Source organism: Podarcis raffonei, chromosome 1, assembly GCF_027172205.1.
Source record: "Podarcis raffonei isolate rPodRaf1 chromosome 1, rPodRaf1.pri, whole genome shotgun sequence".
In the NCBI taxonomy this organism is placed as follows: Eukaryota; Metazoa; Chordata; class Lepidosauria; order Squamata; family Lacertidae; genus Podarcis; species Podarcis raffonei.
The window spans coordinates 111,307,722-111,379,810 of NC_070602.1; positions in this window are offsets into that span (position 1 = coordinate 111,307,722).

Here is a 72,089-nt window from a genome sequence, read left to right on the forward strand (position 1 = left end):
TGACAGTGTAATGATCAAATGCCGCCATCATTTATCTCATTCTCTTAGTTACTGGGTAAACCTGCCACATTTCCCTTTGAACATGAAATGAAATAAAGTATCAAATAATAAGGTTCATGGTGGTATAGCTCTTGTGAGGCAATGAGCAGACTGGGCAGATGATTAAACAGAGAAGTGGCTGATGTGTGGAAGAACTGAAAGCCTAAATGCATTAAAAGTGCTGTGTAAGCCCTATTGGTTTCTCTGAGGCTGACTCAGAAGTAAGAATACTGTACAGAGGTTTCCTGCTTGCCAAGGAAGTTGTTGACTCTTGGATAAGGCAGGACAACCACACCTACAGGTCACATTCTCACCATACATTTGAAACACTGCAATAATACTTAGGACAGTCATAGCTTCCCCCCTTATTTTAAGGAGGGATGATTGCAAGAATAAGATCCTGTTCACATAGGATTTGTAGCTGAAAATCACATGGGGGGGGATGACTTGTATACCACGCACCCCATACATGAGTGTCAAATGTAAACTGGTCCTAATCCTAGATTGTCACAAGAACACAGCTGAATAATAATTCTGGGAGCTAACGTTGGCTAGGGATGCTGAGAGTGGGGACCTCAGTGAGGGAACAAGGGATCTCCCTTAACAACACTCAGCAGCCTTAACAAGCTAAGGCTCTCATAATTCTTTGAGGGAAGCCATGACTGCTTAATTGGGACGTGGGTGGCACTGAGGTCTAAACCACTGAGCCTAGGGCTTGCTAATCGGTAGGTCGGTGGTTCGAATCCCCGTGACGGGGTGAGCTCCCGTTGCTCGGTCCCAACTTCTGCCTAGCAGTTTGAAAGCACGTCATCAAATGCAAGTAGATAAATAGGTCCTCTGGCGGGAAGGTAAATGACGTTTCCATACGCTGCTCTGGTTTCACCAGAAGCGGCTTAGCTATGCTGTCCACATGACCCGGAAAAACTGTCTGCAGACAAACATCGGCTCCCTCAGCCAGTAAAGCGAGACGAGCGCCGCAACCCCAGAGTTGTTCACGACTGGACTTAACTGTCAGGGGTCCTTTACCTTTACCTTTTAATGACTGCTTAAAGTGGTATGATAGTGCTTTAAATGTGAATGGCTTTGGCTCTTTTATGCAGCTCTCAGAAGTTTCAGTGAAGCTTCATGGGAGACTGTTCACTTATTAGAACTGAATTTGATAATGGTTGTAATTTGGATTTCAGAGTAGTGTGGTACATCATTCTCCTGCTATCCCTGTTTTAGCCTGAGAATAGCTCTGAGAGATGGTGGCAGATTCAAGATGCATGGCAGAGTAGGGATTTCTCCCTCTGCTTGTAGATAATGTCTCTTTAGTCATACTGCAAATATGGTTTTAGGTCTCTTTCTGATGAAACTGCTTTGTGACATTTTAACAGTGTATGCTATCTTTGCAAGCTGGCCAGAGAACAATGTTATTGGATGACAGGCAACCAATCCAATTTAATGCAGAAATCTCTTGTCCTTGACTCCAACCATTGCATCACACTGGTGCTCAATTCGGACATGTCCATAATGGATATTGCTCTGTGTCCTTAGTTCCGCTTCTGATTTATGGATAGGGCCAATTCACACAACCAGTTGACAGAGAACCATACAGAAAACCTACTTGTGTGAGCTGGCAGTAATCTCAGGTATTCCTAAGCCGGCTGTAATGGTGCACTTATGGATGGAATGGCTCATCTCATATGTACCCATTTAATTGTTAATGTTCATTCTGTACTTGCAAGAAATCGGTTTTTTTAAAAAAATTATGTATTTGGTTTTTCAGATTAAAATTTTATAGTCACATATCCAACATACAACATAAAAACAGGATTCCAATGAGTCTCTTGGACTTCCCTCCTCCCCTTTGTGGGTCCTATTGTTAATCATTTCCTCCTGCATCTTTTATAGTAATCCAAATCTTTTATCTCTCCATTGTATCCAAAATTCACCATTAAACTACAAGTGACATTCCAATTCTACTAATCATTTTAACTGTTTACAATGGTTTTTAAGAGAAGTTATAAATTTCCCCCATTCCTTATTAAAATTTTGGTTTTCCTGATTTCTGATTCTTCCGTTCATTTTAGCTATTTTGGCATAATCCATCAACTTGATCTTCCATTCTTCTTTGGTAGGGACATTATCTTATTTCCATCTCTGGGCCAATAACAAAGAAATCAGGTGGTTTTTTTTTAGTGTGGCAGCACCCACTCTTGGGAACTCCCTGCCCATTGGCATTAGGTACCTGCCCCTCCCTCCCTCGTTTCCTTTTCTCCTCATCCTTGCAACAGTCAACATTTCATGACCAAGGAGTATGCTCTCTCTCTCTCTCTCTCGGGTTTCCCCAATGTCTTCCCAAGAAATGTCTTCCTTTTCTGTATGGACTCTGCTGTTTTGGCTATATAAGGGCTGGTACTCAGAGAACTGAGTTATCAATTAGTATTGTTATATGTTGGAGGGGGACCCTCCACTAAACCCAAGAAATTACGAATTGGTCGGATTTTGATTATTTGGGCTAGGAATGAAAAATACAAGCTTCAGAACTGTGCCAGACAAGGAATCTGAAAACCAGCCTGGCCTGGCTAGTTAAGAGCAAAGTCATTAATAGACAAAGGTGCTTCTTGGTGGTCATTAGCAAAACAAAGGAAGAGTCTCAGATCTGTGAAAGACAGGAGTTGCTAAGGTGAGGAGTAGCAGGCAGGCTGTGCTTTCGGGGGGGGGGGGGGAGGAAGCCCCTCTACAGTATAATACTAATCTTCATGTATGGGATGGATAGGGAAGAGTTGCTTGGGCATCAGGCGTGCTGGGGGAACAAAGACATGGACAGGCTGGCTGAAGGTAGGCTGGGAGAGATGCCTTGGACTCCAGTAATGCACTGCTGTGGGGAACAAGCCCATCTTGAGATTATCACGCTGTAAGATCTGTACTCTCTCTATGTAGACTAAAGGTGAAATAAGTGTAATTAAACCATATTTCTAAAGGCATGACAGTCCCTGCCATGTCTTGATTCTCACAGGAACACAGAACTTGGGTGAGGGCCTGGAACCCTCAGGTAGGCAAAGATAGGGGGTGGCGTTCAACTATTGTAAAATATATAGGATTTATTCAACAAAGTTATTTTCAGATGATAGCAATATTTTCACTGTGGGGCTGTCTCTGGTTGTGAGATACATATACACCTTGATTATTGTTAACAGAACATCATTTATTATCTATTTGGAAACTTATAGATACAAGTGGGAAGCCTCAGTCCCTAACCTCATTTGTTCCTTATTGATGATTTTTTTTAGTAATATTCTTGTAGACAGCACATGAACCTTTATGTTCAATCTCATTCTTTATTGGAATGAACTAAATCTGTGGCACAGTTCAGCAACTCTGAATGGATGTCAAGTTTCTTATTGGTTACTCTTTGTTTTCTGTCTTCTCAACCACTGTTTTGGTTTTATATAATACATGGGCATGTTATTTTTGTTTTTGGAATATACTAATATATATTGAATAGGAAACATCTAAAGTTATAATATATCAAGACAAAGGATTAAGATAAAAACAAAGAGGGAAAGGATTTGCTGAATTAACTAATTGAACTGGAACGCAAAAAAGGGAGGTGTGAGGAGGTCAGGGAAACAAGTAAATGAAAGACAAGATATGGAAAGACTGATTTGTTTTTAATTGTTTTTTATTTTTCTGCTTTTTTATTTTATTTTTTATTTTTTTCTTATCTCTTTTTTATTATTGTAATTTTGTTTGAAACTTTAATAAATATCTTTTTAAAAAATGAATAGGAAACAACTTTTTAAATTTTGGGCAACTATGTTCTCTTTGAAGTACTGAACACTGGGTTAGCTGTAGATTTAATCTTGCTTAGAGCAGACCCAATGCAATCAATGGAATTTATGGTAGTTGTGGTAGTATTCACCCACTCCATCATAGATAGCCAGCTAGTAAAGGTAAAGGTAAAGGGACCCCCTTGCCTATATTCATGTTTTTACCCATTCTACCCTCCCCCCCTTATTTGATCTGCTGTCTCAGTTTGACCTGTGCCCCAGTTCTGAGCCACTCTGCATAAAAAAAGCTCGTTCACTATAATGTGGAATAAAAAAAAGGCTAAACTTCTTTCCCCTTTGGCCAAAGTGGATGAAATTTGCAGCCACAGGAGTCCCTCCAAAGTGGATTAATCTTACCAAATTGTAGGCAGACATATCTGGGGCTTTTGCTTCCCTTTTTAAAATGCACCTTTAAAGTTTGATTTTAAAAAACAAAATGAAAACCTTGTAAGTTTTTGATTTTCTGCAGATTTGGGTGCAATTTACAGGCATAATCACCCTTTTGCTGGGGATACGTCCTATTTTTTTTAGGGGAGAGATCTCTCTCTGTTGACTTGCATAGATGAAGGGGTTGGTGGAAAATTCAGGAAAAAAGACATACAGCTTCCACCCTTTCATGTGTCTGATGGGGCTTTTAAAATATGACAGTTCCTTTGCCTTGGGTTCGTCCTCCCTCTGTGGCTTGTTCTGCCCAAGTGTCACTACAAACAACTGAACTGTCTCACTTGTTTGTCCATGTGTGGATATTTTTCTCTTTCTGCTCCTTAAAAAACAACAACAACATTCCACTTCCAAACACATGCTTGACAGATTCACAATTAGAAAGCATCTCTCTTCTTTTAAAAAGAAAGAAAAAAAATGAAAGAAGAAATGACTGGCATGTGTATTTCTTTTTTCTAGGGAGGAAAAGTTCACTATCAACACTTGCCTCTCTCTTTTTTTTAAGGTCGTAATCTAACTGTTAAGTGACCAAAATTCTTCTGGGCTTCCTTCAACATATGCTATTATACCAGGAGGACCTCCCCCCCTTGGCAAGGTTTGCTCCACAGAACACTACATAATAAAGAGTATTTAAAACTGTTGCAACAAAGCGAAGAGATTAAATGCATTATCTTCAATGTGACAGCTACATTTTGTTCTCCAGAGAGTTTTGAAGCATTTACCCACTGTCAGAAGACAACTTTGGTCTGACACATTGAAAGTTTTTTCACAAGAAATAATAGTGTAAAACGATTAAAACTTGTCAGGAGGAACTCAGGATTTCTGATTTCATTTGTGACCTATAATTAAAAATTACAATAGAGGTAAATTAAATGGTAAATAATGATTTGAAAGCATATATGGCTCTTTCAAATATTTTTTCAATAGCCTCTTCCCCTGCCAGACCAGGCATAATCTTTTTTCTTCTCCTTATTACTACTGCAATAACTCTATTTGATACTGACCATTTTTCTTTCTTTCTACAGACGGTTAATATGCGGGCACTGTTATGTAGCTACTACTTTGAAAACTTGATAACATATCACCTCCTCAACCAAAGGTACCTTAATGTGTCGGAAACTGTCCTTAGACTGGGCAATTGTCCAGTCAAAACTGTGAAGCCAGCATCTACCCACTCCTTTGGGTCCCCTGCTTAGTGTGTATCACACAACCAGATACCCGTAGAGCAGATCAACAGATCATTTCAGGAGCCTGGTATATGCATTCATCTCTTTAGACCAAAACGGTGCATTTGCACGTTGCTTAGAGAAGAATTGCTGCCTACCGCAGAGAGCTGTAGGGAAAATTGCACATTTTGGGAAAGAGCATGCAGCTCCTTTAGCAATTCAATTTATGGATTAACCAGGTGTCTGTGCAAAAATCAGAGGCACCCTGTGACCAAACCCTCTCACCGCTCTAAAGATTGCTTCAGGACAGCTATAAAATGGAACCACGTATAGACAAAGGTTTAAGAAAAATCACCATGACAGTCTATCAGCGCTAGCAATCGGTTTTCATTATGGGGGCTATCTGTGAAGGCTATTTCATTATGAAGGCTATCGGTACCTCTGCAATGGAAAGGGTGAGAAACTCCCTCTTCCTTCCTTCCCCTTTTTCTTTTCTTTTTGGCCTTTCCTAATGAAAACTGAGCTTCACAGAGACCAAACGGTTCAGAATATAGATGGGGGTGGTGTTAACCAGAGCCCGTGGTATTTATCTAGGAAAGCCCTGTTTTTAACAGTAGGTTCTTGTTCTGGGGCTGCCATTTTTTAAAAAAATATTTTTTATTAAGGATTTTCTTGTTTTAGAGAAGTGTAGTGCCTCGTATTTTTTTCTTCTTCCATGTAACATTTTTACAAATCCGTTTCATTTGTTGAGGCATTAGGGGGAGAAGAAAAAAGAAAGAAAAAAGAAAGGGGGGGTGGAGAGAGGGAAGATGGATGCGGGTGGGGTCGGGTGGCGGTCAAGAGCCACTTCAGAAAAGAGTGAGATGAGGGGGTGGAGAGATGAGGTGATAGAATGGACTAAACCAGTTCAGACTGCTGGTGTGTAATCCTGTATTCCAAATTCTACTCTATTTATTTATTTTTTAAAAAACCTATTTGCAAACTGAAAGCCAGCACAGGAAACGCAAAACAGAGAAATAACTTTTCTGCCTCCTGGGTTAGTTTCTTATTTAAAGAGTGCTTTGTGTTTAGTTTTGCTTTTTAGCAGTCAAAATTGGAACCCACCATCTAGATGTAGCAGGGATACCACAGGGCATCAGCATGATTGACATTGTGCAGATGCACTGGCAAAGCCAATCAGGTGGTTCTGTGGGTGTGTCTATACAAGCTTGACCTCATCACTGCCCTGCCACATCAGCTTCATTAATGTGTAACCCCAACATTCCAGATGCCCCCCAAACTGATGCCAATGTTTTGTGCTAGTTTTGTGCCACAAACCCCATGTTTTTTGCCACCCCACAAACTGCGCAACTGACACTCAAATGGGGGTCACAAGTAAAGGGCCAAAATATACCTGTATATACCTGAAGGAGCATCTTCACCCCCATCGTTCTGCCCAGACACTGAGATCCAGCGCCGAGGGCCTTCTGGCGGTTCCCTCATTGTGAGAAGTGAGGGAGCCAGGGAACCAGACAGAGGGCCTTCTCGGTAGTGGCGCCCACCCTGTGGCAGCTATCCTGTTTTTAAAAGACATCTGAAGGCAGCCCTGTTTAGGGAAGTTTTTAATATTTAATGCTGTATTGTTTTTAACACTTGATTGGGAGCCGCTCAGAGTGACTGGGGAAACTCAGCCAGATGGGCGGGGTATAAATAAATTATTATTATTATTATTATTATTATTATTATTATTATTATTATTACCTGAAGCAGCTTGGGCAGGGAATCCTTGGTGTGGCACAGAGGTCGGTATACCAATAGGAATCCTGTACTGCCCCTATTGCCCAACTTCCAGAACATGGACTACGAAAAGTGGGTCTCCCTAATAGGATGCCTAGTGACAACTAATGACTTCCTAACAATCACTGCAACCCCGCCTCCCTGCCCACATGCCCTGGGTTGCTGTGCATACGAGAAACCTGGTGGACAAGCAGCAGCAAGGATAGGCCCATCTGCCATGTCCAACCAAGCCTCTGTTACACGTGCCTGGTCAATTCCTCCATCCACGATCAAGTCATAGATGGCAATGGTCTTGTGAATTTACCTAGCATTGCACAGCAGCACCTTAAGGTTACATGGGACAGTCTTGTTGATACCTGTATCCTTCTGTTCAGAACAAGACCCAGAGGCAGGGATAGTCTTCAGACAGTGACTAAACTTGCCTTCTCAGTAATGACATGGTCTGGTCCTAGCAGAACTCCTTCTCCTGCCCGTGATCATTGAGATCGCTGAGATTGGGTATCCAAATGCATCTTCTGCTGTGGAATGTGCCCCAGACATTCTCTTGGCTGGGGCCCACTCCCAATTAAACAAGAACCCCAAGATCCATTCAGCTGCCTCAGCTGTACTTCATCAGTCAATCTGGGCCTCAGCTGCTGTTGAACAGTTTGGATGCTGTTGGGATGCATTTTGGATTGCCTGCTGATGAAAGGGACCATGTGGTGATTGATAATATTATCATTTATCTGTTTTAAATCTGTTTTAAACCAGTTTTGGATTATAGATCACCCAATCTGTCTATCTAGCTTTCTAATTATCTTGCTATCTCTCATCCCAGTTCATCCCAGAAGTACTGGTTTGGAGTCAATCAGACAAGGTTGGGTTTTGGGGTGTCCCTGGTTTACTCAGCTTGGTGGGCTGTGCAGAAAGTGGGGTTTGCAGCATAAAATGGCACAAAACCAGCACACCACTTGTGCACCAGTTTGGAACCAATTGGACAAGGTTGGCTTTGGGGCCCCTTAATTATGACTCTGGTTTGAGTGTCAGTTGCTCATTGTGCAGGGCTGTGTAGAAAGCAGGGTTTGTGGCACAAAATGGCACAAAACCAACACACCACGTTGGCACCAGTTTGGAGTCAATTGGACAAGGCTGGATTTTTTTGGCATTAACTTGTGTCCCTGATTTGCCTTCTCAGTTACTCGGATGGGGGAAACCAAATGTGAGGTTCCTAGCACAACATGGCACAAAACTAGCACAAAAGTTTAGCATCAGTTTGGAGGGAATCTGGAATTTTGGGGGTCACACGTTAATGAAGCTTTGCTACACCTGAGCCCTGTCCAGGGTTACCTGTAGTGATGCTGGTGGCAGGACTCAGTGGCTCTTGCACACCACAAGGACTACTACGGCTCAGCAGTATATGATGAGGTTTAATTCCATGAGATCATAATAAGTTGCACACAACACATTGGTGTGCATGAGAGTATCTATTGTGTATGTGGACAACAGAGGTGTGGCAGTGAAGGAAGAGAGGAGCAGGATGGAATATACTACTCTGTACCACTATGCGTAGGGAATGCTCAAGTAAACAAAAGTTCTGACTTTGAGAAGGCTTTAGCAACCACTTTATTTCTCTCGTGGGTCCTCTGTATGCCAAGCATGTAGTGGTAGGTTTGTTTTTTATGTTCTTTTAGCCTTGCACATTTTTGTACGGAGAAGTGTAGTAAATTGAGTGTCTGACAGCTCTTGAAATCCGTGTTCTGTTGCTTTTCAGGTTGAATACATTCTGGAATCAATGAAAGAAAATGTACAATTTTTATACATGTTTAATATATTTCTACAAGAAAAGGTCAAATGAAGTGGAACATTTCATTTTCAGTGATCTTGTGCTTGTGGTGGCAGACAGGAATTATGATGATCAGATGAAACTGCTAGGCTGAGATATTCTAGTAGGGATTCATATGCTTAGATGCTATGTTAAAAATGATCGAACAATACCTGGAAAGAGGGGTCTACATAAGCTCCACAAATGCCTTATTTAATGCTTGGAAAACACTCTGCCCCTGGAGGCTTTATAATCAAAAAAGTTGGCTTAATGGGAGTTAGATCCAGGAATTGTTTTTAGTCCTTACCCTCCATTCCAAACAGAGGGTCAACATGAGAACTTCAGTAAACTATTGGTAGGCTGTTGACGGTTGAGGTTGGACACAATGCAGCTGGGGGCAGAACTTCAGGGATCGAATGATGGGCAGTTTAGGGATTGAACAGCATTAAAATTCCACAGGTTGGTTCCCAAGGTATAAAGTTGTGAACCAGAGATTTATGAAATGGAATGGGGAAATATATCTATCTAAGGTCAAACAGAAGTAACTAAATCCACAATCCAATTATTTCACAGTAGCTCTGCTGATTACGACAGGAGTTGCAAGTTTCCTGTAATCGGGTAAGACAAGAGGGGGTTATCGTTTTGTTTGCTGTTGTGCTATGCATTTTTATGTTTTTATATTGTAAACTACCCTGTGATGCTCAGATGAAGGGTGGAATATTTAATAAATAAAAATAAAATAAATAAATAAATAGGAGGCTATAGCTCTGCAGTAAAATGTATTTTTAAGTGTGCAGAAGATGACAGGTTTAATTCTTGGCCTGCAAACACTGAAGGTTACAGGTCTGGAAGTTTTGCAGGGCCAAAGAGATACACTTTACCTTTGCACTCGCACATCTCCCCACACCCACACATACCTACCGTATTTTTTGCACCATAACACTCACTTTTTTCTTCCTAAAAAGTAAGGGGAAATGTCTGTGTGTGTTATAGAGGGAATGCCTACGGGTGGCATGCCTACGGATTTTCCTCCTCTAAAAACTACGTGCGTGTTATGGTCGGGTGCGTGTTATAGAGCGAAAAATACGGTAATTGCAAGGTATTGGAACCACTCTCACAAAATCCTTTGCAACAGTTCTAGTTATCATCCTTGCAATAGGCAACAGTGCTTTGGTCCTTGCTTTCAAAGAAGGGGAACTACACAGATCCCCACAGCCTGAGAACTCTTAGATATAGTGATAAGCTTCATGATGACACTTTTTTCTATAAAGTTCCATGGTGCCACTCAGTGGGAGGACTTTGTGGTGCTCCCCTGATGGGTCCAAAGGGTTCTCAGCAGGAGTGAAAGATCTTAAAATCAGGCTGTAGGGGCAGAGCAGATCTTGCCACTGTTGGTAGAAAAGAGTAGGAGTAGGGGAAGAAGACAGGGGTGTTGGGGGGGCATGTGGGAAAGAGGAGTGATGGCACAAGGAGAAAGGAGACCTTTCCTTAAAAAAGAAAAAGACTGGATTTTGTATAACATGGAGTTCAGTGCTTCTTTTTCTGCACATTCTTCAAGTTTTGTGCTAGCTCTGAACAAGATATGAGGAAACCCTATAAGTGTCTCACCATCACAACTTTCAATGTGATATTAGTTTCTAGATGAGGAGTGTTAGCCAAGGTCATGCTTAAGTGAGCAGCACTTGCACACCTAAATTTTTATCTTCTAAAAAATGCTACCGCATTAAACAGACAGTTTTCAAGGAACAAAGTAATAATAATTTTAAAATGTCTACAGAAAAAAAGTACAGCGATTAATCAGAGTTAGATAGGTGCAGCGACTGCGGAGATCAATATTGCTTCAATTTTCCACAGTTGATCAGTATTTTCAATCATTTGTGGGATGAAAAGCTTTTCTTTTCTTTTCTTTTCAAATTTCAGGTGGGTACCAGGAAGAAACAGACCTCAGGTTTGCTGCCTTTCTTCTCCATCATGCAAGTCTACCCTATCATTTTGAAGATATCTGATTACCCCCATCTTGAGTCATACCCTAAAATAGAAAGGTGCCCTCAAGAATGGCAGATGCCCAACAGGCAAATATTACTTCATTTTATTTAACAAAATTTGCATGCTGTCTGATTGTAAGGAAGCACCTAAGCAATTTACAAACATATAAGAACAAAAAATTAAAATTTTGATAAAAACAGTTAAAAACAAACTATCTCAAAACCAAACCCTATTGCTCATCTTAAATCCAGCCCTATATAACTCTCTTTCTCAGAAACTCCTCCTTTTATTCTCCCTCCCAAAGTGCTGTTCCTTCCCACTCTGTGCCTAGCTGGCTTTGTAACCAATCAGAGAGAGGCCCCAGCACTCTGGTGGAATTTCAGGGGGACTGCACTGCCAGACTCTGGTCTGGTACTGCTGTCCGTCACAGCCCCTTTCCCACTTTTTATGTTATTTTCTTTTAGCTAAAAGTTTTGATTACAAATTGCACCCACAAGTTCTGTTGGAATGTCTCTTCAAGAAAATGTGGTTGGTTGCAAAATTCTTGTGATTAAAACAGCAAAGTTTAGATGCTTTTCAATTTCAGGTCAAAGTTTTCCTATTGCCTTTTTGCTGTGAATATCATACCACGGCAAATGAGACCTGTAAGTTGTGGAGGGTAAGTGTACTCACATGAATACAAATACAAACTGCTCAGGAGTTTTTCTTTCCCTTTTTATGTAATATGCACTATATTTAGGGCATAACCTTCACAAGTGCTCTTATCTGTAGAGAAGCACATCAACTAGATCTAAATTAAAATCAAAACAAAGACTTCCCTTGGCATTCATTCCAAGATGACAAAGAGATAGAAGAAACATGCACACATTGTTCCCCCACTCCCCTGAAAATAAATGTAACCATGATCACCCCATCAGTTGTAACTTATTTTCTGCAAAAAGCCCACATATTGCAATTGAACAAGATGTGACCATTTTCAGGCTGGCGGAAAGTGAGCTTTTGGCAATAATGTGTTTGCTAAGAGTCCCACAAACCTGATCAGGAGAGCTTTAAACTAAATCCTGAGGGGGAGGGAGACAATATTACAGCTGACAGGAGAACACCTGTCATCTGTAAAAATAGCTTCATAGATGCGCAGGAAACTGAGATGGCACTCAAGAAACCCACTAAAGGGTAGGAAACTACAAGAAGGAAGCAACTGGAGGGAATGACTCATGGTTTCAGTTGTCTCTGTACTAATTCACGTAGTATGGGAAACAAGCAAGACAGATTTGAGCTCTTAATACAGGAGGGCAATTCTGACCTAAGACCCAAACTGCAAGGTCTGCTAATACAGATATATATTGCCTTATTTCTGCAGCCCAGATTTATCTTCCTCATTCTCAGTCATTCCCTGGTCAGCCATGCAACTTACATTGCCCCTTAACATATGCACACCATGAAGAAAGGTGGCTTTTTTTCAGAATTCTCAAAGCATAAGGAAACAAACTAAACAACTGCCTCTCAAAAAGCCCTATAGCCAAAGTCTTCAGCCTTCTACTTTCTTGTAGCTGAGATGATAGCAAAATTCCTGAAGCTACAACTATTTGAGGAATGAGTAATAAGGTGGTTCTGTGAGAAAATATGAAGGACAGGAAAACCGAATATTTAGCTTGACCTCTGTGTATCCTGCTTTTAAAATGAAACTATAGCTAGTTTTTATCCCATGCCAGATCTTTCTACTGTTGATGCATCATATCCATACAATGAAACCTGAGAGGAGGATGGTGAGCAATCTATGTGGGCTGCTCCAAACAAGGAAGCTTAATTCCTATTGGGATTTGCCAATATCTAACTCTGCTCAGCTTCCTAAAGGACACCAAGACCTTTGCATCTGAATTGGTGTTCTGTGGCTGGAATGTAAGCACTGCCCAATTCTTTAGAAAACAGCAGCCTGTGCTCATGATTACTTTACATTTCAGTGCTTATTTATAGACAGTACAGACTTATGGAGATAATTCTTCTTTGATTAAATGGAAAGAAATAGGAATTGCATGTTACTGTGGAATTAAAGATGGAATAATTAACTTGTAAAATTAAAGTTCATGGGAATTTAAACCTTTCTCTAATTCAACTGCCTAACCATTTCCAAGGCTTTAATTCTTCAATCTGAAATCGTATAAGCTTGAACACAAAATCCAGGCTAAAGGGTCATGGAGATGTTCTCACCTTTACAAGAAAGTGCTCGTGTCTTGTTAAGGAGACCCACATGGCATTATGAGAACACAACAGAGTCATACTATCTTGGATACACCTTAAAATAAAGGCTGTCTGGCAACCTTGCTGTCAAAACACATGTGTTTTGGAATTGGAGAATGGAATGGAGTCAACTAACATTGCACAGGCATTCTTAACTTGTTCCATTCATCAGCTTACTTGTGTGCCAAGTTCACAACCTTAATTTATTAGCTTTCTACAACTGAGTGGTGTCCTACAGCAAATGCATGTTTCTGCAGAACATCGAGCTCTTTGATCCATCCAGCTCTGCTTATGCTTCAGCACACAGACATGCACATTCAGAACGACATCATGGTGAGTTAATCTTATTCCCTTTAGGTTCCACTAGAACAGTTGGGTCCTGTACTCAGAGCACTCAAAGGACAAAATCCTCAGCTGTCTGCTTACACAGAAAGCACTGGAGCTAAGCTGATTGACACCACAGAACGGTCTGGCTCTCCATCTCCAGATGGGTACCACGTTTTTTAAAGACTTTGTTCTTCCCTCACTGTGAACAGAAGGGGCAAAATTATACAAAGCTTACTCACATGGCTAGCAAGCGTACAGCTGTAGTTTGGATAAAATATAGAAAGAAGGTGAAGGTTATTGACATTAACAGCTCACCCACCAAATCTGCTGCCAGACTGAACTCGACCAAGTTTACCAAGGTGATTGGGACAAAATGAGTAAGGGTGTTGTGTATGTAAATTACTTTCATTAGGAGGAGATCCTACAGCCCCTGCACCAGTGCGTTTCACCCTTGGGCCTTAGATGATGTTGGGCCACAACTCCCACCACCCCTGACCATTGGCTAGGACTCAGGGGTCAGCAAAGTTTTCGTGGCTTGGGCTGGTTCACGGTCCCGCAGATGCTGCATTGGGCAAACACTATTTAGAGCGCTCCTTCCAGCGTGTGCAGCTTCCCATTGGCTGCAGGAGCTTCCTGCAGCCAATGGGAAGCCGGCCAGTGTCGTGGAAGGCGGTCCCTGCTCTGCGCCAGTTTAGCGTGGCACACGGGAGCTAACCGAGCAGGCGGCGGGAGTCCATGGGCCGGTTAAATGACCCCTGGGCTAGGTTATTTGGGGATCGTGGGAATAGCAGTCCAGTATCTGGGAATCCAAAGTTGAAGGACATTGTTCCACACAATATGCCACATCCACAAACAGAAGCTGGCCCAATCATAGAATTGTAGAGTTAGAATGGCCTTCTTGTCCAAACCCCTGCAATGCAGGAATCTCAACTAAGGCATCCATGACAGATGGCCATTCAATGTCTGGTTATAGTAGCTCTGAAGAAGGAGAGTCCACAACCTCCCAAGGGAGACTGTTTTACTGTCAAACAGTGCATACCACGTGAAAGCTCTTCTTGATGTTTAGTAAGAATCTCTTCTCTTCTAACTTGAAGCCATTGGTTTGAGACCTACTCTCCAGAACAGGAGAAAACAAGCTTGCTCTCTCTTCCCTGTGACAGTCCTTGAGATATTTGAAGATGGCGATCATCTTCTGGTGAAGGGACATGACTCAGTGGTAGAGAACCTGCAGAAAGTTCCAGGTTCAATCCTCAGCATCTCCAGATAGAACCAGGAAAGAACTCTGGTCTGAAACCCTAGAGAGCTAGTGCCAGTCAGTGTTGACTAGACTGAGCTAGACCAGGGGTCAGCAGCCTTTTACAGCCGTGGGTCAGTCCACTGTACCTCAGACCATGTGGGGGGCTGGACTATATTTTTTTTGGGGGGATGAACAAATTCCTATGCCCCACAAATAACCCAGAGATGCATTTTAAATAAAAGGACACATTCTACTCATGTAGAATCCGACAGCAGGCCAGATTTAGAAGGCAATTGGGCCGGATCCAGCCCCTGGGCCTTAGTTTGCCTGCCCATGAGCTAGACAGACTAGATGTCTAGCTTGATAGAAGACAGCTTCCTATGTGCTAGCTGGCAAAATGGTAAACCTCAATGCTGTATAAAACGACTATGATGAATGGTTGTTCCAAGAGGCAATAAAGCTTTATAATTAACTCCCAATGGATGAATGAGAGTCAGAATTATAAAGCCAAATAATTGCTATCCGACCACACAAATTACATTCTATTAAAATGCAATATTGTGTTGCGGCATAAAGATAAAGTTGGTTAATTAAACTATTGGTTGAGATAATCTCGCTGGCCTTTTTTGGGTGCCCAGAGCTTACCAGTGTCATCAGTGATCCACAAAAGGTTACCGACAAAGGTTTCATGTTAAATGGAATATTTCAACATGTACACTGCACAAGCTTTCCATTGCAAATTGTGCTTCGCGCAATTACAGTGCTGATCGGTTCAGTTCTGAATGGAAATGTAGCCTCCTTTCTGCACCACTGCTCCCACAGAGCCTTCTTCACTACGGAATACCTTGCAGATATGTAGAGGTAGGGCAAAGCAATGTCCCCAATTCTGAGGCCAGGAGTATATCCCCACCCCCACTGAAGGAGGCTCTCTTGCCTATGTAGTCTACTGCTGTCAGGGACTGGGCAGAGGAGGAATGGTGACGACCGCCTCCCCAACCTGACCCTTCCAGGAAGGAGGAAGGAGGAAGAGGAAGACAGTATAGATTTACAACAGGGGTTTGAAGGAAGTAGCAGCTCAGAGGCAGATGAGGGGGAAAGCTGGGAAATCATGAGAGAGCCAGAGTAACACTTGGCTGACATCTCCCAGAACCTGGCGAGCCTTAAAAGTAGGAGAGCAAAAACTTCAGAAACAGAGGGCACTTAGTGGCATCCATAGAGGAGACAATGAGAACGACGAATGAGGAAGTGGGAGAGATGGAGTGGGGTGGGGTGGAGATTCACTCGGGACAATGCAATTATTCAAGAGCAGGCATAGGCAAACTCGGCCCTCCAGATGTTTTGGGACTACAACTCCCACCATCCCTGACCACTGGTCCTGTTAGCTAGGGATGATGGGAGTTGTAGTCCCAAAGTAACTGGAGGGCTGAGTTTGCCTATGCCTGTCCAAGAGGCTTGGTTCTATAGCCTCTCTCCGTAAAGGTTGAAATAAAAAAGGATGGTTAGAAACTTTTCCTTGTCTTTATACTTTTCTGGGCAACCAGCCGGGAGCCACTGACAGCATCCTGACAACTGCAGACTGTCTTTATAAGAAATGAGGTTGCCCACAGCATGTCTAGTTAGCCTTTTTTACTGAATATGCCCTTCAGAGCAAACAAAGCCCTTTCAAACTACTGTAGTTCAAAATGTCAAGTGAAACCTCTGGCCTTATCCCAATCAAGATTTCAGCATCATGATTTGTTATTGATGCATTTTTCCATCCTCAAAGGCATCTCTCATTAATGTAAATGAAAGTATTTTTCCTCATTTGTTTGAATGGCAGTTAGTGTCAAAACAGAATTTGTCAGAATCTATTTTACCTTGTAATGAGATTTGCAATGCTATATTTGCTGCATAACCAGGAACATTATGAAAATTAACGACTGCACCTGTTCAGTAGTTAATATTTACTTGTGCAAGAAAAGATCTGCTTCATGTCAGATGTCTTCCCAGAAAGACCGAAGGTTTGCACTGTATTAAGGACAGCCATCTTGCAATGCCTATCTAGTTATTTGTGTTAATTATCTCTACCTTAAGTTGTTATTTTTTAAGAAAGGGCTGAAATTGGGTCCCCAATGTGTTTTGTGGAAACTCTAAGACTTAAGCTTAATGGATTTCAAACATTCTTTTTGTTCAACAGTGTGCATCACTGCTGATACCTTGTAATACCAAATTTTAGTCTATCGAGGTCAGAAACTGCAGAGAGGTTTAAACCCCACAAAAAGAAAATGAAAATTTAGTTAAGCAAAGGAGACACCAACTCAACCTTAACTCTCATAATGCTTCTAAAATAAACAGTTGCATTTTAATGCTAATGAATCCTTTTTTAAAATGAGATGTCACTAAGCAGATGTAAAATCTCTGGAATATCAGAGCTGGGAGAAGGATTGTTTTTTTTGGTGTGTTTTTTAAAAGACATTTTTAATCCTGAACCATGGTTACTCACTGAACACAGAAGATTATACAGAATTTCTAAATAAATACATCTAATCCCCAAAGTCACTGAAGTTTGCAACACAGTACAGACAACCTTATTAAAGCTTCAGAAACAAACTTCTGCCCACACTTTTAGCAATAAACAGAGAGAAGGCCAAATACCTTGTGGAGATGGTATTTCATTCCTGAAGCCTGAAGAACTGTGGCATTGGACCAGATAATTACACAACCACAGAGTTGGAATCGACCTCAAAGATAATCTAGTACAACCAATACACTGTTATGCCATCCCTGATAGGTGACCACCCAGCCCCTGCTTAAAAAACTTTTAATGAAGGTGTCTATTCTTCCATTGAAGAGCTCACACTGCTTCCTAATGTTTAGACAAAATTCCCTGTCTTGTAATTTGAAGCAATTGACTTACCCTCCAGAGCAATAGAAAACAAATTTGTTCCATTCTCTATGTGACAACCCTTCAAATCTCATATTAACTGAATGGTCCAAAGTAGGGAAGGAATTTTCTGAAAAACTCAGTGTGCATAGATTTCCTCCCTAATTCTCATCTTGCTTATTGGTCTTAAAAAGAAATGAGGTTTTAAAAAATTGGTTAAATGCAAACAATTCTCACCTATTATGGGCTAAGATGGTGCATGGGTCCTCACCTTGCGCTTGTATCTGTGCATTTTTTTTAAAAAAAATGCAGTTTGTTCTGAGACTCTCTGTGCTTCCTCTGCTTTAATTTGGGTTCTGTGTTCCTAGCTGTCTTGTAGCAAATGAAGATCCATGTCATCCATTCCTTATAATGGAGAATCTAAAATATGGTCCCATTTTGGCAAAAGTGGATGAAATTTGCAAACACAAAGTCCCTCCAGAGTGGATTAAGCCTGCCAAATTTCAGGCAGATAGGTTTAGGGGTTTTCACACATTTAATGTTTGTTTTTTAAAACTGTTTTTTGTTTTAAAGAAGGAAAAGTCTATAATCCTTTTGTTTTCTTCCAGAATTAGATGCAATTTTCAGGCATGGCGATAATAGTGGTTTTGTGGTTCGAGGACCCGATCCCCACGTAGTGGAATGAAAACACAAGGACATGTGATATAAGGTTAATGGGCAAGAAAAGGCCACAACTTTATTGATTACAGCAAGTGAAAAGGTAAACGTACAAGCACCCTGGCCAACAAATTAAAATGTAAGGCAAACCCACTCAGTCACCCAGACCAGCCATGCAATCGGACAGGCAAGGGCAATAGAAGGGAAGACGTACAAGCACCCTGGCCAAAAATTAAAATAAAATGCACAGCCACCAAGGCAGAGGCAGGGGAAGGAAAGCGAGGAGACGAGGGAGAAAGAAAGACGGAGCCACACTCACACTCAGACCTCGCTGGGGGCACGTGCTGGGCAAGGGAACAAGCTGCAGCTTAAGAAAGGTAATTCACACTTAGACTGCACAAACAAATCAAGCACCAGGAGTGGGGGGAAATAGAAGGTTAAATGTAGGTTTTTACACGGAAAAGAGGACACAGCAAGGCAAACCTGGATGCCTGGGTTTTTAAAAGCAGTAAAGCAATGAGCGCACGCAAGCCTCCTAAAGTTAAAAGGCAAGCCAGGAACCAGGCAGCCTCCACACACACAGACCCCCCCCCGACTCCAAACCTCATGGCTCTTCCTTGTGATGACTGTGATGACTCCTAGCTGATGACTCGCGACGGGACGACGAAAAGTGAGGCCGGAAGGCTGGTGCTGCAGCAATTTAGGCTGCTAAACACACCCCCTCGCAGGCACCTGGTTGGGTGCCTACCCGTGGGTGTGGGCGCCAGCCAGGTGAGTGGGAGGCAGGGGGCTGACGCCCCCTGCTTGAGGCAGAGTCCGGCTCCCAACCACAACCACTCCCCTCTTTTGCAGGAGGAGAGTCTTTCTTGTAAGGGCAGACTATCCTGTTTTAGGGTGGATACAATATGAATCATAGGGGGTGGGTGGGGTTCGAAAAGAGCCTAGATTCCAAGGAAAGGCTGGGCTAGGGAAAATTTCACACACATCCCAGCTTACTCCAAGGATTGCTGGTGGGGCATGAGGTTCTGTTTCCCTTCCCTTAGATTGAGGATACAGTGGAGATCTTTCTGTTTACTTGCAACCCCATCAATACAAAACAGTCTGAAATTGCCACCACCAACCTGACCTTCATTTGGTATGGATTGTGTTTCAGTTTGTTGGCCTTCACTTAGGGTTTGTCCCATACTCCTGCTTGTCCCACCACTTTCCCCCAGAAAACCTGCTGTTCACTGTGGAATCAGAACAAACATCAGCCACTTTTTCTGTGGGTTGATGTTTGTTCCAATTCAGTGGTAAACAGTGAGTTTTCCCAGTGAAAGTGGCAGGACAAATGAAAAACTGCTTGGACCCATTTCTAGAAAGCAGAAAACCTCTTGGACCCATGCTTTCTAGGTCTGGGACAAGAGAAAGTGTGGATGAATCATTTGTCACCATCTATACTCCAGGCACAAGTTCAGCACTTTTGTATCCTTGTCTGAATCTGATGAAAAGGAGAAGAAGGACTGAGTATCATCTGCATATTGATGACATATAATAAGATAATATCTGGTTGTCCTCACTTAGCAATTCCATGGAGATTGTAGATAGAATGGAGAACAAAATAAAAGCCTGTGATATGCCACAACATAAAAGCTATGGAGCAGAGCCATAGTCTTCCCAAACCATCTTGTAAGAACAGCCAACCAGGCAGGAACAGAACTATTGGGTTATAAAAAGTTGGACCAAAGGGATACCTTGAGGATATCAAAAGTGACCAAGAGGTTCAGAAGAATTCATAAGGTCTCATTTTTCACTGCTATTTTAATTTTCTTTTCTTTTTTCCCCAGCAAAACGTGCACAGAAGCTTGATAGTAACGAAACCTCTAAGCAGCTTACAAGAAATTTACCAAGAAAAACAGATAAAAGCAATGTTTTTATTGACTGGTGAAGATTGGCCATAGTTGTTGCACCAGTCACAGTTGGTAAAAGGCAGTTCTAGCTACTGAGGCAACCCGGGCCTCCAGTGACAGAGCTGGATGCTGTACGTGGAGTTTTAATGCAAGGTTTTGAAGGTGTCTGCTGCACACCCCCTTCTGTCTCAGTCAATCTGCCCTATACCTGATACCATGTCAGGTATAGGGAAGGTGGGTGTGCCTTGAACAATATGAACTCATGGATCAAACAGGGAGACCTGGCAGATCTAATTACCCTGCACACTGAACATTCCCCACCACTCTGACAGTGGAACCATTAGAAGCCCCCCTCCAGATCTAACAGGCTGAACAGGCTTATACTGCAAGAGGCTTCCTTCAGTTATTTGGGTCCCCAGTCACTTTGAGCTTAGTGAAAATTCCACTGGGATGTGTGATTAAGTGAATTAGTTGTGATTAGCTTAAATTCAGCTTGATTTCAAAGAGACTTAAGCATTTGGAACTTTCTCTGTGCTGGGCTTCTGGGTGTGGGTGATATTGGCATTCTTTCCCCTTATTTCTTCTCTTTTTTCCAGTTCTAGGCATGAATTTTACACTATCCGTTGCTTAGTGATGAAACTCATTGGATAATTTTAGTTCTCTGGGGTGTGTGTGTGTGTTTGACTGTGCGCACGCATGTGTCTTTGTGTGTGAGAGTGTGCACACACATAATATAACTTTTTGTGATACTGAATTTTTATCATATGTGAAGTGGAATTTAGATGTATTTGAAACACATTTCTAAGATGTGATGAAACACCAGAAAATATTTTGACCTGTGTTGGATTAGCTATGCTGAGAGGAAGAGACCCATGTTTTAATCAGCAATATGCTCTGGGTTTATATGTTAATGACAGAACTGGTGAAAAATGCAGTGGGAATGTTTGCAAAGAAAATACTGAAGCCATTTCCTCTCCCCCCCCCCTCATTTTTCTTATAGAAACCTTTGGCTAAAATAACAATATTCTTTCTTCTCAGATCCTTTCATTTCAAAACCAAGCTTGATGGGAGCAATCACACAATTCAAAAGTGAGTGTGATTAGGGGCAACTAGGGGAGATGTCATTTGTGCAATTAGCAATTGTGCGAATGCCTTTTTAAAAGTGAGTAGGAAGGTCCCCTTTCATGTACAGCTGTGGTGTAAGGAGGGAACTTCTGAATGTATGGTACAACCCTGGATTGGGACCTGGGGTATTGGGCTTTTAATCCTTTGTCCCCCTACTGCAGGCAAAATTCTGATTGGGGATTTTGTGACTGCTAGTAGCACTGGGGAAGGGATATCTCCTGTATCCACCATCAGGTGTTATACACCAGCACAAGAACAAGGGATTGGGACCTGACTGAGTTGCTCCATCCTGTGTCCCACACTCCTCTCCCCAGTTCAACATGAGGCATCTCATCCACAGTGTATGCATGCTTAAATGCTTTCCTGGGAACTGGAACCCTGGGGAAGTCTTCACACATACAGCTAAATGCGCAAAGGCTCCCTATGACATGTTGTGGGGTGTGGGGCTGCTAGCGCACAGGAGCTAATAGCACTAGGGCAGGGCTAGTGGCTGAATTATATAATGGCACAATCCATGCTATGCAGACATGCTATGCAGGAATCAGGAGCGGCTTGTCCCATGGGGCAGAGCCAAAGCAATCTTTCTCCTGGTAAGCAGGATTGATGCTTCTCCTAGGTGATATCTGCTGGGCAAGCCACTTCCAGTAGGAGTAAATGGCTGTTATCAAGGAATTCAGCCTCACTGCCATTTGAAGTGTGCGTCCAGCAGCTCAGCTCTTAAAACTGCATCCTTATTGTCAGGGATGTCAGGGACTGGGCAGATGAGGAGTAGTGGTGTGGAGACCTCCACCTCAAGAGGTGTCCGAGCAAGAGGAAGATGGGATTGTGCTGGACCAGGACACACCCCAGAAGCAGCAACAAAGAGCTGGGAAATAATGGAAGGTGAGGAACAGGAGCAAGCTAGCAGAGGCTCTAGTCCTGAAGAGAAACAGGACTCAGCAGTGGGAGAAACAGTACAGCAGACAGTGGACTCTACATCACTCGAAAGCCTGGAAGAACCTCCTCCTTCTCCGAGGACCAGGCGATCCCTTTGTATCTTAGAGCAGAGAGCCAAACAGAAACAGAAAGATTTCATTGCCGGCCACCATAAATATTAAGAAGGGGTTTGGAAGCTAGGAAGTGCCGCAAAGTGGCGCTCTGAGCAATGTCTCAAGACTGAAGGGAGCACCATCCATGGTCTCTATGTGTATCCTGTTGATTTAAATAAAAGAATAAGCAGAAGCTCCCTGCGTCTCTGATTTCACTAGGCAGCTAGCCTGGGAGTTGTGACACTTACATTTGTAGGAGGCCACACTATGGAGAATCGTTAGTGACAGCTAAGTGATGCTTTCTGCAGCCTTTTGCATGGATGTTAATAATAGTTGTGGCTCTGAGACATCATTTTCTGGAGAAGGGCCATAGCTCCAGGAGAAAACATTTGCTTCGCATACAGAAGGTTCTAGGTTCAATCCCTGGCATCTCCAGGTAGGACTGGGAATATCTCCTGTTTGAATCCCTTGAAGCTTTTGCAATGTAGACATTATTGAGCTAGATGGACCAATTGTCTTTCAGCATAAGGCAGCTTCCTATTCCTGTTTTCTTGTATTCTGTGTTCAGTCTTAATTCACCTTTTGTCTAGAAGGATCTAGTGGCCAGACTTCTAAATATGCAGTTTAAAACATTTTTTAAAACAAAACAAAACACAGGAACAGAACATAACTAAGGGTAAAAACATGCAAGATTAACATGTGTTGGAAATAGATTCTCCCATCTTTAAAATGGATAGATGACTGTTTACTTTGTTCAATAAAACACATTGAGGTTTGAAGTATCCGGAAGTATCTCAACAATTATTCACGAACAGCAGTATAATCTCTCTTTTTAGGCTAAGCACAACTACTTGGAAGTATGCAACCTTCAAGACTAAATAGGAACTGTATTGCACTTTGAATCTTCTCTCTCTCTCTTTTGAATTCAATGTAACCAGTTCCTGAGGTTTCACATGTACATCAGATGTTGCTCATATTTTTTCCTTTTCATTTTGTTCCTTGGCTCCTTTCATGTTGTTTGGAACGAAAGAAAGCTAAGATGAAATAGTTGAAGAGAAAGTAGGCAGCCAACAGCCAAAACAAACCTGGACCATAAGGACTTTGTAGCATCTGTCGGAGTATAACTAGATTAGGAGCAGTGGTGTCTCCACAAATTGGAGGGATGTTGTAAGGCATGTCCTTTGAATAGAATTAGTTTTTGCTGGAATCAAATTATGTGCAGGAAGAATGATTAGAAGCAAGCCTCAAGACTAAGAAAGATTAATTACTGGCATTTCATTAGAAGCTTATTTTGCATAATCCTATTAGTTTAATCATGTGTTCACCCCCCCATGTGTGGGTGCACCATTTACTAAATTTATACACTGTACTGTACTGCTTTTTATTTGCTCAGCATCTTAGTTTGTTCCATACTTGCATCAATATCGCACTCTTTTATGATGCTGTGGCCACACACAGTGCAATGTGGGCTCAATAATGTTGGTAAAGGATTTATAAGAACACAAAAAGGCCTGCTGTATCAGACCAGTGGCCCATCTGGTCCATCATTCTGTCATCACAGTGCCCAACAGATGCCTGGAGGGCACCAGGTTGGGGAAGGTGATTCACTCTGCTCATCTCAGATTCATTTTCTGTATGGATAGCTCATTCATTAGCAGGTGTTCCCTTGGCACAGGAAGTTCTTAAGGTGGTGGTGTTATTTGCGGGGTCAATGTTGTACTTTCCAACAAATACTGCACCATAATATGTGATTCTGTTAGACTCATAGAATTGTAGTGTTGAAAGGGACCCCAAGGATAATTTAGTCCAATCCCCAGCAGTGCAGGAATCTCAACTAAGGCATCAGTGATAGATGGCCATCCAACCTCTGCTTAAAAATCTCCAAGGTAGGAGAGTCTACTGCCTTCCAATGGAGTCCATTCCACTGTTGAACAGCTCTTACCATCAGAAAGTTCATCTTGATGTCTCGTTGGAGTCTCCTTTCTTGTAACTTGAAGCAATTGGTTCAGGTCCTACCCTCTGGAGCTGGAGAAAACATCTTCCATGTGACAGCTCTTTAGATATTTATGGATGGCTATCATATCTCCTCTCAGTCGTCTCTTGTCCAGGCTCTCTGCATCCTGACACTTGTTGAAATGAGGGCATGGGAGAGGGCCTTTGCTGTGGCTGGTTCCCAGTTGTGGACTTCCCTTCTGTGGTAGGTTCACCCTTCTCATTCTGTCTTCCACTGTCTGATGAAGACAAGTTCATCAAAGTAAGCTTGCCATTGGCCTCTATGTATTTTTATGCTGACTCAGATGTTTTAATTGTGGTGTCTTTGACTTCTTCTTGATGTTGCTGCTGCTTGTATTTTTGTTTTATTTTAGCCTCACACATAAATAGATGTTGTGTCAGCATTGGAAATAACCTCATGCCATTAATGACTGCCCATGGAGTGTCCTGCTGCATAAGAGAGGCATATCCATTACCTTTTACCATCCAGGAGGACTATATGTGATCCTTAGCCACCTAGGTGCAAAGGACATCTGACTTTCCTTTGTGCCTGCAATAACTATCCCCTGATTCCTGTGCAATGCTTTGGCAAATGCTGCATATTGACACTACCCAGTTGGGTTATATCTTCTTGGTGTAAGAGCTGTAATACTCCTTCAGTCTGCAATAATTGCCACAATGGAGAGGACCGACGGATAAATACATGGAGCTGCCCTCTCTACTGAACTGCTCTCATGTGCACATTCATATACCTACAGAGAGCGATTTCATGCATTATATGCAGAGGGGAGAGACACATTTCCACCTAGGATTTCATAATCATAATTACCATAATCATTTATTAGAATTCTTATCTGCCACTTACCATGAGCTCCCAGGCAGTTTACAACAATATATATCTCTCCATTAAACAAAATACATTTGGTATATGACACATGGGTTTGTGACATTCTTACTTTACATTTTATTTTGGATTATTTGGATTTTTAAATTTTTTTTACCATGGGCTGTATCCAACAAAGTCGTCTCACTAGCTCAAGGACTTCCACTTGTGCAACAGAACTTCCCCTCCATCTCCTCTCTTCCCATGCCCTCGAGATCTGCTCTGGACAGTCTTGTCTGGTATATAGGATGTAGAGAGGGAGGGGAAGTTCTGTTGTACAAGTGGAAGTCCCTGCACTGATGAGACGATTTTGCTAGATACAGCCCTATGATTATATCCCTTAGGGTGGGAGGTATAGCATATGCAACAGAACAGTAGAATGTATATTTAGAATGCAATAAAAACATTAATTAATTAGATGCATGCTAGGGCTGTGCATTTGTGTTTTTTAAAGGACAGAAAAACGAACAAGCTCCTTCCATCCATTCATTGTTACAAGCATCAACAAATGGGAATTTTTAGAAGAATGACAATGAAATGAATGGAAATGTGTTCATTCTTTCATTACTGAATACTTTGGGACATTCACATTGTTCCTTTGTGTGAGTACAAGTGATAACACACCCTTTAAATTAATAACTTTGCATTTTTGGATGTTTCATTTAACTAACACATTAAAAACCATTCCAACTGTTTTCCAGTAGTGCAATGGTTGCTACTGTAGGAGCTAATGCAGTGTGTGCCTTTTTAACAGGTATTTTTTTGATTCTTTCCTCCTGAAATAATCTCTTTACAGTAAGCTGCAGCCTTCCATGGGTGGAGCTTGCAGAGACTTGCGATGATCTGTATCACGTAAAGCTACTTACTTTCTAAGTGCAGAGAAGCTTCAGATTTGCAACAAGATCCTCTTTGCTTGCGATGTAAAAAAGTCATTTCACATTAGTAGCTAGAATATGAGGACTAGAAATAAACCGAGTCTGGCAAACACTCCTCATTTTAATGGAAAATTCCTTACTCCATTTTTAAATAATACATTTCCATAAAACCTCTTAATGAAAAAAAAGGCAGAGAATTCCCTTTGTTTTTCAGCCAACTACGGAAACAATGAGTACTGGGCATTTCAGATGCAGCTAAGGAGTCACTGTGTGGTTTTAAAGAAGTTATTAATGCTCATGTCCACCATCTGTAACATGGAAATAATGTTGTGTACCCATCTTGCAATGATGAATCCTCACATTCTCTCCCCTGCCCCCCCCGGCAAATACAGATTGCCTCAACATGTACACATAAGGATATAATTGCTTAATAATAGTAGCTGTGAAGGGACCATACAGGGACCATATATAGACTCAGCCACATCCTGCCAGTGCTTGCTAATTATGGAGGCAGGTCCTCCATTAGGGAGAGAAGGACATATTTCACAAGCAGCTGATTTTGTTTTGTTTTTTAAAATGATTTTTTATTAGTTTTACATAAAGTTATACACAATAAACATAACTACAAAATAAAAAGGTTTTTTCAAACCTTCCCTCTCTCCATGGGTTCCATTTCTAAAAATCTTTTTTACCTGCATCATTTACTGTTATCTATCTATTATATAATCATAATTCTTGAAAGATTCCATCAACAGTGTCTCCGAAAAATCTTTCACATCACTTGAGAAGACAGATGAACTAATATCAGTGTACTGGATGAAGCAAAGATCACCAGTGTTGAAGCAATGATTCTTCAACATCAACTTTGTTGGACTGGCCATGTTGTACCGATGCCTGATTATCGTCTTCCAAAGCAACTACTCTATTCTGAACTTAAAAATGGAAAGTGTAATGCTGGTGGTCAACAAAAGAGGTTAAAAGACTGTCTCAAGGCAAATCTTTAAAAATGTAGTATAAACGCCGACAACTGGGAAACACTGGCCTGCGAGCGCTCCAGCTGGAGAACAGCCTTTACCAAAGGTGTCATGGGCTTTGAAGACACTTGAACTCAGAACGCAAGGGAGAAATGTGCTAAGAGGAAGGCAGGCTTGGCAAATCCACACCATGATCAACTCCCACTTGGAAACCAATGTCCCCACTGTGAAAGGACGTGTGGATCCAGAATTGGCATCCACAGTCACTTACAGACTCATTGTTAAAACCGTGTTTATGGAAGACAATCTTACTCGGCTACAAGTGATCGCCAAAGAAGAATAACCAAAGCTCATTTTACTTTACAAGTGTCATTATATTCCTGCCAATGATTTCAGCTTTCTACAGTGGTCTTTCAAATATATTAAAATGTTGTTCCAGTCTTTTAAAAATACTTGGTCTTCCTGGTTTCTGATCTTTCCCATCGGTCTTGCCATTTCTGCATATTCCATCAGCTTCGCCTGTCACTCTTCTCTGATCGGTACTTCTCCTTCTCAGGCAACTGATTTTGAGCATCGTGTAAGGGCAGCGAGATGTTGCTTATCATTAAGAACATAAGCCAAACCTGCTGGATCAGGAATATGGCCCAGTGGACCTGGGGGTCTCAAATTTCAGCAGCACCCTGTGCAATGCCAACCCTCTTACCCTCACCTTCCATTATACATTGTAGTTGTGGCACCCCTGAGTCTCTACACCAGGTGTGACCAAACCAGTCACACTCACCTGAATCCGCCTTTGCTCACAGTGGCCAGCCAGATGCCTGTGCGAAGACTCCAAGCTGCACATAAGTGCAACAGCATTCTGTCCACGTGTGATTCACTGCAAATGGCATTCAGAGGTCCTAGTAGACTGCCTTCTCCCAGCCACTATCATTTATGTATTTACTGCATTTATATCCCAGCTTCCTCCCAAGGAGCTCAAGGTGGTACTGTACATGGTTCTCACCAACCCTATTTTATCACAACTCTGTGAAATGGGTTAGGAAGATTGTGACTAGTCACTCTGAGCTTCGTATCTGAGTGGGAATTTGAACCCTGCTTTCCAAGGTCCCAATCTGACACCCTAACCACTACACCACATCAGAGTTCCTAATATGAAATAACCTCTTCTTGGAGAAGTGGTAGATGAATGGGCCTTATTTTTATTTGTTTATTTGTCAACTTCATACCATCTGATGGAACAGACTCATCTCTGACATAAGCATTGTGTACTTATTTCCCAAAATGTCCTCTATCAATCCTACATGGGACTGAACTTTCGTAGGACTTTCTTAACCCTCACACTCTGAAGTAGGAGGGGATGGTGAGGAGGGATGGCACCATGAACCTGACCTCCTGGCAGCAGCATTGTTTTCCAGGAGGAAAAGAGGAGGGGTGGTGATGGGACAGTTTGGCTGCACCAGCATGAACATGGTGTTGGCTCCATTGGTGTGCTTGCAAAGCCCCAACCTCACAGCTGGGAATGACACTGCTGCCAGGAGGCCAAGGGTCCAACAGCATCTCTCCCCACTAGCTGCTCCTGATGTAAATCATAGGTCTAACCATTAAGGTTATTTTGACCACTGGTCTGATCCACACATTGCATTTCCATGTTTAAGTATCCTCTTTACAAGCAACACCCATGTAAGAAAATCTTTAAATTACTGTGTGATCATGCAAAACATTGGACTGCTTCATTGATGACCTAGATGATGTGGTTACTGTCACCCTATGGTTGTTCCCTGGCTAGTCCCAGTAGTAGCTGCAACTACTGCCCAGAAAGGGTGATAACATGCATGTGTATCACATGGGCAATGGTTGGCCCATTAGGGTGTGAACTTCCAACCTGGTGTGCTAAAATGTACAATCTGAAGGAGAGTTGACTATAATTTGCCCTGTCTGTTGGTATTTCCCCCCACTTATGTCTGTTCCACCAACTTTGTTCCAGCCCTTGACTTTTCCTGTCTTGAGCCAATGCAACAGTATTTTAGGGGCTTGGGTTGTGATGGGACATGGCAGTCTATGGGTTTTATTTATATACAGTGACATCAGACCTGCTGACAGCTCATGAGCACAGACCCAATGTTTTTTTTGGCAGGTCTATTTACTCAAATGTTTGAGAGCCCCTACATTTTAGACAATGCAGGAGGATAAATCAAAATATCCTAGTAAATCCATGGGCTTTTGTATTATTTGTGTGAACACTGGACAGACTCCTATAGCTCAAGCAGATTAAAGCCACAGGTCTCCAATTCTTGAAATTACAAAGATTTCTTAGGGAGCAAAAGTAATAACTGATTCCTGTTAGCTCAAGGCCAGTTCATTTCCTGAGTCTACCCTAATATTACTCTCTGGTTTTTTTAAAAAAGAGGAAAATAAAATAAAATATAGGCTTACTATATTCTTTAGAAACAAGAGCACAGCTGTCTTTCTGTCAAACCTACGGGCACTTCCGCTGTGTTGCTGGAGAATGGAAAGTGATGGTTCACATGCATAGAGAGGTGGAGGGAGGGGGAGCAGAAAAGAGCAGGAAAGGAGCATCCAATCCACTCTCAGGGCACTGCAATAAAAACGAAAAGATCCTGGTATAATTCCTCTATTGCCACCTCATCACACTTCCCAGCATGTACAAATCTCTTTGGAAAGGGGACTCAGCTACTGAAAATAGTGCAAGTTATAAGACTTCCATGAATTAATCACTGCTTTCACCCATTTTTCAGTTTGGCAACTGAAAACAAATTTGTCAATGCACAGAGAGGGGGTGGAGGATATGCAGGAGGTCAAGCCAGCTGAAATAAAATCCACCATGTCCTGTCTTTTGGACCTTGCTCCCCCCCCCTTTTTCTTTCCTACCTACCTACGGCACTATTTGGTGATAACATACAGTAATCCACTTCATGGGGGATTATCAACATAGTGTGTGTGTGTGTAAGAATCAAGCTGTAATGCTGGAAAGGACATGAACTGTGCCTTCTTCACTGTGGCTGGATCTGTGAAGCCTTGGAGTAAATCTGCATTTTTATTTAAGCAGCGGTGGCGGGGGGGGGGCGGGGCGGAGAACATCTGAAAGGAATATTTCACACTCCTCTTTTTGGTTTTCCAGTAAGTGGTCTATAGTTGTCCACAAATTGTACTTTTTTGTGGTGCGCAAATATCTATTTGCACTCCCACACTTAAAGCCGGATAGTTTATATAGAAAGTGGGGCTATCAGATGCAAATTTGGCCTGTTATACTTTCACCTCTCTGCTTCAGTGAAATAATCAAATTAAAGGATACAGATGCACTTAGTCTAGGGGAAAGTAAGGCTGGATGAACCTGTCCATGTTGGCTTCTCTCACTTTCTAACTTTTCCAGTCATAAGTTCAGTTCTCCATATCAGTGGCGCATCTTGGGGTCTCAAATTCCAGTAGCACCGTGTGCAACACCAAAATTCAGTGTCCCTCCACCCCCATGCTCCATTCTAAATCATAGTTGTGGCGCCTCTGGAGGCTCCCTGCCCAGTGCGACAGAATCGGTCATGCTCCTCTAAATTCCAAATGAAAATGTGATTTTTCTACAGCTTGGTAGCTTCCAGCTTTTCATGTGACAAAAGACCTGATGTGTATGTTTTAATGAACCAATGTGACTGGTTCCATTGATCTGGGTGGAAGCTGCTCATATGCTGAAGTGGTTTCCTGGATAAGATCCATCTATAGATCTTAAAATTGGCAGGATGCTAATGGCTTGGCTTATCTGGAATTCTACTTCACTTTTTCAGTAGCCTCACTGAGATCAAGAGAAATAATTGCTCAGTGGGAGCAAGGCAATTGGGATTAGTCCCTGTGGAGACAACCTTCAAGCAAGCACATTGAAATAGCCCCACTGACCTTGGTCAAATAAATGACAAAGCTGTCAAAGCTTTCACAACAATCCAAATTCTTCCTATGAGGAAATGTACGGAGCATTAGATTTCAGTGCAGCAAGGCCATCTCCCCTCCTTAATGTTGGGATCAATTGGATCATCATGTCACCATTTTTTGCTGCTATTACAAGATTTATATGCAAATTGATGAAAGGAAGAAATAGAAATAGTTGACTGTGCTACACATTGGATGGATGCATAAAAGAAACTCAGCAATGTGGCTTAATGTGATCAGTATGTATGTCTCACTCTCTCCCCATCACCTAATTTGTTTGTTGACTGAGGAGTAGACCATCTGTTAGAATAACACTTTAGCTAGGCATTTACTGGCAACAGGTAAAACCTAATGCTTGCTGCAGCAGTGGCAGTCTACACAGAGACTCTGTATGCCACTGAGCATGCGAACACAGAATTACATGATGCTATGAGAGAGTAAACGGCATTTCCGTGCGCTGCTCTAAGAAGCGGCTTAGTCATGCTGGCCACATGAGCCGGAAGCTGTACGCTGACTTCCTCGGCCAATAAAGCGAGATGAGTGCTGCATCCCCAGAATTGGCCACGACTGGACCTAATGGTCAGGGGTCCCTTTACCTTTACCTATGAGAGATCTACTCATTTACGGTTGGAGGCCTCAGAGAGTATTGCATGTTATGTGGTTGAAATAAGTCATTTCAGTCCAATAGCATTATTTCAAAAGAGCTGCTGTAGATGGCTTTATCCTTCTTTTCAGGCAGCTCCATCTTCTATGCTCTGGTGCATGGTGATGATGTCATTGGTGTGCGCCAAAATGTAAACTGACGCCAAATTGATTTGGAGTATAGCCCAATTTTCCAAATGTCCACCAACAATCTGTTGTTTTTTTTAAAAAAATAAATTTTATTAACCGGCCAATCACATCAAATCAAACCATATCACATAAATTCCAAATTACAGAGCCGATTTTTTAAAAAAAATTTGTTGGGGGGTCCCATACTTCCAGATCCGAGGAAGACTTCTGATCTAATCATTACTTCTGCATTAATGTCCAAATCAGTCCAAATAAGTCCAAATAGATGTTCAAACAGTCCAAACACATATTCATAGTTCTTTCCAAACTTATCTTACTGTTTCCACATCACTTCTTAGTCAAATATTTTCTCTTTGTCCTTTATGGTCTCTTCTGATGGTCTCCTTAAGCCGATAAACACCGATAATTCTCCTGTGTAGATTTCCCGTCGTAAATCCTCAATTCCAGATAGTTCCCATAAATCGTCACCTTCAGAGATAAGATCACTTTTTCCCTCGTAGATTTATAGCTCTGTCGTTCTTAAAACCTCTTTGAGGAGACTCTCCCACGATGTAAACACGCTCTCTTTCACTATCCTCCTCCCAGGCTTATTCCTCCGACAGAGCTTCCCAAGATGGCGTCGACGGCATTTTTAACTGCGTCAGAAACAAAGCTCTTATACATTCCACAGTCTTCTAAAAACATGCTTTGGTTCGAAAGTTAATCTCCACACAGCCTTAGATTCACAGCTTAAGTCCTTAAAACCTCATTTCTGGCTTTTGACTCTTGAAGGGAGGGGATTCTTGGGGTTAATCACATGAGTAAAATAAAACGTTTCCCCCCCTCCCCCATCAGTCATTTGCCATACCGTATCTTGACGTATCTTCTCATAATTTAAATCTTGTTTTTCCAGAGACCTCTTCTGTTGCAGTCTTCACTCACTCCTCCTCATTTCCTGAAGTATGTGCATTCCTTCGTGCCAAATTGTTTCTTTTGAAGTTCTTGCAGCTAGTGGTGCAGATCAGAGACAGCGTCCAGGAGTGCCGAGATCCCACAGGAGGGTTTTGTGCCTAATGCCCCCATCCCCCTTAAAATTCGGGGGTGGTATCGGGCACAGCCGGCATACAGCCCCACTCACCGTCTTGAGTGGGTTTTGGGAGGCTAATTACTCCCAACATAGCCTCCAAATTACCTCCTGTGGGTCGGAGAGATGTTATTGTCAGCCATCTTCCTATGCGCCCCCTAGTGGGCCCCCTGTCCACCAACAATCTGCCACATCATTACAATCCTTAGCACATGTTGGGGGCTACAGAAGTTTGTCTCTGTTGAAATTTTGGGAAGTGTCTCTACATGAACACAACATTGTCTGAGACTTAAAGGCAGGAACAATCTCACAGTATAGTCAGAAAGAGCCAGAAATACTTAGCATGTTTTGGTACCATCCATGGTGCTTCCATCATGTGAAGCTCACTGGTGCCCATACAGGACAATTGTCAGGGGTCAGGTTCACATACCAAAAAGCAGCCTGAAGACTGAGTGACTCTACCTGTAGCTGATCAGCCTTTACAGAGGGGAACACATTGATAAGAGCCAGTTGGCACTGATTAGAACCAACTGGCTCTGGTCTTTTAATCAGAGCTCTCAGCAGCAGTCAGATGTTGGAAACAATGCCTGAAGTTCCCAGTTCTACCTTGCTGCTTCCTGCTGGACCTGTGCCTCTGCAATCATCTGAACTCCCTGGCCTCTGGACTGTCAGACTCTTCTTAGGTAAGAGTTCCTCAGATACTGTTGGGTTTTTTGACTACGTGCCATTCTGTGCAGCTTCACAGAGTTAATTAAGCATTGGCCGAAGGCCAAGAAGACCGAGCAGAGGAGTTATTCTGCCTGGAGATATAGGACCTTGGATACAGCTCTACCATTGGTTGAGGTCTCGCACAGGCACGATGACTTATGACCTTACTGACTGGATAGTTTGTTGGTCAGTGTGGAGTTCTGAGAGTCGTTTGGAGTTTAAGAGAGAGCTAGTTAAGATCTGTTTCTGTTCTTGTATATAGCAACTTGTAGAGTCTGCTGTAAATAATAAACACCTCTAAGTAACCAAGTTACTGGTAGCAGCGTCTTGTTCCTGCTTTGTCCATCCTGCCTGCAACTGATAGCAGAGCATACACAGAGTTCCAGAAAGCAAAGGTCTGGCTAAGGTCCTGCAACAGGTCAAAGTTGCAAAACACCAATAGATACTCCTAACCCCTGCTTGCAACAGAACTTGGACAAGGCTATGACAACAATGGCTATGTTCTGGAGAACAATTTGCAAATGCATGGTTGTGGGAGCATCAGTATACATTATAATTTCCAGAATTCAATAAGCCAGGTTTTCACTTAAAATATTACCAACCAGTTTCCAAAATCTGTAGTATTTTTCTTAACCAACCTCATTGTTTGAGAAAGGATAGCGTTCTGTTACAGGGGTGGGGAACTTCAGGTCTTAGGGTCAAATGTAGTCCTCTGGGTCTATCTGGCCCTTGACTCTTCCCCAGATCTATCCCTAACCATGCCCTCTCTCCCCAGGCCACATTCCCTTAGTGGTCCAATATTATATATTATTTGCATGTTTTTGACTAGCTGGAAATATCCTTGAGCTCTGATAATACCTCTTGCTTGCCTGGATGAAGGATGGACAGAACAGATGTGTTTGGGTTAGGAGTATGTGTGAAAACATCTGGCTTATACTAAGTCACACCTGTCGCTCACTGCACTTTTGTCTCTGTCGCCACCCGCCACCACTGAAATGGAAGATACCTGTCAGAGGCTGGGCAGATGAGGAGTGGTGGAGACCACCACCCCAAGAGCCTTCCAGAGAGGAGGAAGGGGCAGAGAGTATGGACCTAGGTTTGTGGTGGTTTGAGATGGGACATACCCCAGAAGAAAGGAGCTGGGAAATAATGGGTGACAAAGAACAGGAGCAAGATAGCAGGTGCACCAGCCCTGAACAGAGACAGGAGTCAGATGTGTTAGAAATCGTACAGCAGCCAAGGGACATGCTGTCTCTGGAGAGTATGTTGGAGCCCCCTCCTTTCCCTAGGATCAGGCACACCCTTCATGTCTCAGCAGAAAGGGATTCCCTTAGCAGCCACCGTAGGTAGCAGGAGGGGTCTGAGGGTTAGGAAGTAACTGCCAGGGGTTGGAGTGGCACTCTGAGCAATGCCAGCTCAAGCTTGAGGGTGTGTATTTCATGTCTTCCTCCTAGTTACAGGTAGGTAGCCGTGTTGGTCTGCCGTAGTCAAAACAAAATAATAAAAAAAATTCTTTCCAGTAGCACCTTAGAGACCAGCTAAGTTTGTTATTGGTATGAGCTTTCGTGCGCATGCACACTTCTTCAGATACACTGAAACAGAAGTCACCAGACCATTATATATAGTGAGAGGGTGGGGAGGGGTATTACTCAGAAGGGTGGTGGGAATGGGTGATTGGCTGACAGGTGTGGTAAACCTGTTGACAACTGTTAACGACTGCCATTGGTCTTACAGGAAAAAGCAAGGGGTGAGATGGCTAAAAATAGCTTTATCATGTATAATGAGATAAGAATCCAATGTCTCTATTCAGACCAGGTCTCTCCGGGACGCGGGTGGCGCTGTGGGTAAAACCTCAGTGCCTAGGACTTGCCGATCGCATGGTCGGCGGTTCGAATCCCTGCGGCGGGGTGAGCTCCTGTCGTTCGGTCCCAGTTCCTGCCCACCTAGCAGTTCGAAAGCACCCTTAAGTGCAAGTAGATAAATAGGTACCGCTTTATAGCGGGAAGGTAAATGGCGTTTCTGTGTGCTGCTCTGGTGCCAGTCGCCGGAGCAGCTTCGTCACGCTGGCCACATGACCCGGAAGTGTCTGCGGACAGCGCTGGCTCCCGGCCTCTAGAGTGAGATGAGCACACAACCCTAGAGTCTGTCAAGACTGGCCCGTACGGGCAGGGGTACCTTTACCCTTAATAAGTTGCAATTCAGCAACTTCTCTTTCCAATCTATATCCGAAATTCTTTTGTAATAAGACAGCTACTTTGAGATCTTGTATAGAATGTCCTTGGAAATTGAAGTGTTCTCCTACTGGTTTCTCTGTCTTGTGATTCCTGATATCAGAGTTATGTCCATTTATCCTTCGGCGTAGGGTTTGGCCTGTTTGTCCAATATAGAGGGCTGTCTTATTACAAAAGAATTTCAGAAATAGACTGGAAAGGGAAGCTGCTTAATTGCAACTTTAAAAAATAAATAAATTATGTCTTCCTCCATTTCTGTGGTCAAAATAAAAGAACTGAAAGAAACTCCCTGATTTCACTAGGCAGTTAGCCAGTGAGCTATTGACGGCACACCCGACAATAGGGAGTGAGGGCTGCAAAAGGTCCTTCCAATGTTCTGTTATGAGTAATCCAGTCTAAATTACAATCTTGACACCCACTAAGCTTGTAAAGACCTGCTTCCTGGCTTCATATCTCCATAGAAGTGAAATGATAGCACTGGCGGAGGGATTTTAAAGCAAAAACAAACCATGTTTTCTGTTTTGAATGTTATAAAATCCCTTGAGATCCTAAAGATTACAATAAATGTTGTCTTTCACCAACATTTAAATGTCAGAATAAAAGTAAATGGGAAGTAGATGGGCAACATATTTATAAATATATATTCCCAAGGAAAGGGTGCAGTGCCTTTACTTTTTCTTCTGCTCACCTGAAACATTAGATATGCCAATGATTTAACTGTTAGAAAATCTGTTATACAATTGGTAAATGGTAAGCAATCTGAAATTGCACTACTTACTATTTTTCGGAAGTTCTGCTATGTAAGGGTAACGGAAAAATGACAAGAAACCACTAACAAATGATGTTTCCATCTCTGGCAACTGATGATAGTTTTTGTATATGACATTGCATGTTCACTCACACTACCTTTTGATATCTGAGGAAGGTTCCTGAGCTGAGAGATTTTGGTAAAGCTGATCCATCATTTGATGGCAAATGATTGATGTGTGCTGTTGTGTTGAAAATGCCATTGTTTTTATTATTGAAATCCTAGTCTTTGGTGTACATCTTGTATTTTTCTTGGGAATCAGCTGGGAAGCACAAATTGCTCTGCTGGAATTCACTTTTCTGATGAAGAGTCCTTGACAGTCCAGCTTCCTTCTCTTGGGCTTTAACTATTAAGGAATCAAAAAGCTGCTGGTCAATATTGAATGGTTTAACAAGCTGTTGTTTGGATTGGTAGATGTCATGGCTGTGATTCAACAAGTTACTTTTAATTAGTTGCAGTGTCACTTTTGAAGGGTGGTTTTGTACAACAGGGGATTTCACAAAGCTGACAGAAGGTACCTCAGTCAGCTTTTAATGACTTCTTTTAAACCTGACTGACAGTCCAACAGCTCTTTCAAAGTAGGTCAAGGTTACTTTGATGCTTGCTTCCTGGGCAGGAGAAATGAAGAATGGTTTGAAACAAAAATGTAAGGATGGGGAGAATACCATGAATATAGCTATATGATCATTGCTATTCCCTTCTCTAGCATGCCTGAGTATGATTTAGAGTATGCTTTATTTAATTCAAATAAAATGCCCATCATTATGGTGTGTGTTTGTATTTGTGTACTAGTATTGCAAGAACCATGGGAGGTTGCAACACCTCCCTGTGCATATGTTTTCAAACCACCAGGTTGCCATGACACCAAATGTCAGGGATGAAAAGCAGCTCCTTGCCCTCTGAGCAACAGCATCTGTGCTTTAATTTTGCCACCATAGGTTCTAATGGCAATATTAGGAGACAGTAACTGACTGTGGCATGGACATTTTCTAAATGAATAAAGTGGGGTCGCCTGTGCTCCGATGATCCCAACCGTTGAGATTTAAGTTGTTGCTAATGCCATGAAATTACGTCACCGTAAGACTTGAGTGGTACTTTTTAACCTTATTAGGCCTGCATGGTTTTGTTTCAGAGCATCTCCTCCTATGAAGAGATGCCAGTTCTGTGTTTTGATTCATGTATTCCTGTCTTCTCTGTATGCCGATAAAGACTGATTGAAGTTGCTGCTGCTGCTTCACCCTACCTCAGATTCTACTTCTTGGTTTCATAAAAACCTAACAACAGAGGCAAGGAACTTGGAGATCAGTAACAACTGGAAGACTAGAACTCCCATCAGTCCTAACTAGGCTGGCCAATGATCAGGCATTGTGGGTCTCCTCACATCTGCTTTATGGAATATGGTCAGCTGGCTTTAATATATCAGATGATATACCCTTGAAGAGTGCATTCTGTATCCTTTAAAATCAATGAGAGATTTTCCCATTGACTCAGTGGACTGTGGACTAAATACCCATGGTGACCAGAAGAGACACTGCTGCACCAATTTTGGTGTAATTCTCACCCTTGGTTTCTCAGTGCCCCACCACTTTTCATTATTAGTAGTATTTTTCCCCCATTTGGAACAGGAATTGAGTTTAATACAAACCTACATGATGGGTTAAGATTATGTGTTAGTGGGTTGACAGAGAGAGACTGATTGCTCAGACTGATTAGCAGGAATGGTATTTTGAAAGCAGGAGGCACAATCTATCAGATGGCTAGGCATACTTTTCCATCACAACATCCAGCTTAAGCTTAATGGAACAGCCTGTACATTAGCAGCTTGGTCATGTTTACCTTTCCTGCTTATCAAAGGTGAATTTGATTGAAATTTCCCTTTAACATAGAACAGCTGTTGTAATTCACTTGGAAATGTCAGGGCTAATGAGAGCTTTGTGGTATTTAGGTGCTTCATAGGATTATTACACTCATATGAAGAGTAGTATGGAACTAAGGACATACTTCAGTATTTTAGTGGAAGGAAATAAAACTACGCAACAGCACAATCCCCAAGGCCTATGGAAGATTATGCATATTTTCTAGAGAATGTGTAGAATGCAGTTGAGAGATGCACATTCATGCATATTGGCTTGAGGAAAGTACAAAAGATACTTGAGAGATGCACATTTCCCAAGGCATGTTGGAGAATATGCAGACTGACCTGAAATTGTGCACAATTGCTTTGTGAACATATTAGGATCACATACGCACACACATTTGTACATTGGTTTGGTGGAAATGTTAAGAAACAATAGAAGTCTCTCTTGTTGAGAAGATCATAGTGATGTGTTTGATTTTGGATCTTGGAAGTGAGAAGCGTTAAGCTGGTTAAAATTCAATAGCTACCTATTGCATATAATTATCTTCTTCTTCTTTGGTGATCACTCGTAGCCGAGTAAGATTGTCTTCCATAAACACACACACACACACACACACACACACACAGTTTTAACAGTGTAATTATAATTATAGTATAATTATAGCACTGCCATGAAGGTGCCAGTTCTCAGAAATGTCACTGCCCATATGAGCAAAGCCAATCAGGAACTTTGTTTGGTTGTTGATTTATATTCATTTATTTGTTTAATCAAAACGTTTTTGCTCCTGTCATCCTCCAATTTTGAGCCCAGGACACCTAACAAGAATGAATAAAACAGCTGTAGAAAATGAAAACAAAGTTAAAAATCACAAAATCATAATAAAACTACAATAAGAACAGCAGTGATGATATCTATATTGTTCCTATCCCTGCATATCCTAAACATATTCCATAAATAAAACACATTGTTACAAACAACAAAACCATTTCATAATGAAAAGTTAATTGCAATGAAAAGGGACAGAATGATTGCTGTAAATATCATACAACAAGGGTGAATAAATTTATCTCAGCAGGTCTGTGATATTTTTGGGAGGAGAGGAAATATAATATCATTGTCTTTAGAAACCTGCCTAATTTGCAGCAAGTCTTCCTGGTTTTCCTCTACAATTCCCCAGTTTAGGCTGCAGTCCTATAGGTGCTGTTAACTCCCACTGAACTCAGCAGGCTCACTTCTGAATAGACATGTAGAAGACTACGCTGTTAGTAAAAATAACAACAAGAAAAAATACAGACACTCAAACAGAGCATTCAATAGTCATTTGTTCAGCGGATATAGAGCCCATTGCTTCTGCTATATTAAAGTGTTCAGCGTGTGTTAAATTGCAGGGAGCAGTGATGGTCACAGCTGGAATTAAATTTAACACAAAAAAGAAAGAATTTAATTCTAACTTTTATGAGTCATAAAAATTGCCTTCATAGAAGTGGATGATTACCTTGCAAAAAAAAAAAAAAAAAAAAAGTGTGTGTGTATTCACACACAAGCACACTTTGAAAGAATAGCCTCAACGGCCAACATGTGAGATACAGGAACAACAGAAATCTAATTCTGAATAGGTTCCATTGGCTTCATTACTGAAATAATATGTATCAGATTTCAGTACTGGGTAACAACATGGCTGGACAAGACGGGCTTCCCTCTTGTGTTTTATAAGTTGTTAAAAAAGACTCATGCTGCCTTTGATTCACAAAGAGCAAAGCAGTAGCGGGGAGGGAGGATGTATACCAGAAGTTGCACACTGTGGTCTGTCTCTCATTGTATACTCAGGGCTTTGAAAATAATGAGACTACCCCCCCAGTCTACAGAGTTCCATGTATTATTGAGAGACTTCCTGAGGCTCTGTGTGTGAATAAAAGGTATACTGATGGTGCCAAAGACGCAGGGTGGAGACATTGTTAGGGCTGCTTCACACTTGTTTGAAGTCCCCCATCTGGGAACCTTGGATCCACATGGAGGCATCAGTGGGTTTGCATAGGACGCTTGCTCATAAGTAGGCACAGTCCATCTTCAATGGAGCCTCCTTTTCTAGGAAGACAGCCAATCAAAAATGGATTGAGGTGGTGACAGAGACTATAGTGGCTGCACTTTTAGAACCCAACTGGAGCAACCACTTCACATTTCCATGGTGTTTTCCTTTGAGTGCTGAGGAATAATAATAATAATTTATTCTTTGTACCCTGCCCATCTGGCTGGGTTTCCCCAGCCACTCTAGGCGGCTTCCAACAAAGATTAAAAATACATTAAAATGTCACACATTAAAAACTTCCCTTCAGATGTCTTCTAAATGTCAGGTAGTTGTTTATCTTTTTGACATCTGATGGGAGGGCGTTCCACAGGGTGGGCGCCACTACCGAGAAAGCCCTCTGCCTGGTTCTCTGTAGTTTTGCTTCTCGCAGTGAGGCCCTCGGCGCTGGACGTCAGCATCCGGGCAGAACGATGGGGGTAGAGACGCTCCTTCAGGTATACTGGGCCAAGGCCGTTTAGGGCTTTAAAGTTCAATACCAACACTTTGAATTGTGCTTGGAAACATCCTGGGAGCCAATGTAAGTTCTCCTAGACTAATATGAGTGTATCCATTTCCCAATATTCTCTCTTGCTCTTCCTGGGGCATGCATAGCCACAGAACCATAACCAAAGGAGAAGACACTCCTGTTAATCCCATTAATTCCCCCCACTAGCCATTCCCCAGTACTGCCCATGCATTGAGAGCATGTCTGCAGTGGGGCAGTCTACCAAACCCATATTGATAGTACATACGGACAGCCCAAACACATTCCGCAGGCTGTCTGCCCTCAAACCATGAACAGTACTGAGGTGGGACCAGTGTGGGGTGGGTGCAGAGTGAACATGTGGGCTTGATTTCTTCCCCCAAGCAATTATAGCTGTGTGGTTATTAACACCCAATAAATCCACTGTCTCAAAAGAGATTTGGTGCTCAAAATGGGTTTGGTTGGAGGAGGGACTACATCAAAGAGCTAACAGCACCATCCTAATCGGAAGTAAATCCTACTGAGTTCAATAGGACTAACTCCCAGGTAAGTGGCATTAGGCATTAGTGAAGTGAGGGTAGTAGGAAGGCATGGAAGAATGAGCTTTAACTAAGACACACTATTCAATACCTGCAACATTGCACGAGTTCTTTTTAAATTTATTTTAGTTTTTGCATAATATCATACAATACACATTAAAATATTTCACCATTCTGATCCGTTGACTCCCCCCGTCCCCCGGTTTCCATTTTTCTAATTTAGGTTCCTTATATCTCCATAGGGACGCAGGTGGCACTGTGGTCTAAACCACTGAGCCTAGGGCTTGCCAATCAGAAGGTCGGTGGTTCGAATCCCCGCAACGGGGTGCGCTCCCATTGCTCGGTCCCTGCTCCTGCCAACCTAGCAGTTTGAAAGCGCATCAAAGTGCAAGTAGATAAATAGGTACTGCTCTGGTGGGAAGGTAAACGGTGTTTCCATGCGCTGCTCTAGTTCGCCATAAGCGGCTTAGTCATGCTGGCCACATGACCCAGAACACAGTAAAGCGAGATGAGCACTGCAACCCAGAGTCGTCTGTGACTGGACCTAATGGTCAGGGGTCCCTTTACCTATATCTCCATAGGTTCTCTAACTAATTTTCAAATCTTTATCTTTATCTTAATCCTTACTTTATATATTACTTCATAGATGTTACATCAAGTCTGCTAGTATTTTAACATATTTAATATTGCAAGATTTTTTAACAATTCTATTTTCCTGGAAAGAGAAGTGCCGGAACTCACCAGCAACACCTCCCTTGTTCTCTTATAATGGCAATGGTGCACACCTAAGAGGTGCCAGAACTGAGTTCCGGTGAGCTCTGGCTGAAAAAAGCTCTGTTTTTTAATTATTTCCAAAATACAAATAATCTAGAATAAGAAAAAATGCTAGTCTCCTAAAAACTGAGAAGAAAGGAAGGACGGGCTCTTGGAAGGATGTTGCTTAATTTGATAATTCCATGGGTGACGCAAATATTTAACTATCCCATTAATGTACGCTGCAACATGTCCCAGTGCCTCTTGCTCTTTTAAGTTGGAAAATCCTACAAGCATTGAGTAATCCTTCATCCTTCTTGAGAAAATGTATAGCAATATTATGTTTGTTCAAATAGATTTCTCCTAATCCTTCCAGAAATACTTTTATGAAATCTAGAGGGCTGTATTTACTCTTGTGCATTTCCAGTTAAGAGACAGATAAAGTTGAAAAGAAGAAATTTTTATGTTCAATTGATGTCTAATAGAGGGGAAAGACTAAGTAAAATTCAAAACGGAGGCTGTCTCTTTTCTGTTCCCTCTTTGCTGTCAGCATACTCCGTTTGGGTGCTAGCAGAAGCACTGTATGAAGCAAGCCCTTCTTATAAAGGCACAGCTTCAAAGCACCATGAAATGATGATGATGATGATGATGATGATAATAATAATAATAATAATTAATAATTTATTTATATCCCGCCCTCCCCAGTTGAAGCCGGGCTCAGGACGGCTAACAACACTAAAATAGTGCAACATTCTAAAAACATTCTAAAAATTAATTAAAATCAAAATTGATCGCAACCATAAACTAAAGTTCTGTAAAGATTGCCAAAGGAGGGAGTCAGGCTGCACCCTGACCAAAGGCCTGGTATAACAGCTCTGTCTTGCAGGCCCTGTGGAAAGATGTCAAGTCCTGCAGGGCCCTTGTCTCTTGTGACAGAGCATTCCACCAGGTTGGAGCTGCAGCCAAAAAAGCCCTGGCTCTAGTTGAGGCCAGCCTAACCTCCCTGTGGCCCGGGACCTCCAAGATGTTTTTATTTGAAGACCGTAAGTTCCTCTGTGGGGCATACCAGGAGAGGCGGTCCCATAGGTACGAGGGTCCTAAGCCGCATAGGGCTTTGAAGGTTAAAACCAGCACCTTAAACCTGATCCTGTACTCCACCGGGAGCCAGTGCAGCTGGTATAGCACCGGATGAATGTGATCTCGCAGCGAAGACCCCGTAAGGAGTCTCGCCGTGGCATTCTGCACCCGCTGGAGTTTCTGGGTCAGTCTCACAGGCAGCCCCACGTAGAGCGAGTTACAATAATCCAGTCTGGAGGTGACCGTCGCGTGGATCACAGTGGCTAGGTCAGGGCGAGAGAGGTAAGGAGCCAACTGCTTAGCTTGGCGGAGATGAAAAAATGCCGCCTTTGTTATAGCTGCAATCTGCGCCTCCATGGAGAGGGAGGTATCGAAGATTACACCCAAACTCTTAATGGACGGTGCTGGCACTAATTGCACCCCCGCAAGAGATGGGAGTTGCCCTCTCAATCCCATATCGTCCCGTCCCAGCCAGAGGACCTCTGTCTTCAAAGGATTTAACTTCAACTGGCTCCCACGTAACCATCCAGCCACAGCTTCCAAGCATCTGATCAGTGTGTCTGGGGCCGAGTCAGGATTGCCATCCATCAACAGATAGAGTTGGGTGTCATCAGCATACTGATGGCAGCCAAGCCCAAAACTCCGGACAAGCTGGGCGAGGGGGCGCATAAAGATGTTAAAAAGCATCAGGGAGAGTATCGCACCCTGGGGCACTCCACACACCAAGGAGTGGCGCGACGACAATTCCCCCCCAAGCGCCACCCTCTGTCCCCGACCAGAGAGAAACGAGCGCAGCCATTGAAGGACTGTGAACTGGATCCCCACGTCGGCAAGGCGGTGGTCCAGGAGTTCGTGATCGGCCATGTCGAAGGCTGCTGACAGATCTAGAAGAATCAGCAGCCCCGACCCGCCTCGATCCAGCTGCCTGCGGAGATCATCTGTTAGGGCGACCAGAGCCGTCTCGGTCCCATAACCAGCGCGGAAGCCGGACTGGAATGGATCCAGAGCCAATTTTTCATCCAGAAACCTACCAAGCTGTTCAGCAACCGCTCTCTCAATCACCTTACCCAGGAATGGAAGATTTGAAACCGGGCGGTAATTGGATAGATCTAAGGGATCTAATGATGTTTTCTTTAAGAGCGGGCGCACCACTGCCTCCTTCAGTTCCCCTGGGAATGTCCCGCTGCCAAGGGACATATTGATGATATCCCCCAGGGGGGCCCGCACCTCGTCTGGACACGCTCTAATGAGCCAAGACGGGCACGGGTCGAGAGGACAAGTGGTGGGCTTTCCAGCTCGGACGAGTCTGTCCACATCGGCTGGGGATATCCGGTCAAAGTGGTCCAATACTGGACCCGAGGACAGTCGAGGGGCCTCCAATTCCTTTATCGTATCCAAATTGGCAGGGAGGTCATGGCGGAGCAACAGGACCTTCTCCGCAAAAAAGCTTGCAAATGCCTCACAGCTGTGTGTCAAATTGTTATTTAAATTTGGCTGTCCTTCGAGGGACGTTAAAGACCGAATTATACTAAATAATTGCGCTGGGCGAGAGCTAGTGGATGCAATGGAGGCTGAGAAGTAGGACTTCTTAGCGGCCTTCACTGCCATCTCGTAGGTTTTCATAAAAACCCTATAAGATGTTCTTGAAGCTCCGTCACGGGCACCCCGCCATACTCGCTCTAGCCGTCTGAGGTCCCGCTTCATTTTCCGGAGCTCCTCGGTAAACCAGGGAGCCCGGTTTCTGCGGGGTCGCAGAGGGCGCTTAGGTGTGATCTCATTGATGGCTGCCAGGAGCTGGGTATTCCAGCCCTCAACAAGCTCAGTTAATGAGTCACCAGGGGGAGAAAGGTCCCGCAAGGCTTGACGGAATCTATCAGGGTCCATCAGCCTCTGCGGGCGAGCCCAAATCAGCTCGCCACCTAAGCAGGGTGGGGGTGGAATGTCAATCCTGGCTTTCAGAGCATAGTGATCAGACCATGGTACCTTCATTGAAGGAAACATGATCACATCTATACCGACGCCAAAGATCAAATCCAGTGTGTGGCCTGCTTGATGTGTGGGGCCCGAAACAAACTGGGAGAGCCCTAGTGTCGCCATGGAAGACACCGGGTCCAGAGCCTGTGAGGAGGGAGTGGCATCAGCATGGATGTTGAAGTCCCCCAATACCAATAGGTTAGGGAACTCCAAGGCCCAGCCGGCCACCGCCTCCAGCAGGCCTCACAGGGTGGCTGCTGGTGCGCTAGGTGGCCGGTACACCAGCCAGACAGCCAAGCTCACCTCGGAGCCCCACACTAGGCCAACACATTCAATGCCGGGGATCGATGGCGATGGTAGAGCCCTGAAAGAACAATCTTCCCGGATTAATAATGCCACCCCTCCCCCCCAGCCCACAGTCCGCGACTGGTGGAGGACGGAGAAACCCGGGGGTGCCATCTCTCGTAAGGTAACAGTTTCCCCTTCACGCACCCAGGTCTCCGTCACACAAGCCAGGTCGACCCCCTGCGAGGTGAAGAAATCTCGCAGGGTGGCGGTTTTGTTGCCTATAGACATGGCATTGCACAACACCAGTGATGGAGGTGAGTAATCCTTGCTCACCCTACCCTCATCTCTCGGGATGGGGCGCAGATTGGAAGGGGTACGAGCATATCCGTATCTCGATCCCCTTCGCCTATGACATCTGCCCCCACCGCCATACCTCCCTCACCCCTCCACAGTAGGAATCCCAAGCCTCATACTCGCCTCCATTTACAAAATATAAAAGCAAACAAACAAACAAACAAAAAAACAATTACACCAAAACAAAGCCAATCCCCACCCCACTCAACAATCGTCCCAACCCAACCCAAAAATAAAACAAAACAAAATAAAATTACATGAATAAAAACCACCGTTTATGGTTATGATGATCACCAAGGCATGTAGGAAGCTCCTGCATGACATAGACTTCCTTTTTTACTCTAGTGTAATGGACAGCTTCAGGCTTAAGATGTGTGTATTTGGCTGCTTTCAACAATGCAGTCAACGAAGAAACCTGTACACATCCAGGAGGAGCTAATGTGCTTGCCATGCAACCATGGACAGATTTGAATTGCTGCTGTGTGCTGCAGGTAGCTTGAAATACAGCTCCATCAGAACTATAGAATATAGAAAAATATAGAATTTTCACTACTATATGCATTTTATGCACACTTTATTGCAACACATGCATTTTTTTTATTATTTTGTAAATTGCATAGGCTGCACAACTGCCTTGCAAAATCAGAAATGTGAATTTTGAAGGATGCCTCTATTTTGGTTTGCATATTATTTTTTGTGATGTGTGAATTGGGTAGAATCACCTTTAAATGTAAACTGAATCCTGTTTCAACTCCGCTCCCATTGCCATGCATTTACTCTGCATGCATGGAAGTTCTTGTTTTGGCTGCATAAGCAAAGTCTCACAGCTTCCAAAATAGCAAGTGTCACTGAAGTGCCCTTCTTCGTAGCTGAAGGACATTTCGCCTCTCACTTCACAGAATTACCGTTCTGGAGGAGATGGACAGAAAGCCACTCATCTATTCCATCCCTGACCATACTCGTTATCAGACCATTATTTTCCATGATTGACAGAAATATATTTCTTTCTTTCATTCTAAGTCTCCCTCATGTATTTAAGTCAAGTTGTGGTGGTGGTTGAAGCATGATGCATTGTGGAGAAATATCAGGTGGTATATATGAATAATATGTTATCACTAAAGAGAAATAAATCCTGTTAGCATTGGGAGTGATCTATGAAAGGGGAAGGACTATGGAGTATAATAATCATTTAATGAAAACATGAGTGATTGCTTTTCTGAATTTATTATTGTCAGCAGTCATGTGTACTAACTCAGGTAGAAAGTTCAACACCTTCATTCCACATTAGCAATTATTCTGCAGTAGACAAATTTGCTTCTAAAGAATCTCTTCCATGGAAAGGGATTTGTGGATTGTACACTTCCTTGTCACAGCCATTTTTAATTTTTATTAAATATAACAATCTAAAATCTGACACCTACCTATCTAAATAAATTTTACTATTTATTTATTACATTTATATATTGACTTTCTGCCAAGGCACCCAATGTGATTTACAGCTTTAAACAGAGACTTGATATTAAGACATATTTTTAGAAAATAGTGTTATGTATTAATATTTGATCAGGTGATGAAAAGTCATTTTTAAAAATCACTTGGAATACAATAATATACATGGGCAAGATCCATTCAAATTTAAGTGTCTACGCTCCATTGTTTACACTGGAACAGATTTAATTTTTCTGTTGACATTAAAATGTTTAAGTATGGTTAGATCTGTTGGTGGATTTCCTACAGCCACCATGAGAACAGAATGCGGGATCTAGCAGGGCTCTTATGTTCCTATACATCCTCATCTTCAGCTGGTTTATCCCCCTAAAAGGCCAGTAATGAATATTTCTCATACATGCTTGTGGAAAATATAAAGTCAGTTCATTGATGTCTGTCATATTCCAGAGCTTGTTCGGCCACTCGGAGATTTGGGGTGGAAATGGCACTTCAAGGCTTTTGTGATGATGAGAGTTGCTGCGGTATTTGCTGGAGCGATGAGATTTACCAAAGCTAAGCACATTTAAACCCCATTCATTTAAGTGGATGAGCCAAACATGTGGTTGACAGCATAATTCTGTGCATGTCGACTTGGAAATGTCATTGTTTTGAGAGGAGCTTACTCCCAGGTAAATGTGTGTAGGATTGCAGCTAGACAGAGCAATCCATGACCTCATGGTGAAGCAACATGCTAGGAAATGTCAGGATGGGAGGTAAGGTTTCTCCTGCTTCTTTATTTTTTTGTTCTTTTCATTTCTTCTTCTTAATGTTCCCTTTTTTTTTGTCATGGACCCTTCTAGGGTCTAGCGATCCCCAGGGTGCCATCGTGGCTGCCCCCGCCACTGGGCGAGCCCCTGGATTCCTTTAACGGAATACCCTAGCTTTGGAGGGGCAGGCACAGCCTATCCACATCCCCTCCACCACCATTGAACCAATGCCTAAATGCCAAACCTTACAAAGTTGTGACGATTTGCTACACAGCAGGCGAAACCCAAGTGGCACCAGCCAATCAGCCACATGGGAGAATTCCTACCAGGCCCCCAAGAACAGACAGCCCACGACGGCATAGCAAGGTCATAATGAACCATAAATATAGGGTGGGTGCGTGGGTGATCCGATGCACAAGGCAAAAAGAGGAAGCTCAATGCAGCAGTATATAATAATAATAATAATAATAATAATAATAATAATAATAATTTATTATTTGTACCCCGCCCATCTGGCTGGGTTTCCCCAGCCACTCCGGGCGGCTTCCAACAAAGACCAAAAATACACTAAAATATCACACATTAAAAACTTCCCTGAACAGGGCTGCCTTAAGATGTCTTCTGAATGTCAGGTAGTTGTTTATCGCTTTGACATCTGATGGGAGGGCGTTCCACAGGGCGGGTGCCACTACCAAGAAGGCCCTCTGCCTGGTTCCCTGTAGCTTTGCTTTTTGCAATGAGGGAACTGCCAGAAGGCCCTCGGCGCTGGACCTCAGCATCCGGGCAGAACGACGGGGTGGAGATGCTCCTTCAGGTATACTGGGCCGAGGCCGTTTAGGGCTTTAAAGGTCAACACCAGCACTTTGAATTGTGCTTGGAAACACAGCAGTGTATGTGCAGCAGTATATATGTGTCCCTCGGTTAATGCATGAAAAGATCCCATTGGCCAGATTTACCCCAGCAACTGAGGGACCACCAATCGGGTTGTTGTGGCTATCCAATCGCTACCACCCACAACAGCAGTGAGGTCAGTCTTGATGATCTGACTGCAACGTGTGCTCTCTGGGAGGAGGACACGATTTACAAGAGAACAAGGGAACAACAGTTTAGTGACTTGGTGGAATCCCGTTGTTGACAATGCAAACGTATGAAATGGCACTTTCAGCCCATCTGTAACATTCTTTCCAGATGAGCTCAAGAGACTTCTTTGAGAATTTTTTTCCAGGCCTCTAAAATCCCACTGTGGAGTGCTGAAGCAGCCATATCCTAAATTCAGACATGTGGCACAATTTGCTTTATACTGCAAGGTGCTGTAGCAATGGATCATATGTCCTGCAGGGGAAAATATTTATTTTCCTCCCTGAAATATGAAGTAATAAGTATGAAACAAGTAGCATATTGTGTTTGTGTGTAGAGTCTACACCCAGTTATTTTGTGTTCCAATTACATATCCTATTGCTTTTGTTCCTGATTCAGCACTTCTGCAGGAAATTGTTTACAGTAAGAATAGCTGTGTAATATTTGAGTGGGGAGAAATCATTGCTGTCCCTCATGAAGGAAAGACTTGGATGTACCATACTGGTTCAGGCCGAGGGGGTTCTCTTTAATGTATGTAGAACTGTAAAACACAAAACAAAACAAAAATAAAGGATAAAGGAAGGGTAAAGTTTAATTGCTCACTGATGCAGAGCTCAGCCTATTGATTGGAGAAGAAAGGAAGAGAGTCACTCAGTTGATCAGGATTAGGTCAAGCTTTGAAGTGCTAAAAGATTGTATGTAACCTACATTTTTGGAATGCCTTTAGTTATGCATCCCACTTGCTTTCGTTTAGCAATGGCAGTGAGACAAAATAGGCAAAGTGCATTTTTAAAAAAACCCAGGAGGCTTATTCACACAAATTGCCTGCTTATTTTCTCCCCATGACTCCTGCCCTTATGGAGAGAGGGTCATGTGGAAAAGGCTCTCAAGAGCCATTTGTGTGAACACAGCAAGAAAACAAGGTGTGGCAATGTGGCTGCTTGGAGGATGTATTCACAAAGAAGTCTATGGTGCAATCCTATAATTCCCGGGAGGGCATCCCAGGGGCCAGAGGACTGAGCATGGAGAAGGGGTGCCAACTTGAATAAAATATGGGGGGCAGGTAAGCCCCACCCTGCATAATCAGTCACATGACTTGGTTTACACACATTATTTGAGTGGCAATGGCCATCAACTTTGTAGTGGCAGACCCCCTCAATTTTTTGGGGGGGAGTGAAGACCCCTTGGCCCCAAGGGGTTTGCTCCTATGCCGTGGAGAAGGAGGGTGCTAAGTGGGGAGGGTGCGATTCCAGTGATTGAGCATCTGCTTTGCATGTAGAAGGTTGCCCTGTCCTTCATGTTGCTCCACTCAGCATGCTGTAACTGAGCATGCCCACTTGCCCTTAAGGAAGATGGTGGCTGGGGATTCATCCCTTGGCCGCAAAAGCATGTCCTGCAACCCAATACAAGATCAGGAGCAGAGCGGAAATTCTGTACATTTCTTCGAATTAAATTTACACAGATTTGTTTCATCCTGCCTAGTGATGTGAGGCCTTTCGGATTGTTCAGAAACAGTGTATCAAAGCGACTGCTTTACATGTGTGCCTCTGACATTTAAACCTGTAGAAAGATAACAGAAGCCTTACAAAAAAATGTGATTGTGCGTATTAAAAATAATAATCTGTCAGTGCTCATGACATCAAGACTAGTGAAGGAGCCTCAGATCTCTATGTGAGCACAATTGCAGCTACATATGAGCAAATTCAGCACACTGTTGAGTTTTACATGCATCTATACTTGTGTCTATGGCACAAAAGTACATTTTTATACAGTATATGAATGTCTAAATATATCTTGGTGAGATTTCTTTCTTTCTTTCTTTCTTTCTTTCTTTCTTTCTTTCTTTCTTTCTTTCTTTTAAAAAGCCTTTGCCATTGATCCAAAATCAGGCCACCTGTAGTCTAGGAACAAAGTCAACAAGTGAGTGCTTCACCGCTCTGCTAGAACAAATTCTCTAGCTTCTGCGGCGACAAGCATATGAAGGCTCAGTAGCTGAGGATGGAGAGAATAAACAAAATACACATGTAAATCAAATCATATTCAGAGCCTTTCCATGACAAGATGCTTAAGTAGAATAAACAATACAGCTAACCAAGGATGCTAGATGAAATCAACTGGGAATCTATGGTGAACAGCCATAATTCGTTGCATTGTGCTTTGAAAGGAGAAGGTCCCAAGTTCATTCCCAGGCATCTTCTGAAACCCTGGAGAGTCACTGCCTGCCAATGTAGGCAATACTGACTTAAATGGACTCTGCACCCTCTTCTCCTGTAAATCATTTGTATCGGTGAAGGCCAGTTTCTGTAACCTTAAGAGCCACTATATTTTCCAGCCAGTGAAACAGGGACTGGGAGTAGGCTGACCCAAGGTCCTACTTTACAAGAATACACTCCTTTAGTTGAAGGGCTGTCCAGTCTAAACCCAGGTTAAAGACTGGAAGCCTAAGAAGGGAGAGCTGGAGAGGCCTTACTGTAGAGGAAGCAGATTGGGAGCCTATTCTGGATCAGGACCCCATGACTACTATATTTCCAAAATAAAAGTGGCTGGGTTAAGCATGCTTGTTTAAACATCAGAAGAATGTCACGGATAAATTAGATACTACAAATCTACCTTGTTTTGTTTTTGTATAACTCCTAAAAATATTTAGGAGAATTCTCAATGAAAATCACCACATCACCTTGTAAAGCAGTCAATAGTGGTTGGTTAGTGGGGAAAATATGGCAAGGAGAGGTGCCAGCTTCTCAAGATGATTAATGGGGCCTGATGTGGTGTTCTGACGTCATGCGTGTGATGTTGTGTGCACAACGTCGTAAGGAGCCAGGGGGTAGAGCTGAACACCTGCTGAACATTGTGGGGGCCCAGCCCCCTAAAAACACTCAAATGGGGGGGGGGGTGAAAGTTCCTCAGGCCCTAGGAGCTGGTGCCTATGATGGCAAGTCAGTGTCCTATGTCATGAAATACATTGGCTGTATTAATTTGGGCTGTGTTGAATTTTACATGCTTGTCGTTTCATCGTAGCACATCATATCAGTATTCAGATTTCATCATACTTGAGGAGATTAACCATGTGGATAGGCTGAAAGATGAGCCTTATAGGACTACATGAACTCTCCAGCCTTCAAAGGCCAAGACTGTTCCCAGACAAGTGCCCTGTAATTGACTTAGAAGGTCATCTGTATTGAGCTTGGCAGAAAAAGTCTTATAGTGATGCCTTTTATTTCCTAGTGGAACAGATATTCTGCTTTGCAGAACAACCCCGTACAGAGATAGTGAACCAATTATGGAGGGAAAATTACAACTATAAGGGTCAGAGCTCTCTCTCTCTCTTTTAAATCACCACCTGCAATATATGTACAATAAAATTAAAATCCCTTTCGAGCCTAGCTGGATTGGGAGGAAAAGCTATTTCTCCTGCTCCATCATCACTGGTCTGTGAGACAAATGTCACACAGAAGACACAAATCACTCAGGGTAATATCATTGGCTGTGTTCTCACAATCAAATCCTGCATTCATAAGCCAGGATGTGTACAATCTCTGTGCACTGGGAAACTATGGTTAATGTCTGTTAAATAGGTTTTATGTACAAAACTTGGCTTATTTGGAAGTCATTAACCATAGTTTCCTGGTAGCAAGCAATGGGAAACTCTTGTTAACTGCAACTTCCTGGCCTCTTTCCCGACTTGCAGAAAGGAAAGGAGTTGAGTGGGAATGAAGGGGCTGCATGGGTCTCATGCATATCCTCATTTACCGAACTCAGGCTAATCACATAAGAGAAATTGCTCCACATAAGGAGGTGTTTCTGCCACTAAGTTACATGCCATAGTAGCTGAACTGGCTCCAAATCGGCTTGTTACTGCAATAGCTGAAATAAGCTGAAGTGTATTGAAAAGTTTTTCATGTACAACAGCAGCACAAACCAAGGAAAGATGAAAAGGAGAAAATGAAGGGTGGTTGGTTTTTTTTTAATACACTGCTGCAAAAACAGACAAAAGCTATAATGTTGTCAGCACTTTGTTATGGTTGTTAAACAACATACTCTCTTTTTTTTTTTTTATAAATTTTTTTATTGCTTTTTTCCAGAATCTAAATCCATCATCAATAACACAACAAAAGCGGTTTTACAGAAAGAAAAAGAAATTAAACAAGAAAAAATTCATTTTTCGAAGTCTTTTTTTTTTTTTTTCATCATCCACTGGACTTCCCCATCTCCTCCATCCCTGCATTCTTTATAATAAATATAAACAGCAAATTAATACCTTGTTTCCTGTGTTTTTGTATTTTCATCTAATTATTCACTCTGAAATTAAAACTTTTCTCAATCATTAACTTTGTTTCTATCAACTCCGAATTTCAATACTGAAGCATATTTACCTCAAACCTTAGCAAATTTTTAACATTCATATATCTTATAATGTTTTTGTAAATAGTCCTTAAATTTTTTCCAATCCTCTTCCGCAGCCTCTTCTCCCAGGTCTCGGATTCTGCCAGTCATTTCGGCTAGTTGCATATAGTCCATCAGTTGTGTGTGCCATTCTTCCAGTGTGGGTAGCTCCTGTGCCTTCCAGTATTTAGCTATGAGAATTCTTGCTGCAGTCGTTGCATATAGAAAGAAGGTTCTGTCTTTCTTAGGTATCCTCTGGCCCACAATGCCCAAGAGGAAGGCCTCTGGTTTCTTCTGAAAGGTATACTTAAATACCTTTTTCAACTCGTTATAAATCATTTCCCAGAAGGCCTTCACCCTCGGGCATGTCCACCAGAGGTGGTAAAAAGTTCCTTCAGCCTCCTTACATTTCCAACATTTATTATCAGACAAATGGTATATCTTTGCAAGTTTGACTGGGGTCATGTACCACCTGTACATCATTTTCATAATATTTTCCTTTAAGGCACTACATGCCGTAAATTTCATACCGGTGGTCCATAACCTTTCCCAGTCCTCAAACATAATGTTGTATCCAATATCTTGTGCCCATTTTATCATGGCTGATTTGACTGTCTCATCTTGAGTATTCCATTTAAGCAGCAAGTTGTACATTCTTGAAAGCACTTTCGTCTTAGGTTCAAGTAATTCTAGTTCTAATTTTGATTTTTCCACCTGGAAACCAATTTTTTTATCTTTTTTAAAGATCTCTAAAATTTGGGCATAGTGAAACCAGTCTCGCACCTTCCCTTTCAATTTTTCAAAGCTCTGCAACCTCCAAGTGTCACCCACTCTTTCTATTATTTCACAGTATTTTGCCCAGCCACCCCCCATATTAAGTATTTTTGTGGCTTTAGCCTCCATCGGTGATAACCACCTCGGAGTCTTGTTTTCAAATAAGTCCTTGTATTTAGTCCAGACAGAAAACAGAGATTTCCTTACAATATGGTTTTTAAACAACTTATGAGACTTTACCTTGTCGTACCACAAATATGCATGCCACCCAAAAGCATTGTTGAACCCTTCCAGATCTAGGACATCAGTGTTTTCTAGCAAAAACCAATCTTTCAGCCAGCAGAGGGATGCAGCTTCATAATACAACCTTAAGTCCGGCAGGGCAAAACCCCCTCTTTCCTTTGCATCTGTTAATATTTTAAATTTTATTCGGGGCTTTTTGCCCTGCCAGACAAACTTCATAATGTCCCTCTGCCACTTTCCAAAACATTCCACTCTGTCCACGATCTGTAGGGTCTGGAACAGAAACAGCATTTTTGGCAATACATTCATCTTTACTGCTACAATTCTTCCCAACAAGGAAAGTTTCAATCTTGACCAGATTTCTAGATCCTTTTTAATTTCAGACCAACATTTTTCATAATTATCTTTAAACAGATTCAAATTTTTCCCAGTCAAGTTGACCCCCAGGTATTTCACTTTATTAACAACGTTTAGTTCTGTTTCCTTCTGAAACCCATCTATTTCTAAAGGTGTCAAGTTTTTTGCCAAAACCTTAGTTTTTTGTTTGTTTAACTTGAATCCCGCCACCCGACCAAACTCAGAAATTAATTCCAATACTCTTTTTGTGCTGGACACCGGCTCCTGTAATGTCAAAACCAAGTCATCTGCAAAGGCCTTCAGTTTATATTGTTTTCCTCCGACCTGTATTCCTTCCACCTGCTGATCCTTCCTGATCAAATTTAGCAAAACCTCAAGGACAGAAATAAATAGCAAGGGTGATAGGGGGCACCCCTGTCGTGTTCCTTTTTCAATTTTAAACTCTTCTGTCACCACATTGTTTACTATCAATTTAGCCTTTTGTTCTGAATATATTGCATCTATGCCATTTTGGAACGCCCTTCCCACTCCCATCCCTTCCAAATTCTTCTTCATAAATTTCCAAGATATATTGTCAAAGGCCTTCTCCGCGTCTATAAATATCAAAACTGCTTTTGTATTCAAATTTGTCTGTAGAAGTTCCAGAACGTCAACAATGTTCCTAGTATTATCTGACAAATGCCTGCCAGGGAGAAAGCCTGCTTGGTCTTTATGAATAACTCCATTTAAGACTTTTTTCAATCTATTTGCCAAAATGTCAGCAAAAATCTTGTAATCCACGTTTAGGAGTGAGATGGGACGGTAGTTCTTAAGTTGAGTCTTTTCCGATTCCAATTTTGGTATCAAAGTGATGAATGCCTCTTTCCACGATTCTGGTGCCCCCTTCCCTTCCATAATTTGATTACATACCTCCATCAATGGCTGAGTCAGGTATTCCTTCAATATCTTATAGTATTTGGAGGTAAGTCCATCTGGGCCCGGGGATTTGCCTAGTTGCATGTTCTGAATGGCATTTTCGATTTCCTGTTGGGTTATTTTATAATTCAGGTCAGTTTGTTTGTCTTGTGTTAGTTTTTGTAGGCCATAGCTTTTTAAAAATTTATTTATTTCAGTCTCCACTTGGGGTCCTTGGGAAAACAATTTTTTAAAATATCTCTGGAAACACTTTCTAATTTCCTCTGGTTTCTGAATACATTCTCCTTCAACCTCTAGATTGGTAACAAAGTTCAGTTTTTGTCTCTTTTTCAGCTGCCATGATAGCAGCTTCCCACATTTATTTGCCGATTCAAATGATCTTTGTTTCATCTGTTTGATTTTCCATTCAACTTCTTGATTTATCAGTTTTGCATATTGTGCTTGATGGAATTTTATTTCTCTCAAAACTTCTTTTGATTTTGGATTTAGTCTCAACTTTTTCTCTCCGTCTTTTATCCTTTCCAAGATCTTGTCCTTTTTACCGTTCCAGAGTTTTTTCTTAATAGAATTCTGCTGTATCAGAAACCCTCTCATAACAGCTTTGCTTGCGTCCCAGATTGTTTTTTTTTCCACCGAAGTGTTCAAATTTAGTTCAAAGTAGTCTTTCATCGTCTTTTGGGCCTTCTTCACTATCTCCTGGTCTCTAAACAATGCATCATTCATTCTCCATCTGAAGGATCCAGCTGGTGTAAGTCTCAAGTCCATTTTCAAGGGGTTATGGTCGGAGCAAGTTTTAGGGCAGATCTCTACTTTTTTGGTCTTGGGTGCCAGTCCTCTAGATATCCAGATTTGGTCGATTCTTGTCCAGGATAGGTGGGCCTCAGAAAAGAATGTTCCCTCTCTACCTAGGGGGTTCTTTGTCCTCCAGATATCAATCAAGTCCATATTGTCTGTGAGTTCAAAAAAAGTCTTTGGTAGTCTGCCATCTTTAGTCACATTTTGATTTTGTGACTTATCCATGTGTGTGGAGACAACCCCATTCATATCTCCCATCAGAATGATGTTATTATAGTCCATATGGTCCAGCATTGTCTCATGCAGCTTCCCATAAAATTCAGATTTCCCCTCATTTGGTGCATAAATTCCAATTATCAAAAATTTTTCTCCTTGTGATTGTATTTCGATCGCCAAAATTCTTCCTTGTTCATCTTTGAACACAAATTTTGGTGCTAGGCTCTCCTTTGCATATATCACGACTCCCCTTTTCTTTTCTTTAGCTGATGAAATAAATTCTTGGCCTAGTCGCTTGTTTATTAGCACTCTTCTGTGGAGCCTAGTCACATGGGTTTCCTGGAGACAAATGACGTCTAGTTGTTCTTTCCTCAAAATGTGAAAAATCCTTTTCCTTTTTTCAGGGGAATTTGCCCCATGGATATTCCAACTAAAAAGCTGCAGAGACATCCTGGATCAGCTTGTTAGCCGATGGGGTTGTCTCCCTTCTCGTCTATGTCTGGAGGTGGATCTTTTGTACCAGGCGTGGGGGGTGGCCAGGTACCTGCTGTCCCTTTTCGAAGGTCCTCCCCGTGATCGTTTAGGAATTTTTCTTGCTCTTCTGCTGTTCTGATTCTCACCTTCTTCCCTTTCAAATTAAAAGATAATCCTTGGGGGAATTCCCACCTGTAAGGGATTGTGTTGTTTCTTAATAATCTTGCCAGATCCTTGTATGTAGTTCTTAAGTCCAACAATTGTTTTGGTATGTCTCTGAAGATTTCTGCTGTCTTTCCCTGTATCACCAATGGGTTTTTAAAATGTAGGCCAAGTATGTTGTCTTTTTCTTGCTTGTATCTCAATATGATCAAGCAATCCCTTGGTTTATCTTTCTTGGCCACTCTTCCCAATCTAAAAGCGGTGACGATTTTGAAGTCTTTCTCTTCTGCCAAACCCCAGAACTTGGATATTTCTGCAGTCAAAAAGCCAGCCAAATCTTCCTTTTCTAGTTCTGGAATATTTCTAATCCTAAGATTACTTTCCCGGTTTTTCAGCTCCGCCATAGACAGATAGGCCTGTTGTTCAGTGACCTGTCTACTCAGTGGTCTTACTTCCCCTCTTAATTCCTCAATCCTTTTTTTGTTTTGGTCTGCTTTCGTGTTTGCGTCCTCAGCTAATTTTCGGTTCTCTGATATAGTCTTTTCAAAATTTCCTATCGCCTGTGTGTTTTGAGCAACTTGGTCTGTCAACTTATTAATCGTTGCTGTAACCTGGTCAAATTTAGCCGCTTGTTCATCAGCTTTCTTATTTAATGCTGCCAGTTGATCCAATATTTCTTTAGAAATAGGGTCTAATCCTCCTGCAGCCATATCCTCCAAAACTGGCTGTTTAAATTGTCCTTCTTGCAGACCTGTCACAATTGGAACAGATGATCTACGTGGCTGCACAGGCAAAGTTGATTGCAATAGTTCAGTTTGTTTTGCTTTCTTGGCAGCCCTTGTTTTTCCTGCCACACTCATTCCACAACTGTCTAGGTTTCAAGGTCAAATTGTAAATCCCATGGGAAAAGCAATCATCCAGGCAAAAAGATTTCCAAAACAACCAGCAGTTCTCAGAGGTTTATATTTCCACAATCCAGCAGGGGGAGCTCCCCAAAAGTTTCCACCATTTAATTCCCAAATATGGTAAAATCCAAAATAAGGGGGGGAAACCCTCTAAATTCACTTTAAACTGCAGGTGATAAAGGTTCTTTGCGAAGGTGTGAACAACAGTTCCTTTTTTGTAGCTGCAAAGTAGCCCAATGTAACTTTATGTCTCTATACACAGTTGCCACAGTCTGATGTTACTTTGTATCCAGGCAGCCCGTGAGCTGGGGCTTATAACTTTATAATCCACAAAATATAGAGAGGTATAGCACAGTCTCACAATCAAATCCAAACTTGCAGGGTAAGTTCCAACTTCTTTTAAACTCCTTTCAACGCTTCCGCTTTAAAAAAACTTTGCTCAGTACTTTAAACAGGGACGGAAGACTGACTTCCTTTTTAGCGTCTCCCGCTTTCAGCCGAAATTCACCAATTTGATGTCCAAATAAAGCCTCAAATTTCTTACTCACGAGTTTGTTGTTTCCAATCAAATGTTCAAAGAAGAAAGGTCAGCGCTCATCAGCAGCAGCCGCGCGGCTTCGCTTCCGCGGAAAGAGCGATGGATTCACAGCACCGCTACCCCCTCCACGTTCCGGAGCCCCTTACGGGGTCCCTTCTGCGTATCCGAGGTCGCTCCTGGTGCCCGCCGAATCCCACGGCCACGGGCTCACTCTACCCGTGGTTTTCCTAAACGGGTCGTCGCTGTGCCGCAGCGCACGACCCTTTTCCGCGGAGCCCCTCTTCAACAACTGAAGAGGACCGCCATTGCTGTTTCGCGCCGCCTCCGGAAGTCCTTAAACAACATACTCTCCCCCACCCTAGAATCAGTCCTCCCAGTCCAACACCATTATATAATAAAGCTGGTGGGTGGGAGAGAAACACATGGGAAAATAATATTAAAAGCATTCTCACATTAGGAGAAGTGAATTTGTTGGTATATAAGAAAACTGAAGAAGAGGGAAGGGAGCCAGCATGGTGTAGTGGTTAAGAGCGGTGGACTCATAATCTGGTGAACCGGATTCGCTTCCCTGCTCCTCCACATGCAGCTGCTGGGTGACCTTGGGCTAGTCACACTTCTCTGAAGTCTCTCAGCCCCACTCACCTCACAGAGTGTTTGTTGTGGGAGAGGAAGGGAAAGGAGATTGTTAGCTGCTTTGAGACTCCTTCGGGTAGTGATAAAGTGGGATATCAAATCCAAACACCACCACCACCTCCTCTTCCTCTTCTTCTTCCAACTATCAAATCTTGCTCATGATTCCGGAAACTATGTAACTAATGAATGAGGGCTAAGACCTTAAACAACACCTAGCACTAAGCAATGGCTAGTTTGTTAAGAACATAAGAGAAGCCCATTCATCCAAGCCAGGGGCTCATGTACTCCAGCATCCTGTTCTCACAGAGGCCAAACAGATGCCTTTGGAAAACGCTGAAGCAGAATACGAACAGAATGGAGCTCTCCCCTCCTGTCGTTTCCGGCAACCGCTATTCCAAAGCATGCTGCCCTCCTGTCCATTGTGAGCAGATATAGGATTAGGCCAGTAGAAGTCAAGAAAGAGACCCCAGCTTCCATCAAAAAGGATAATTTGGTGGTCTGTTGTGTTCCAGTACACACACACAAAATCATATCCATTAAGTTGCTTTGATCTTGTCAATTATTAGCTTCCGTTTAACGTATATGTTCAAGACTGCCTGCTATGGAAATGAGATCCTGATGCCTTAGAGCATTGTTTGTCAAACAGTGGACCTTTGAGCACTTTCAGTGCCACAGCCTGCCCAGTGGCTCCTCATTTGCCTGCGATGTGCCCTATCCAGGGCACTGCCATTTGGTTGGACCAATGCCAGTACTTCCAACTTCTTGCTTGGCGAGTAAAGGTTACTGAGAGACAGAAAAGTTCAGGAGGGGAGGATGGTCACCCTTCTCTGAACCAGAGGAGATATTGAAGGAAATTAGAAAATGAGATTGATTGCCCATTAATAATAAATTAATACATTGGGGATAGAAAAGAAATTATAGGAGGAATAAGTGAATGTTACAGGGCTAGGGAGGAGGGATGGAAGAAATTGGAACTTGGGGTGGGAGGATAAGGCACAGGTTGAATGTGAAAGGAGAATGGGAGAAGAAATTACAGGAGATGGGTAAAAATACTGTGGGACGTGTGGAACGAGAAGGAAAAATATATAGAAGAAAAAGTCCTTCTCTGGATCAGCCAATTCTGCCTAAAATGGGGAGGATGTCAGAATACTTGCAAAGCAAATGTCAGCATTTAGTTGAGGAAAGCTGAACTATGGAACTCCTTACTTCAAGGAAAATGCTGGCAAAAAATTTCAAAGATGGCAATTTCAAAGATGGGTTGGTAATTGTCAGCTGATCATACCAAATTCTGCCTGTCTGCCACCATTTTGTGATTCTCCATCATCTAAAGTGGATCCTGGGGTTAGAAAGTTTGAAAACCAGACCTTGCCTGAGCCAGTTTTCAATATTTGTTTCACAAATATTTGTGTGTCTTTGTTTTATATACTTGTACATTACTTAGAAGACTACTTTGGCATTAAGCAGTAAGAATAAATTGCATAAGTTTGCATGCATTCTCCCTAATGGTTGTGATGGTAGAAAATGTAGTGTTTATTTCCCAAATATTAGACCCACCATCTTTGTCTATTACCACTTTCAAGTCATTTTAGCTACTTCTTTTTTATTTTTAGCTCGTTACTAAGGAACTACTGCCAAACATATCAAATGTGATAAACTGTGCAAAACAGGGACTGTCACAACTCATTCATTTTCTCCTCATGCTTGATATCAGTTCTGAGTGCTATAACCCTGAACTATTTTCAGCCATCCAAGGGCAACTGCCCTTTGAGATTTCTTCCTTACATGATCTATCAGTGATGAGGTCCTCAAATGAGGTTTCATAAGCAATGTAGGCAGATGACCATATGTCTTTATATATTTTACAAAGCATAAGCACTTCCTGGGCCTCGTTAACAAACATTACTAGTCTACAATTGTGGCTTGAGCACCTGCTTTCAGATGAATTACTGGTCTCTCCTGATTTCATGAAAAACAGTTTTTCTCTTGGTATTGTAGTAATAATGAGGGCTGGCAGCCATGTTGAATTATAATAAAAAAGGCATGAGCGCTAAGGGGGTTCAGCAAGAACATTCACTGTACAGAGTCTTCTATCTATCAGACTATCTCCAGTGGGGATCCCTTGGCAGAAACACACAGGAGCGTGAAAGTCTCAGAGCTGTGAATTATTAGTTCCTGTCACAAAGTCTGAAAGACGCTCCCGTGGGGGCTAAGGCAACTCTGATAAAAATGCTAATTCATTGTAGCTTTCTATGTGGTGAATGTCAAGGAAGGCTGGTTAAAACCCCCCCCACACAAGCCCCGTCAGGACCAAAGTGTTAAGGTATCCGTCGGCCACTAGGCAACTCGTTCTGTGTTGCTGCTAAGGTAGAAAGAGAGGGGTGGTCTGCCTCACTTGTGATTTGATCCCAGAAATATTTTAAACTAGGGTGTGGAATACATTATTAAATTAGCTTCTGGTGCAGGGAGATTTCTGCATGGTAAGAAAGTTAACCATTTATTATTGGCCTTTATTAAATAAATAAAAAGCACACTGATTTTTAAAGCACTGTGCAGAGAGGCAGTTGCGTTTACAGATAATTTTTTGATGTAATATCCCAGTCAATGGAAGCTATCTAGTTGTTGCCTGCCATTTTGGTTCTGAAAGACAACTGTTTTCTTGCATGCTTCAGCATGCAAGAGGTACCATCACAGCAATTATAAACAGAGATGGAAAACTCCGTTTCTTTCTAGTCTATATCATTCTCTCATGTGAAATACTGCTAAGTATTTCAGGCCTGTTTTTTCCAATATAATCTGTGATTTAAAACACACATTGTCGTTCCAGGAAACTAACTCTTGCAAAAAGATCAAAGTTACTGTTACCTACCAACTAAAATTCAAACACACACACACACACACACTTTCAAAATGTGGTCCAGTCTTTTTAAAGTCCTTAGCATAGTCCAATAACTTTCCTCTCTCTGGACCCACAATTGACTTCAGCCATGAGTCAGTCTCAGCAGCCAGAGGGGCCAGTGGATGAGGACTCCAACCAGATCACCCTGACGCCTCATCAGACTGCAACCACCATTGCCCTCCAGGGAGCAGGTAGGCAGTCATTTCGACATACAACCTTAAATACATTGTACATATAGAGAAATGTCATTTGAATGGAATAAGCATTGGATCAAAATGTTTCAAATATTCCATGTGTAATTTTTATATATAGTTGTCTTTATCATTACTCTAGTCCAACGTCCTTTTATCATCTCTCTTTTCTTTACAGATAAGCTCTGTGACTATACCTAATAAAGACAATTCATCTTATTCATGCCTACTGTTACAGTGTATTTCCTTTTGCTGCCAAAACAAGAGACTTGTGGCACCTTAAAGACTAACAAATTTATTATGCTGTAAACATGCACAGACTAGAGGCCCACTTCATCACAAGTGTGAAGTGTTCTCCCAAATTGGCAGGCATACGCTTGTGGTTGCGGTGATAGGGATTGTAAGCAGCGAGGTTGGAGGGAAATAAAATTCAGAAAATGCAGGCTGTGACAATTGCGTCACTTATATTTTATGGAGTGGTTTGAAGGCTGCTTTTTAACCTTTTCCCTCTTTCTTTAACAGGTTCTTGCAGCTTGGAGCAGCTAGAAAGTACTGCAGCGGCTGAGGCACATCTTGCAAATAGGGTGGCAAAGTCCCTGGGGGAATGGTATGTGCCAGTTTAGTGTCTCCTATTTACTTTGCATGGAGAATTCTTCAAGAGGAAAAAAGAGCTGGCTGAGCCCATCTACCTACCTATTGTGGTAGCCATCTTTTTTCTGTATAATGCATAGTTTGGGAGGAATGCAGATAACGGAATGGGAGATATTTTGATGCACAACTTGATTTGGATCAGCTGGCTTTGGCCTGGAATGCAGACTCCCCTACCTCAAAAAAACCCCTCAAACTTGCTTGCACATGATTGTACTTTTCTGGTGGTACATATCCCTGGCAAGCTTCTTTCTTTGTGCTTATCCTACTCCTACAACTATCAGAGAGGCATCAAATTCTCCAGCCGAAAGGGTAGCAAATGAGAAATGTTAGGCTTCCCATTTCTGGGAGCTGTCTTGGGAAATACCTTCAGAGAAGTTGAAAGGCAGAGGGATCAACTGGGATCAGAGCTTTAAATGCTCCTTGATGTGATTTGAGGTATGAGATCAAAAAAAAATTGTTAAAAGTTTAAAGTGCTAAATTTGCTCGGTCTTGGCGTGAGCACCCAGAGTACACTGCCAGCAAAAGTCTGGCATAAGAAGCTCTACCAAAGGCTGTCTGCCATGGAGGGCAGAAGAGAGCTGTTTACATATAGATTCCCTTTCTGGCTGGAGTTTGTTTCTGAGTGTACAGTACATACTAATGTAGCTGGCACGACAAGAAACAAATCAAACTAAGCAAATGCTAAAGTGGAAAAGAGCTGTTGGAGATTTCTCATCCAAGTGGAAGGTGTTGCAAAACAGGAATTCTGTATCATAGAGCATAGAGCTATATACAAGCATTGTCCCATTCTAGAGCCATCGTGGTGTAGTAGCTAAAGTGTTGGACTAGTATGAGGAATAGACAGTGTTTAATCCATAATTTTATCTTTAAAATTATACTTGGTAAAATTCCCTATCTTCTTTTATACGCAAGTCCCTCAGACATGGAATGTCACTTTAAAAAGGGGGGCCACCAGGGGGCACATTGGAAGATGGCTGACAATAACATCTCTCCGACCCACACGAGGTAATTAAGAGGCTGATATGGGAGTATGCAGCCTCCCTTGCCCCCCAAGGGAATGGGGGGCACTGCCTTGCCTGCTGTGTCTATAATTCACCCCCGGATTCAAAAGAAGGGGGTGAGGGCACTAGGCACAAAGCCCTCGGGTGGGGTTGGCTCTCCCGGACGCTGTCTCTGATCGCGCACTGGTTTGCATCAGCTCTAAATATATATTTGGAAAAGAAGCAAATGCACATACTTCAAGTGAAGATCGGGAGTAAAGACTGCTGATTAATGGGATCTCTGTGATGTGGAGCAACGGGTGATGGTCATCAGAATGTGAATGTATGGTTATCGGAATGTGAATTTGACCTGGCTGGGCCCCCTGAGATACAGATTGGCAGGCCTGTGGAAATCAACGGACAGACTGTGGGAATGTTTTTTACGGAGGTGTGGAAATGACGTCTGTCCTTTATGTGATATGGCTCTTGGAGAGTGTAAAATCCACACAGGATATGTTTGTTTTCAACCTGCTTGTGAAGATTATCAGAGATCACAAAGAAAGGAATATAGGATAACAACAAGAAGATGAGGAAAATAACAAAGAGACTATCTGGACAGAACTGGACAGAACTGTGTAATTAAAGCAGCAGCAAGAGTGATGTTTGGATCCCTTTTGGAGCTCGAAGTATGGGTACCCCCAACAAAATTTTAAAAATTTGGCTGTATAATTTGGAACTAATGTGATTTGGAATTAATGTGATTTGATTGGCCTGTTAATAAAAATTATTTTTTAAAAAAAGCAATGTCACTTTAAAAAATAATAATAATGCAAAAATATCTATCACACACAGGAAGATTTTTGTGCATACCTTGGGTAGCAGCGTAACCTCCAACATTTCTTGATGAAAACAAGGACATCCTATAATATTATTATTATTATTCCCCACCCATCTGACTGGGTAGCTTCCAACACATATAAAAGCACAATAAAACATTAAACTTTTTTTTAGAAAAACTTCCCGATACAGGGCTGCCTGAAGATGTTTTCTAAGGGCTATATAGTTACTTATCTCCTTGGTTTAAGGTTTGCATAGCTTAATACCTTCAAACATTTCTCTGATGAAAATAGGGATGTCTTAAGGAAAAGCGGGACATTCCAGGATCAAATCAGAAACCAGAATGGGTTCTGTAAATCCATGACTAGCCCTGGAAAATAGGGGTACTTAGAGGGTCTGAGAGAGGGGTTTCAGTGTTTGAAGAAACTAGCCTGGTGTACAAAGGATAAATTTACACTTGTTGTCTGCTGACTTTTGCCTTTGGCCCTCACTACTACTGGAATGTGGCCCTCAGAAGACTGCCAAGAAAGGAATGTGCCCTCTGCCCATCTGAGAAATGTCCCCCACCCTTGCTCTGTGTGTAATGGAGGAGCACATAAACCTGCAGCTGCATGAGAGGGTACCTTCTTGCGCTGGGGATAAACTGGGCCTGCTGTAAGACTATTTGAATTTTTGTTTGTTTTGATGGATAGGAATTCAGGCTAAAATCCTACACTTGTTAAGGGAGTCAGCAAAAGTGGACACAACTGAACTCATCTCTGAGTAAGCATGTATACGGCTGCAAGGTCAGTGTGTTATTTCAAATAAGTGCATCCTTTTATAGAGCTCCCATTTTAGAAGGAAAAACAGAAAGCAACTTCCCCCCTTCAAGCCAAGCAGACGCTGAGCTCTGAATCTCAAGGCTCAAAATAGAATCTGTTGTGGAAGAAGGAAGAGCATGTAGCAGTACTCCAGTTTTTCTAATTAATTTGAAATGAGAAATCAAATAGTTTGTGCCTATTGGGTATGAATAATTTTACTGCGTACATTTATGATCAATTAAATTAAACAACTTTCAAATCAAAATGGCATAAATTATCTACAATGGAATATTAAACTAATGATTTATTGGCAAGGCATCACTAATACATATGCTATTATAGATTTGCATGCTGTGTAAGGATATATCTCATCATGAACTGTGCTATCCTTTGACTTTTTAATGAAGATGCTTTTAATATCATTATGATTGCTACTCAACTTTTTTGTTATTTCCTAGATGTCAAATGCTTTTAAATAAGAGAATCTTGCCTCAATACTTAAACCACTTTCTAAAAATTAATTATGCTATTTTTATGTTGTGTTAATGCTGACACTGGGGGTGCCTGAAGTCAGTGGTGTGTGGTCGGTGGACTAGCAAGACTAGTCCTGGTAATTTAGAGCGTTGAAGTACAGTGGTACCTCGGGTTAAGAACTTAATTCGTTCTGGAGGTCCATTCTTAAGCTGAAACTGTTCTTAACCTGAAGCACCACTTTAGCTAATGGGGCCCCCTGCTGCCGCCGCACCACTGTTGCACGATTTCTGTTCTCATCCTGAAGCAAAGTTCTATTTCTTGGTTAGTGAAGTCTGTAACCTGAAGCGTCTGTAACTTGAAGAGTCTGTAACCTGAGATACCACTGTGGCGTTTGCCTGTTCGTTTGAAAAATGTACAGGGGGAGAGAAAGGGTTAATATGCAAACCAATAGGAAAGCTGGAGGCAGAGCCTGTTGTTGTTTAGTCGTTTAGTCGTGTCCGACTCTTCATGACCCCATGGACCAGAGCATGCCAGGCACTCCTGTCTTCCACTGCCTCCCGCAGTTTGGTCAAACTCATGCTGGTAGCTTTGAGAACACTGTCCAACCATCTCATCCTCTGTCGTCCCCTTCTCCTTGTGCCCTCAATCTTTCCCAACATCAGGGTCTTTTCCAGGGAGTCTTCCTGTATATAAAGACTGTATATAAAAAGGCGGAGCCTACCTGTATATAAAAAGGCTTAGCCCGAGGTTTGAGTTAGTTGTTGGTGGGTAGTTGGCTGGTTTTAGTGGGTTGGTTGGTTGGGAAAGGCAGTTGGAAAAGCAGTTGGCAGGCAGTTGGAAATGGAGAGACAGTGCAGTGGGTTCTTGTGTGAGGGGAGGTAGAAGAGATAGAGACAGGATAAAACAAGACTAAGAAGGTAAAGAGTAACAACGTTTGGAATGCAGTTAAAGTTTGTTTGTGTCTGAAATAAACTACACTCTTCTTTGTTAATTTGAGAACCTGACTGAGACTAAGTGATTTACCGGGGAGGACCTGGTTGGTGGCAGCGGATTAGCGGTGTACGGTTCAATAGTCCGTGAGATGACCGGGGCTCCGTACGAACGCCACAGCCACTGCATTACAGTATTAAAGCCTAGTGCCTCCTTCCCAAAGCCCAGGAAGCTTCTGCACGACTTAGGGAGGGAGGCATGACGATTTGACAGGGTACAAGAGCCCTCCTGCCACCTTCCCAAAGCCTACCCTCAGTTACCTGTGGCATGTGCATGTTTCTGTTATACATAGTGTCGTTATCCTCAACCCAGGGACTTCGCAGTGTGTGGCAGAGAACTCTTATTGGGACAAAGCTCGGGCTGCTTCCTCAGGGTGGAGGCAGGGATGAGACGATCAGTATCATGTCCTGAGTATTCCTGCAGATATAATTTATTAACATACTAATATGACTAATTGACCAAGATTTCTTTTCTCAGCTGACATATTTTGGGAGCTTAGCGGAGGATTTAAAATCCTAATTGCACCGGCTATTCATAGGCTCCAATTACATTGGTACTTGTAGATGCTTCCCTGTTGTCCTTGTATGGGGAGGAAAAGGCTCCGCGTACACAAGTAACTGATTGGTAGAAGAGAGAACGGAGTTCCATATGCAGGGGTTTGGCCATATTTGGAAATAAAAGTCAGAGATGTAGCCATTGCCAAGTACAAAAATATGGCTATGATTCAAAACTGCCTCTTCAGAGATGTGAGCTTGGCCAGGCTTCAAAAGGAACTTCACTGGTGAGGTGGATTATTTAAAAGAAAGAACATTGAGTGGTGGGAAGAAAATGCTTCTTGCAACCTCTGGCTATGTGGAACCATCTCATTTCATAGAATTCATAGAATTGTAGAATTTTAAGGGACCCCAAGAATTATCTAGTCATAACGGGGTGAAGAACATCAGACCTAGAGGCTCCATATGACCCTCCAGGCATCTATCTCTGGTCCTCAATACTCTCACTCTTTCACTTCTTCACATCCCTAGTGATTTTGCTATTTAAAACTAGGCTAAGGTAAAATTTGCATTCATTGCTCCATCCATTTTTCTCTCTGACTTCACCCACCAGAAAGGAATAACAAGTTGAAAAACAAGTTTCCTACTCCTACGTTATCGTCTCACTTGAGAAATTACTAAATAATATTGTAAAGCACTTTGGATTTTTTTAATGATATAGCAGTATGTAAATATGTTTATGAATGAATGAATGAATTGGCATTGAGAGATTATGTTCTGGCTCAGATTTCACCCTGTCACCATGTGAATGATTTGGGGGAGTGTGTAAAAGCACTGATGGAATCAAAATCTGAATAATCTTAGAAGGCGTCACCAATGTTCTGACATCTCCACTCAGGGTGTTTCATTGTCACATTCAACTGCCTTGATCTGTGGGATCCCAGAGGTTTAAACAGGTGATCCCATGTGTTGCAATAACACACAACCCAGCCGAGAAAAGGTGGCTGGTGGGAAGCAATGGTGTTGCATTTCAACAAGTCCTTCCAAAGCCATTCTGGGAAGCGTGGATGGTAAGAAATGGCAGAGAGGAACCTGCACTGAAGGACCTTTGCTCTAAAATACAAATAAAATGAGCAATAAACACTTGGCCCCTTTGAAGGGTTAAGGTGAGCAACAGATACTACCTCCCTACCAGCACCACAATGTCAATTGATTTGGTCCTTTCTGGGATTCTACCGACATGTTTGATGCAATGCAATATCCCCCTGCCAAAGATTATTTGCAACCACAAGGAGCAGTGATTAAGTGCTTCCTTTTTGGCAGTGAGGGGACATTTAGTCCTCCAGATTTCCCAACTTAATCCCTCCCATTTTTAATTATTCATTCCACCTCTTCCTTTTGCTGTTGAGAAGGCAAGGCTGACATTTTGGAGGTAAAGTGGATGTGCAATTTACTGCTTGCAGCCCTTGCAGCCCTGTTGCTCTGATTTTTCTTCATCTTGACTTTTTTTTTTTAACATGGAGAGCTTTAGGTTTGGTAGCAATGATATATGGCTCTGATCCCCAACTTTGGCTCCTCACTCCATATCTGTGTGTAAGACGCACTTCCCATTTCCTGCCCTTTTTTCCAGCCCCCTTCTAAGAGAAGATGCAGCCATTAAGCTGTCATTTTTTATTGTTCTGCTGCAGCAGTGATTGTGTTTTACAGCACTTCCATTGTTTTCAGCTTTGTGTCTTGATAACAGGTGCTCCTCCCTACTTCATGAGCTCCTTGTTATGAACCAGAATTGCAGCACATTAATATTGATAAAATCTCTGGGGAAAGCCAAAGGAAATGGCATGTTTATCTTCAGTGGGGCGCATTGACTGTCTTCTAATGAGGAAAAGCAAGCTTCTATGAAACACTTTTCTATGCAGAAGAGAGTCCCACCTGCGCCTGTTAGGTTTATATACCCTGTAAATAACAGAGGATCACCACAGCCATCTTGATTCAGTCAAGGTAAGAATTTTTCAGCCCTGCCCCAGGGGTTTGCGGGGAACATTTCCTTAATTTTTCTGGAAGTAGCTTTCATCACACACTTCATACTTTTCATTTCCCTCTGACCTTATTTTTTATTACGATCGCCCACACCCAGACGTATACAGTGGTACCTCTGGATGCGAACGGGATCCGTTCCGGAGCCCCATTTGCATCATGAGCAGAATGCAACCCGCGTCTGCGCGTGCACGGGTCGCGATTTGCTGCGTCTGCGCATGCATGTGATGTCATTCTGAGCACCTGAGCATTCGCAAGTGGCGAAACCCAAAAGTAACCGGTTCCGTTACTTCTGGGTCGCCGCGGGATGCAACCTGAAAATGTTCAACCTGAAGCGACTTTAATCCGAGGTATGTCTATTTGTACCGGCACCTCCAGGACAACATGCATAAATGTGCTAGCCTTGAGTCTCTTCGCCATTCTTATTTGTTTTTACATTGAGTGTTTTCCCTGTGCTGGAATGTATAATTGAACTCCAAAAGTGCTTCTTGCTCACCTGGCTGGACTTTGCAGAGGGGCAGAGTTTCTGCATGAAAAAACTAGCCTACTGTACAAAGATAACATTTGCATTCCTTGTCCCACCTGCTTTTACCTCTGGCCATGCCCACCACTAGCATGTGGTCTTGTGGACTTGTAGTCTAATGTGCATGGATCCTCAGCCCTCTTCTGACATGATCTGGATTCTTGAGGAGTCAGCAGGATGCATCACTGCACATTCAACATTGTAGTCCTACTCACAGTGACCCCTTCCTCAGGAGCAAGGAAAATTGATCACAACTTGATTGATTCCCAATGTAGGTAGGATTTAGCTTAGGCCAGGGGTCAGCAAACTTTTTTAGGAGGGGTCCGGTTCACTGTCCCTCAGAGCTTGTGGTGGGCCAGACTACACGTGCGCGGCGGAGAGGGGCTTCTCTCTCTTTCCCCCAGCGCCTCCCCTCCCCCTACTTTCCTACTTCCTCTGCTGCTCTGCCTGTGGTTGGGAGCCAGTGGGGGTGGCAGCGCTTCTTCTTTCTGGGCCAGCTTTCCTGTGTGCCAGGTGCGGGGTCAGCAGGCGCGCCAAGCTCCAGCCAAAGCCCCGCGATGTGCCCGTCATGATGCTCACAGCACAGCCATGGACTGAGAGGCCGGCGGGTGGGTGGTGAGTCTGGGCCACGCCTCAGCACACGGGTGGCAAGGCTTTGGATTGGCTGGCACCAATCAAAGCCCAGCTCCCTTCCTCCGCAGGGCGGGGAGAAGCCAGGAGGAGGGAGGATACACTGATGTGGTGTGTGTGAGGGAGGGAGGGGGGGAAATGTCAAAAAATGGCGCCCCCCCAAAAAAATGGGGGGAAAAGGTGCAACATGAATGATCATGCTGATCCAAGTGGCAATTCCAGGACTGTCTGCGGGCCGGATGCAGAGAGCAATTGGGCCTGATCCGGCCCACGGCCCTTAGTTTACCGATCCATGGCTTAGGCATTGGGTGTGTATCCCTTCCAGCCTCCTGGTGGAGGACTGATTCATGGCAGAGTCAATCATGCAAGTTATGTGTCCATCGCTAGACAAGTTATGTGTCCATCGCTAGACACAGGCCTACATGGATGGCCCTCCATTGAAGGGAGCTTTATGGCCTTTTAAACCCAAGGGGTAGATCAGAGTAAAGCCTGCTCCACTCCAAGCCCCAACCCATGGACTGGCCTGATAAGCTGGAATTCAAAATTGGGACTAGTGGGACTCCTGCCCTTCTCCATGGCTGGCACGGGGATTTCCTAACTGTCGGCAACTCAGCCCAGCATTGCTCCTGGGTGTCAGGCCAGTCGTGACAGGCCACAACTGCCCCCCACCCCAGGACTGGGTAAGCAGCCATTATATTTGCATCTGAGACTCCATGCACACAACAGCACACATGATCAGGTTTTATACCCTAGGTAACATTTCTATTCCCTTTGCATTTTGCATTATCATTTGCTGCATGATTTAAAAGTCCATGCCGACGGCATCACCTGTGGCTGTTGCTGATCCAGACCCAGCTGGGCTTGATCTGGGTCACAGCTGCT